The 72089-nt window shown below is 40.2% G+C and overlaps 2 protein-coding genes, 1 long non-coding RNA gene and 1 other non-coding gene across 4 annotated transcripts; all 4 read right to left on the bottom strand.

The window, feature by feature from the left end:
- Positions 1–12506: 12506 nt before the first annotated feature.
- On the bottom strand, positions 12507–12887 carry LOC130736062 (uncharacterized). Its single transcript, XM_057587916.1, has one exon. It carries the CDS (start codon positions 12885–12887, stop codon positions 12507–12509), a length of 381 nt encoding a protein of 126 aa, XP_057443899.1.
- A 23064-nt stretch (positions 12888–35951) lies between these two features.
- On the bottom strand, positions 35952–36058 carry LOC130741499 (small nucleolar RNA R71). The gene has a single exon (XR_009020395.1). It is a non-coding gene; the product is annotated as a small nucleolar RNA R71 (small nucleolar RNA).
- Positions 36059–56789: 20731 nt separating this feature from the next.
- LOC130737596 (glucan endo-1,3-beta-D-glucosidase ARB_01444-like) lies at positions 56790–59085 on the bottom strand. The gene has a single exon (XM_057589408.1). It carries the CDS (start codon positions 59000–59002, stop codon positions 56987–56989), a length of 2016 nt encoding a protein of 671 aa, XP_057445391.1. The 5' UTR covers positions 59003–59085; the 3' UTR covers positions 56790–56986.
- Positions 59086–60942: 1857 nt separating this feature from the next.
- Positions 60943–65038, bottom strand: LOC130737595 (uncharacterized). The gene is made up of 3 exons (XR_009018803.1): positions 64940–65038; positions 63363–63439; positions 60943–61775 (listed from the first exon to the last, which is right to left on the bottom strand). It is a non-coding gene; the product is annotated as an uncharacterized LOC130737595 (long non-coding RNA).
- Positions 65039–72089: the final 7051 nt, after the last annotated feature.

Raw genomic sequence — 72089 nt, 5'->3', positions numbered from 1 at the left:
CATGTTCTTGAGCTTGGTCTCGCTATGTTGTATCACTCACATGTCCCTACTAGCAATTGGGTTGATGCTTTCAGAACTGTGGTATATATTATTAACTAGGTCCAGTCTAAGGTGCTCTCTAATCCGATTCCATTTCAGCTCCTGTTTCATGTTGCGCCTACGTATGCAAATTTTCATCCTTTTTGATATCGGGTGTTCCCGTGCTTGCGTCCATACATGAAAAATAAATTTAGTCCTCGGAGTACTCATTGCATATTTTTGGGATACAACAGTCACCATAGGGGTTTAAATGCTTTGATCCGGCTATTTCTCGGACTTATGTGTCCCGTCATGCTCAATTTGATGAATTTTACTTCCCTTTTGTAGGTTCTCACTCTTCACCTAATGACTTGGTGGTCTCTACGTTTTGTGAACCGACTGCAGGTTCTCCTCCATCTCCGCAACCCGTTCTTCCTGTCGTTTCGGAGAGTTCACCGCCTACTGGTACTCTGTCTTGTCAATGTTGTGATGACTCAGATGCCCTACCTGCTCTGCCGGTTCTTCCTGACGATGCACCACTTTCGACGGCTCCTACTTCCCCAGCAGAGCCGGCCACCCCTCCTGTTGGGACTCAGGCTCTGCCTGCTTCACCAGGCTACTCCCCTGTTGTGGCTCAGGTTCCACTTGCTCCTGTTGTTGCTCGTCCGCGGACTCGCTCTCAGAATAGTATTTTTAGGCTGAATCCGCGTTATGCCTTGGTTCATGCTCAGCCTACTGGTCTTCTCACTGCTTTGCATACTGTTACTGAGCCTAAGGGATTCAAATCTGCTATGAAGCATCCTCAGTGGTTGACAGCCATGGAGGATGAACTTTCTGCCCTTCATAAGAATTGTACTTGGACTTTGGTTCCTCGCCCTTCCACTACCAATGTTGTTGGAAGTAAATGGTTTTTTCGCACTAAATTTCATAGTGACGGCACTGTCGAGGGTTCAATTGGTGGCTCAGGCTTTCACGCAATTTCCAGGGTTCGATTACTCTCTTACTTTCAGTCCTGTTGTCAAAGCTACTACTATACGCCTTATTTTATCTCTTGTCGTGCTTAATGATTGGCAGCTTCATCAGTTGGATGTAAATAATGCTTTCATTCATGATCATCTCACTAAAATTGTTTATATGGAGCAGCCTCCTGGATTTGTTCATCCTCGTTTCCTGACTCATTTGTGTCGGCTAAACAAGGCCCTTTACAGCCTCAAACAGGCGCCTCGTGCTTGGTTTCAACGCTTGAGCTCTTTTCTCCTGCGTTATGGTTTTTCGTGTAGTCGGGCTGATCCATCTTTGTTCTTTTTTCTACATAGGACATATTACTCTTTATCTTCTTGTGTATGTGGACGACATCATTCTTACTGGCAGTGATCTCTCTCTTCTGACTAAGTTTTTTGCTCGCCTTAATGCTGAGTTCGCCATTAAATATCTGGGTAAGCTTGGCTACTTCCTTGGTCATGAGATCACTTATACTGCTAATGGTTTGTTATTGGGACATGCCAAATATGCACATGATTTTCTTTCTCGTGCTATGATGCTTGAGGCCCTTGGCTGCTGGTCCTCATCTTGTCAGTTCCGGTGAGGCTTACTCAAATCCTATGCATTATCGCTCTTTAGTTGGGGCCTTGCAGTACTTGACTATTACTCGCCTGACCTGTCATATGCTGATAACACGGTTAGTCAGTTTCTTCAGGTTCTGACTGTGGATCATTTTCAGGCTGTCAAACGAATTTTTCGTTATGTCTGTGGCACGCAACACTTCGGCCTTACGTTTCGCCATACCTCTTCCCCCGCTGTCCTTGGATATAGTGATGCTGATTGGCTCGCTGCACGGACACTCGCCACTCAACTTATGGTTATGCTATTTTTCTTGGTGATAATCTCTTGTCTTGGAGTGCCAAGGAAAAACCTACTGTTGCTCGCTCTAGTTGTGTATCTGAGTATCGAGCTATGGCCAATACTGCTTCTGAGCTAGTGTTGTTGCATAATCTTCTTCATGAGCTTCATGACTTGGATTGTGACTTCATTCGTGAGTTGGTTTCCTCTGGTCGATTAGTTGTTCGCCATGTGCCCCCTTCTCTCCAGCTTGCTGATATTTTCACTAAGGCGTTGCCCCGTCCGTTGTTTGACCTTTTTAAATCCAAGCTTCGAGTTGGTCTCAATCCAACGCTAAGCTTGACAGGGGGTGTTAGAGATAAATAGGCGTAATATCCTACGAGATATTTCTTTATTTATTTATTAACTTATTTTGTAATATGTCTCAGAATATTCCTAGCATATTGTGTACTTTTATTATTATAAATAACATTGTCTACCTCACACACAATTTGTGGTGAGAGTATCCAATCTTACAGAGAGCCTCCTATATCTCACACTTGATTGAATATAAAGGCATTTTACTGATTTTGATAAAGACAATAAGACATGGAGAATGAACTTGTGCTTTCAAGATCTATAAGCAAAGGATACGTATGATGTATAAGCACTTTCAACAATACCAGGAATAGGAAGAAGAGTGATATGCAACCGCTTGAACTAGATGATTCATTTTTGAGAAGCCATCTCTCACAATAGCACAATCAAATGACGTGTTTGCCTGTTTGGATCAATTTTTCTTTTCTTATAATTAATTCAGACACTTAGAAGCTACTCACAGAAGCTTCTACCATGTAGCTTACAAATCAATTGTAAAGAATTTACAAACATGTACTAAGTACTAACTAAGATTTACCGTAATAAATATTGTTTTTTATTGTATTTATCTTTTTTGAAGAAACTATAATAGATGTAACATTAATAAAGTTCAAAGCATGAATGAGAATATGAGAATTAACTTCTGAACAAACTTCTCTATATATACACACGAGATATCTATTAAGTACAGTCAAAGGCATGAATCATAATAAAAAAGTAACGTGTCATCTTAATATGCTAATGCTGGTCAAAATGATAACCTGATAAAAACCACTATGTTAAGAGCTAAAATATAAAGCACAAATGGTAAGGAAACCTTTGGTGACCCTCATAATCTGACAAACCATATAGCTTTTACCAAAATGATTCCTAGCAGCATTCGCCTCCGAATTGCCGCTTTCCATTCGTCGCCATAGTCCATTCAATCTTTCCAGCTCCATCTCTTTCAGATGAATGTCACTAAATAGATCCTCAGCTTGAGCCTGAAATCATAAGAGGAAGACATTTTAGTAGAAAACCAGTGCAGAAGTTGTTAGAAATTGGAAGGCCTATACTCAACTACAAAAGCTAGCTCAAGAGTTGAGGTTTGCACTACCCTTATAAAGACAATCTATGCTCTATCTCTAGCCAATGTGAGACTTCTAACACACCCCCTCACGTTCAGGACTGAACAACCTGGAACGTGGGATCAACAACAACGGGTGCCCCAATTATGGGAGGTCTCCACAACAAACAACAAATGGATCTAGGATACACTCTAATATTATATTAGAAATTGGAAGACCTATACTCAACCACAAAAGCTAGCTCAAGAGTTGAGGTTTGCACTACCCTTATAAAGACAATCTATAATCTAGTTCTAGCCAATGTGAGACTTCTAACACACCCCCTCACGTCCAGGACTGAACAACCTGGAACGTGGGATCAACAACAACAGGTGCCCCAATTATGGGAGGTCTCCACAACAAACAACAAATGAATCTAGGATAGACTCTAATACCATATTAGAAATTGGAAGACCTATACTCAACCACAAAAGCTAGCTCAAGAGTTGAGGTTTGCATTACCCTTATAAAGACTATCTATGTTCTATCTCTAGTAAATGTTGGACTTCTAACAGAAGTCATATGCAAATAATCAATCATTTATCAACCGGCCATTGCCAACGCCAAAGATACTTTTTCCTCTTAGAAAAATGAAGAAATTAAAACAATATTTTTGACAGAATAGTATCCCTATTATGAAGTAAAGAAAGGACCTGTTTCACGGCTAGTTGCTCAATTAGACCATGGAGCTGTTTATCCAGTGTCTTCTCTCTTGGCACTGCAGAACAAGGATGTTTTATAGTCCAAAGAGTAAGTACAGGATGCTTTTTAAGTGTACAAGTTTATGGCAGAGTTAATACTACAAAAACAATTTGAAAAACAAACTACACTTAGGCCCTGCTAAGCTTCGCTGATTTCTAGGAGAAAAAAAATAGTATCCAATGCGTCTCAGACATATAGCAACAAGGTTCTTTATCTTTTAATTTTTTATTAAAAGATCAATATGAATGAAGATCCCGAAAAAGAGCATCAAGAATCGGCCTAAAAATACAATGAAATAAAATAAAGAAAAGAGAAAATGCATCAAATAAAATAGCAACCAAACCCTTTGAATGTTCAATCTAGAAAACAGCCTTGACAAGAGTCCAACTCGAATTTCTATCAGCATATTGAAAAACATTATTAATTGAAAATGCTGCCACAGGATATAATCATATGAGTAGAAGACTGGTAAGACAGTGCTTAAAGTTTCAGAAAATCATACACAAATGGACGAATATATGCTTGAAAATTATCCCACACACAAAAATAACGTAATACTGTCCTACCTACTTTGAAATTTCTATTCCCTCATCAAGATGGACCTAAGTTTAAGTACACCACGAAGTTTGGTAGGACCACAAGGCATTCTAATCCTTTAACATAATCAAGTTTGCAACGTTTCCTACTAGAAATGGGTTTATGATATATTTCTCAGTGTGATCAGTTCTAAGGCTTCAAAGGTAGCATATGTACACAAAAAGTAGAAAAATATTGGCTTAAATGATCAAATAGACCATGAGATTACAAAGGGAATCAGTTTCAGGACCTAAAATTTTTTTTCATCAAATTGGGTCCCTAATTTTTTTTTTAAATTCAATTAAGGCCAAATGTTGTCAGTCTTCAATTTTGTCCTAGTCAGCAATTCCACGTGGCTTTTTTTTTTATTTTTTTAATTAGAAAAATTATTAAAATTAATTTTTTAATTCCAACTCATTTATTAAAACAGAAAAAAAACCTTAATAAAATCTATAATCTAATTAATCCCTAACCTAAACAAAAACCTAATCTAATAATAACAAATCTCTAAATTGAACCCTATTGAATCACAATTCAGCCCCAAAAACCTAATTAACCTCACTAATTAATCTCTTTAATATTTAATACAAAATAATTAAAAACCTTATCATCATCATCATCTTCATCTTCTTCATCTGTATCATCATCATTTCTTCATGTCAATCTCATCCACTCCCTTCCCTGCTCTCCCTCATCCCTCATTCATTCTTCACCATTCAAATCGATCTTCTATTCTTCACCTCTGCTCATCATCTCTTCTTCCTCAAAATCCAACTTTCAGATCTACGAATTTCACCATCCAAATCTCTCAAATCTCCTTGGTTGTTGAGTAAAAATGGATCATTTGCCTCTCTTCTGTGTCGATTTGGTCTCTAGAGTGGCGATGGGTATGGTGGGTGGGGGTTGCGATTTATGGATTGCGGTGGGTAGGGGTGGGGGTTGCGGGTTGTGGCTTCTGGGTTGCGGTGGGTGGGGATTGCGATGGGCACGGTGGGGGTTGTCGGTTATGGGATGCGATGGGTATGGTGCGGTGGTCGTGGGTGTGGTGCGGTGGGTACCAGTTTTCTTCTTCTGCTCTTATGCTTAATATTGATCTTACGAGATTTTGAAGAGTGGATCTTGTTTGAAAAGTGGGTTTTGATTTTTGAAGGTGAATCATGAGCATTATATCATTAAGATAAGTGAAGAAGAGATCTCTTTTCTCACAAAGGGTGAAGACCTGTATGACGATGCGGTTATTCATAAATTATTTCATCCAAACCTCAAGCTACTCTTGGTGACTGAAGGTGCAGAAGGCTGCAGGTATCTGGGCAAAGCATCAGCCCAGGTGATAAACGCCCCACTTTCAATGAACGAAAGGGTTCCCTGATTTATATCTTTAATCAAGGCCGGCCCTGGGCCTCCAAAAAGAAGGGCCCCCCAAAAAAAAATTCACATTAAACTTTCTCAAATAAACAATTTAGTTATAATAATTAATGTTCACGATGTTATTGATGACTTTAGCTGGTCTAGTGGTTAGTAACTGTTTATGTTACTTTTATGTACCGGGTTCGAATCCCTTGCGTTGCTTGGATTTGAACACGCGACCCCTGGGTGGGTTGCAAGAGGCCAGTTGCCAAACGAACCAACATAATTGTTTTGATGAAATTTCGAACGTTAAATATTGTTTACGGTGGTTTTTGGTAAACAAATATCCTCTTAGTTCGACTAAAGGAAGTTTAGAATTAGGGTCCTTTTGGGAAAACGTCTTGCCAAAGTGTTGTGTGTGAGTTGATATTTTCGACAACAATGACCGATTCAAAAGAAATTGGATTTCATTAAACGCGGACCAATTACATGAAGATCAAAATGTAACAAAGTAAAAAGGAAACTGCAAGAAACGTAAATTTCGACACGAAATTGAACAACAGGACTAGCAAAGTTAACAAGTAACGCGACAAGCTTAAATGCAGGAAAGATAAACATTTGGTTCTGCAACGTACTCCTCCATCATCACGTCTTGCTCCTTGAATCTCATTGATGCAGACATTAGAGCTTTTTAGTGAATTTTTCAGAGTTGAGTTTGGAACCCCTTTTTTTACTTGAATTCTCCTATTTATAGAGCTCCATGTCCCGCATGTTCTTGGCGGTTTTTCTCCCTTACTGGATGGGTTAGTGGGTCTGATTCCCCACGATCTGATGCTTGCCCCGGAAGTTCCCTGCGTCGTGGTGGAGATCGTGTTCTTCAACCGTTTCAACCGCCTATTAGCCACGTATTCAGCCATCATGGTGAAAACCTGACTCAGTCAATGCTGCACGTGTTAAATATGCCCGTGTTTGTAGCAACAGTCACCACTGTCCCTTTGTCGAATTCGACCTCTTCTTTAACTTGGCGCATTTCACCTTTCTCTTTCAGTCCATTTTCGACTACCTTGTGTGCTTTGGGCCGAATGTTTTTGGGCCAAAATATTGGGCCAACAGATGCCCCCCAAAAATGTTGATTCTCGACTACCAGGTCTTGGAGGGATCAAGCATTTTTGTTTGTGAATGTCGAACGGAGCTTGACGGCTGTTCGCGACCTTTAACTTTCTGACTTCAAGTCCCATCAGAGATCTTATCGTTTGACTTTTGCCCTAATCAGAAGCTTTAGCGTCTGACTTCGTCTGTCATCTGCCGTCTCTAGTTTAGGGTAATCATGGCCCCTTTTTAGCCTTTATGTTAGGGTTTTGCGGTTATATAATAAAATAACCGTTGGATTTCAAAAAATTTTATGCACCATCCCGTAATGCAGCTTCACGTCCGCTTCTTCATTTGCCTATAAATACGCCATTGTTGATCCTTTGCAAGCTTTACAACTTTTCAAACATTCAAGCTTTGCCTGATTTTACTTGCGATCATCTTCAATCTACTGGTTTCTGCTTCTCTAGTGCATTTTCTGACTGTCTCCATGTCTTCTAGTTCTGACAACGTTATTCCCTTGGCCGCTGCTTGTGAGATGAACGAGGCCAAACGCGTTCCCATTCCAGACCCGCCGTATGAGGTGGAGAAAAGGGCTATCTGGAAATCTCAGGTATTCATCCCTATTTCTGTTAATGGCACTCTGCGTGCCATTTTAGGTCCTTTGAAGAAGGCGAAGAAGGGAAGGCCTAATAGTCTTCCTGAGGGTTATGAGCAGTTTCACCCCAGTGTTCGTGGGGATGGGCTTGTTCTTGCATTTCGACCCTCTTACCGCTTGCCCTTCCTGAAAGATCCCAAGAGGACTTTTAGGTCTGCACCGCCTAATCCAACTGCTAGTGATGGAGCCTATTTGAAATGGCTTGACAGGGTGGAGGCCAGTAAGTCTGGGCATTGGAAAGTCGCTGGGATTTTCGACCTCATTCAGTTGTCGAGGTCGCCGATCTCTTATAATCCTGCCATGCTTTTGAGTTCTCTTTTCTTTTGGGAGCGGTCTACCAATAGCTTCCATGTCCCCTTTGGTATGCTTTCTCCCACTCTCCTTGATGTTGCTGCCATTACTGGCCTTTGGGTGGTGGGTGATGATTACCATTCCTCTGCTGCCCCCACAAAACCCATTGCCATTCCGACGGACAACGTAGCTTTCAGTAAATTTATTAAGGATCACTATGTCGAGAATGGTGAAGTCTCCGACGCTGAGCACGTCGCGTTTCTTCTATATTGGCTTTCTGCCTATGTGTTCTGCACCAAATCCTTTAGGATTCCAGCTAAACTTCTTCCTTTGGCCAATTTGTTACATGAGGGTCGAACTATCGCTATGGCCAGGCTTGTGCTTGGCAATCTTTATCAAATGATCAATGAAGCGATAGCCGACATTCGAGATCCTAAGGTTGTGTCTTTGAATGCAGCCGGTCCTTTCTGGCTACTTCAGCTTTGGATGAATGCGGTCTTCGAATCATTTCTTCCGGCCAAGAACCCTCCCCCCGTGGTGTCTAACACAAGGGTTGATGCTTTCAGGCTTGAAGCCCTAACTCCCCCTTATGACGCTTCAATTGAAGCTGACTTTAAGAAGCATTTCACCATGTTTTTTGAGCTAAAACGTTTTCGCTCGGGCTTTGCGCCGTATCACAAACCTTCTTATGGCCCTCGGTGGCTGAGGAATTCTTATCCCAACCTTCCTGGCTCAGAGAACCTCTCTCAGCATCAAATCGAGCTTTGGCAAACTATATTATCCCCCAGGGTGTTGACTATCAACTTTGCCAGTAATGACTTCACTCTGTGTGGCTACAATCCCCAGCTTGTGTCTCGACAATTTGGGCTGAGCCAAGATTTGCCCAATACTTTGTTCGACCAATCCCTTGTCCTCTATCCCGGGACCATCACCAAACGTAGTACCTTCGACACTACTATTAGCTACTTCAACGAGGAGGAGCTGCTTGGCCTGAGCCCTTTCAATTTTGCTCCATCTTTTTACGTCACCCAGGCGTTTAAGGCTTTGTGGTCTGCTTATTGGCATGATATTTCGACACCGATTGAAGATTGCTTCCAGCGCATAACGAATATTTTTCTTTTGCAGAAGCAGGCTCCGAAGAAGACCAAAGGTATGCATACGTCTGAGATCAACGCTTTCCAACACTTATTTAGTGTAGTATACTTTCCGGGTCCTCGACTTCAGGAGACTATTGCCAAAGCAGCTCAAGTTCTAAGGCAAATGTGGGAAGCTAAAGCCAAGAAAACTCGATTGAGCATTCCCTCTGATGAGGATGGTCTTTCTTTCATTATTCGAAAAACGGGCTTTAGGTTCCCACCATTGCCTACTTGTAAGTATGCTTTGGTCTTTCCAGTGGTGCTTCCTAAATGGGTTGACCACGTAAGCATCAAAAACTTTTACCATAGCGCATTGCCCCCTCGGAAGCGGGTAACCTGGACCAAGCGTTACTTATGGAATTTTCCGCTCCATGTGCCGGTCGAAATCTTCAACCACATATCGATAAGAACGCTTATTGGTCAAGGTAATCATTTCGACCTGGCATCTTTGCGATACTTATGGCTTAATTTTTCTTTGTTTTTCTTTTGTAGCTGAGCCAATTCCTCGACCAACCCCTCAAGCTTCTCCCCGGGTGACTTCTGCTACTATCGAGGTTGAGGATGATGATGATGATGTTACTTTGGCGGATAAGCTCAAGATGCCTAAGGTAATACTGAAACTGTGAAGCTTTGATCATTATTCGATATATACCTTTGTGATCTTTTTCTTTTTGTTTCAGAGTCGAAAAAAAGGGGCCACACCTACCACCTCTGCAAGCCAGAAAAGGACTAAAGGTGCTGGTGAACTTGCTGTGGGAAATCCTTCTCCGGCCAAGTCAGCCAGCCAACATGAGGAAATGCAGCAAGGTGGTGATCGGGGTGTTGATCAGCAAGCTTCCAGCCCTCTTCTTCAAGGCACTACACCTATTCCTGTCGAGATGGCTTCGGCCAAGAAGACCTCCAGGAAGAAGTCTAGTCGTAAGTCTGGCAGCTCCTCTTCCCACACTCTAAGAGTTCAACCAGTTCCAGTCCTCTCAAAGAGTCTGGCCCTAAGGTAAATCATTATGATTCACATCTTGTCTTAATTTGCTTTCTTTTCTTTCCCTCTCAATCATTTCCACTTTTATTCTTCAGAGGGTTGGCATGTCTAAAATGGCTGTGCCTCGAGCCACATGGTTTTCTTCTAAACCCCCACCAGTTGTTCCGTCTAGCTCTTTGAGCAGTTTAGAATCCTCGAGCTCGAGTTTTGACTCTAATGAGTCGGACCCTGTGTGGGACAAGTTGACATTCTATTTTAACTCGAAACCAATCGCTTGGCAGCATCCTGGTTGTGAACCCTATTATACCAAAGAATGTCGAGATAACCTTTCTAATTTTCCTCCGCAGGATATTCAGAACGTGTCCTCCCTTGCTCGTGAAGAGAATGCGCCACATGTCGAGGTACAGAGTGGTGAAGGTCAAGTGCCCCCAATCATTCAGCCTGACCGGGTGATTGGTGTTATGCTCCCACCAAAGGCTGATGTTCCGGCCTCGACTCATTCTGAACCTTCTCCTCAACAGCTTCAACCTTCTCCCCAACAGCTTCAACAGGATGCCAGGGTCGCTTTGCTTTCTCCTCATGCTAAAGGAGGTTCAGCTTCTTCTAGGACGGCTGCTTCTTCCCACACTTCAGGTGAGAGGCTTAGTGCTCTTTTGGTTGAAGATCCTCTTTCCATCTTTCAGAGCTTCTTTGATGGCACTCTGGATCTCGATTCTCCGCCACGCCAAGCTGAAACTACTGAGACAGCTCAGTCTAGTGGGGTAGTTAATGATAGCCAGATTGAGGAAGCTTTTGGTAAGTTGAAAGGACTGATTTTCGATGAAGGCTTCATCGACGGGATCCGGGCTAACCCTCAACCAGGCCAGGAAGTTAAAGGGCTGCTTGCCTTCTTATTGGGCCAGCGACTTGACCAAACTCGGGCAGATGCTCTCGTCGAGCTTCAGACTCTCTTGGTCGATATCTTTGCCACACTTGACAAGGCCATTACGGTGGAACAACTCATCGAGACCAAAAAGGCACAAGTGGCTTCCAACACCAATGGACTCTTGCCTGCTAAAGATGAAATTCTCAAGCTGACTGCTAGGAAAACTCTTATAGCGGCTGAGTTGTCGAGTGTTGATGCTCGACTGGATGAGCTTCAAAGGGAGGTGGCAAGGCTCGAGAAGCAGAGAGCAACGTTGATTGATGAAGGCCCGGCTGTGACTTCCTGGCTAAACACTCTAGCTGCCGAATGCACAAATGTGATGTTATCGACATCTCAACTCTCTAAGGAGGTTGCAGCGGAACAGCGTGTGAAGCAAAGCTTGGATTCCAGGATTGCTGCTGCCAGGGTTCAGCTTGAAGCCTTCAAGTCGAGGGTTTAGATCTCGTGATTTTTACTTGTTGTAGTGGCCACGGGTTTATGTGGTCTTTGTTGCCAATATTGTAATGTCCATTCTTGTAACTCTGTTTGACATTTAACAATGAATGAATTTCGTATTGGTGATATTCGACATGCTTTACTTTTCGATTGCATTTTATTGTCGATATTTTATTCCCTTGTTAAAATGCTTTCTGCGTTGTATTGCTGAGTTTCATACCATTTAGCTTGGCATCTAATCTAACTTCTCATCTTCCAAACCTCCTTGGAAACCACGGTAATTTATGACACTTTTTATCACGTTCTTGTTCAACGACTTAAGAACTTCTTCCACTTACGGTAGTGGCTGACGTGGCTTGCCGTGTTTGGCTGACGCTTTGGCAACTGCATGCCCTGCATTAATGCGGCTGTTTGTTACATCCCTATTATAAATGAAGCCGTTTTTTACTCTTTTCTCATTAGTAACTTTTCTTTCTTCCATTCTCATTTTCTTCCTGCTACCGAGGACCTTCTATCTTTGACTATGGATAGCAGGCTCATTCTTCGTTGTATCAAAGACCTGGCTTTCCAGGATAACCTTTTCCAGAGCCTGTATGAATCTTCTTCTTGCCTTAATGAGCTTTTAGGACTCATTGATCAACTGCTTCACAGGCCCATCATTGCACGTGTTAGAATTCCTCTTCAGGAATTCCAGGGGCTACTCTTGGAAGCCAAGCCCCTGTTTGAAGAGTTCAGGGAGCTTTCGATCATGGTGTTCTTTCAGGAATACCAAATAGATGAATGGAAGGAGAAATTCGATTTTCTCCAGGACTCTTTGGACCAGCAAGACCCGGAAGGTCTCGTTCGACTACCCGTCGAGATGTCTGCGGTCTCCTTTGAAGACCTGGCTGCTCGCCAAAAGAAGGCTCGACTTGAGGGCCAGATGGCGGCGCTGGTGGATCGATTAGCACCCATGCAAGCTAGATATGACGGATACAAAGCCAGTCTTCCGTTCTAGGCTTCTAGTTTATTTGTATTTTTCCATACCTGTAATGCTCTTTTTGACTAATTAATTCGATTTGGCAATCTCGACATTTGTCTTTTGTTCAATTTTGATTTCATGCAACATTGGCTTGTTGTATGCTTTTAGATACTTGCCATTTATCGTAACACACTGACGCTGACTGCTCAATTCCTTAATCACGTAAGCATTATTAGGTAACGTTTTTTCGACTTTAAATGGCCCTTCCCAATTGGGGGTCCGTTTCCCGTAAGCCCTATCCTTCTTATCCATTGGGAGGATAACTTTCCACACGTAGTCTCCTGTGACAAAAGATCGATCTTTAACCTTTTTATTGTATGCTTTAGCTATGCGATCCTTTTGCCTTGTTAGAACGTCTAGTGCCGAGATTCTTTCTTCGTCGAGGTTAACCAATTCATCTAGCATCATATTCCAGTAAACTTCACTTGGGATTTCCTCTTGTCTTTGAATTCTACACGATTGCAAATATACTTCTGCGGGCAGCACGACTTCTTGGCCATAGGCCAGTCGAAAAGGCGTTGTTCCTGTCGCTTCCCTTGGTGAATTCTTGTAAGCCCACAGGACTTGGCTCAAAGAGTCATGCCAGCTTTTTGGTTTTCGACCCACATGCTTTTTGATTAAGCTTATTAGAATTTTATTGGCCGCCTCTACTTGGCCATTAGCCTGAGCGTAGTAAGGGGCCGAGGTTAAAAGCTTGATGCCCCAGGATTCTGCAAAGGCCGCCACTTTGCGTCCCACGAACACTGTGCCTTGGTCCGTCGTGATTGACTTTGGTAATCCAAATCAACACACAATGTGGTTCTGTATAAATTCGATCACCGTTTCTTGTGTCACGTTCTGTAGTGGAATGGCTTCGACCCATTTAGTGAAGTAGTCGACTGCCACAATGATATATTTGTGCTGCCTTGATGAGGCTGGGTGAATCTCGCCAATTAAGTCTATTGCCCATCCCCTAAAAGGCCATGGCTTGATAACAGAATGTAATTCGCTAGCTGGCACGTGTTGGATTCCTGAATGTTTCTGACAATCTTGACAGCCTTTTGCATATTCGATGCAATCTTTCATGATAGTTGTAACACCCCGATTTCGGTGGCGTCACTTTAGTAACCAAAGAGAAATTAGTGCGGAAAAACGTGAATATTTTTTTTTCGATAAAAAAATTAGAAACTGAAAGAAATGAAACTCAACAACAAAAGATAACAGAACTAATATACAATAATAATTACAGCCCCCCGCTGTAAGTAGCAAACCACGTCACGAGTAAACCTCCAGTGACGGGAAGTAAGGAAAAGTAACGCCCGTAGGCAATATGTACAAACCAACAGGAAAGGTTAAGTGTCCGCAACACAAACCTTCAAAAATGAGAATAAGTTAGCCCAATCGGCCTAAAACAAGACCTCCTAGCCCAACAAACTCTCTGTGATCCCCGTAGAGGAACCACACAAAAAGCTATAGGCGGGAAACTACCCTGTCCCCAAAGAAAACACTGACGGTCAGAGCTAAGACTCTACTCCTACACTAATCCTATCTCGAGCAGCTCACACCAACACTCAAAACTATGTGCTAGCATGATCGTCGTCCGAATCTGAATCCAGAACGACCAAGTCTATAAACACTATCTGTCCCCCCTAGCTACCGCAATGTGCTCCGGTGCTGACCTCACGGGCTTAGGGCCCGAACCATGATCATCAATGATAGCAACGGTGGGTGTGCTGGACTCTGAAGAAGTCACTCCCACAGGCTCCTCCTCTGAGAGGTCCTCATCATCAGGAGATGACGGTGGTGGCGGTGCTCCTACTCCGGGTCCGCAATGCACGCCGGGTGGCAAGTTGAAACTGACAATGCACCTCCTCAGCACTCCTTCCATCAAGTGTCCTACTCTGTCTACACGATCCTCCATGATCCTCCCCGAGTACGTCGCGCGATGGCTAGCGGGGTCGACCACCCACGCGCCGGGGTCATCCTGATCTATCATCTTATATCTAGTCCCCCCCCGAAGGGTGGACCATCGTGAACCAGTCCGCTAAAGACATCTGACAATGGGCATAGTCCGCCAAAACTCACAGAAGACGCGAGGGTCAACTCCAAAGAATTATGTAGATAATAATTCCAATAGATACAGATAAGAGATAGCCACTTAGGCTTATAAGTTAAAGATAGCATCCTAGGGTTGTATATTCCACAATGAATATAAAAAGCGATAATAACAACTAGCATGCATAAAAAAGGATTAACAATTATCAACCACACTCGGCAACTAAGTCAGTATGCATGTTGCATGAAATGCAGATGCCGGTTAACCCAGTTAACCAATATGCATTCCGAAAGGGATGGACATCAACGGATCAGCCCTAGCACCAGCCACGGTGGGACCATATCGGCCCGCGTGCCTCTTACTCCAACAACAACGGTAGTCAGATCAGCATAAAACCCGAAGGCCTGCCATTTCGGTATGCTACTAAGAGTCGCCTAATAGCGCTATTACGCGGAAATCCGGGTCTTATGACCATTTTGGAATCCACCGAGGTCCGAAGTCTGTCTCGTGTTAATACCTCATTAATGGTGCATGAATGCAAAATTATTAGCCAAACGACGTCTCCGACCTCACTCGACACGTCGCCACGTGTTCTAGCTAAATTAATGTCTCTAAAAGCTTACCCTAAGGTAAAGTCGATTCTGCGACAAAAGACAATTCTTTACAAGAACACAATAACTCATGATGATCTCCAAATCATCCGACTCATCTCCATCCGATGGTCAAAACTGCTCAACGAGCAAAGAGTATCAACATACTCGGAAACTACCCGTTTCCCGGGCTTATCTCTCAGATAGCCCAACAACACAACTGCTTCTCGAGCACAAGAGTATCAACATACTCAGAACTTATTAATTTTCTCAACACTTGGATCCGACGACACTTCTCATTTTCCAAAACTAAGATTTGAATCCTAAGCTTCCTTTCGAGTTTGTTATCATTATTTGAAGATTTAGAGGTTGTCTAATGTCTTATGAATTTTCCTTATAAAATAATTTCCATTTAGTCTTATCGCAAATCTTATGAGTTTTCAACATCCCATAATCCCAATTAACTCCCCGAGAATGTCTCGATCGACTATAACCAAAACAAGGTCCGAATCTTCGTTCGTCCTATCAAACTTTCCCCAAAATCTCAAAATAAAATCGGCATGACCTGCCCGTTATTCTCACTCCTCAGTACCACAGATATAAGTGAAAAGGCATAGTTAAATCAGCACAGTCAACAAACATGTCATATATCAACACAGCCTAGAATAACCACGTAGCACTTAGCATATAAAGCATACATCACACATCCTAGATTAACCACTTAGCACGTACCATGTACTTCAATCTCAAAAACAGTCAGTAGATGAATCATCTACATTGTCAGCCGAAGCCTCAGAAAACTTTTCCCAATCAGACACAAACAAGTGCATAAACAGTAAATCAAGTCGAATGCGTCGACCCTAAGCATTAACTAGTAGTTCAGTGGGAAGCCCTCACCTGTAGATTCTCCAGGGTTCTCTTCAAACGTTCCTACACAATCAACTCCTTGCTCTTCAGGAAATTCCTCAAAAGCACCTTTAGAGCAAAACCACAGAAATCAATCACAATGAGTCAGAAACTCAGCAAACAATAGATACAAGGGTTACTCGAAGTAGCATATACTCCGAAGTACGATAATCTAGCGCGAAAGGACAAGTTTTCGAAAAAAGAATTTTCCCCCACCCCTAGGGTAGCTCACGGCCACTATGCACAATTAGGTGGGTCGATTTTTCTTCGATCAAACTTGGTTCCTAGGTTATCATTAGCCATAACTAAGACGAATCTAAGCTCAGAAAAATTATCGGATCGAAAACTGTCGCAGGGGTATTTTGGTCAATATTTTTAGCTCAGAATTTCAAAATTGGAATTTCGAAAAGCAAATTGGATGGGGACGTCACCAACGACGTTTATGATAACTAATCCTACTAGCACTAAGCTAAGGCGATAGTTTTCAGCCCAAAAGACGAAACTTTGTCCCAAAATGGGTATTTGAAGCAGAATTGAAACTCGACGGTAGTTTTTCGAGAATCGGCGCAATATTATTCGCTAAACATTGTAACACCCCGATTTCGGTGGCGTCACTTTAGTAACCAAAAGTAAACTTAATGCGGAAAAACGTGAAATATTTTTTTTTGATAATAACTAAGACAAGACTGAATTAAATAAAACCCAAAAGCGAAAAGCAATAGAGCTAATATACAATATATAAACAGCCTCCGCTGTAAGTAACCTCGTCACGAGTAAACCTCCAGTGACGGAAAGAAAAGTGTAACACCCGAAGGCAAAATGTACAAACCAAATCTAAAGGTAAGTGTCCGCAACACTATCCCTCAAAACTGAGAATAAGCTGGCCCATCGGCCTGAAGCAAGACCTCCTAAGTCCAACCAACTCTCTGTGATTCTCGTAAAGAACCACACAAAAAGCTATAGGTGTGAAACTACCCTGTCCCCAAAGAAAACAAATGATGTTCAGAGCTAAGACTCTACTCCTACACTAATCCCATCTCGAGGAGCTCACACCAGCACTAAAACCTACATGCTAGCATGATCGTCGCCCGAATCTGAATCCAGAACGACCTAGTCTATGTACACCATCCGTCCTCCTCTCGCTACCGCGATACGCTCCAGTTCCCGCATCTCATCCCTAGTTCCTCCCGAAGGATGAACCATCATGAATCAGCCCGCCAAAGACATCTGACAAAGGGCGTTTGTTCGCCAAAGCACACACAGAAGACGCGAGGGTCAACTCCAAAGAATTATGTAAATAATAGCACCAATAAATATAAATAAGATAATAGCCACTTAGGCTTATAACTAGGGATAACATCCTAGGGTTGCATATTTCCATAAAGAATATAACGACTGTAAATCACAGTTAACATGCATCAAGTAGAACTAACAAGTATCAAACACACTCATCAACTATGTCAGTATGCATGTTGCATGAAATGATATGCAGGTTAACCCAGTCAACCAATATGCAATCCGGAACGGATGGACATCATCGGATCAGCCCTTCACCAGCCACGGTGGTGCCATTTCGGCCCGTGATGCCTCTTACTCCAACAACAACGGTAGCCAGATCTGCTACTAAGAGTCGCCTAATAGCGCTCTTACGCGGAAATCCGGGTCTTATGACCATTTTGGAATCCACCGAGGTCCGGTATCACGCCGTGTATTAACCTCCAATTTCCCGAGGTCCGGTATCACGCCGTGTATTAACCTCCTATGTATGCATGAGTGCAATGTGATTTGCCAAACAACGTCTCCGACCTCACTCGACACGTCGCCACGTGTTCTAGGTAAATTAAAGTTTCTAAAAGCTTACCCTAAGGTAAAAGTCGATTCTGCGACAAAGTACATTAATCATAAAATGAGTGCAACCACTCACGATAACTCTTCGAGTCATCAATGCTCACACGAAGTCTCACGCTTCAGTGGAGTCTCACACATTCACAAAGTCTCACGCTTCAGTGAAGTTTTATGCTTTCACAAGGTCTCACGCCTCAGTGAATTTACACACTTGCACGAAGTCTCACGCTTCAGTGAAGTTTCATGCTCTCACAAGGTCTCACGCCTCAGTGGAGTTCCATGCTTTCCACAAGGTCTCACACCTCAGTGGAGTATCCCGCATTCACAAGGTCTCACGCCTCAGTGAAGCTTCTCGGCTCATCCCTTGGATGGCTAACAAACTGCTCAACGAGCGAAGGAGTACCAACATACTCAGAACTTACCAAACTCCTCAACACTTGGATCCGACGACGCTCCTCGTTTTTCCAAAACTATGACTTGACTTCCAATGCCTTCCTTCGAGGTTGTTATCATTACTTAAAGATTTTGAGGTTATTTAAGGTCTTATGAATTTTCTTTATAAAATAGATTCCCTTTTGTCTTATCGCAAGTCTTATACATTTGCAGGATCTCCCAATCCCAAGTCGCTTCCAGAGGATGTCTCGATCCACTAAACAGAATTAAGGCCCGAACCTCGTTCGTCCTATCAAACTTTCTCAAAACTCTCAAAATAAAATCGGCATGACCTGCCCGCTATTTCTCACCATTCAGAATCTCAGATTTCCAGTGTAAAGCATATTTAAATCATCACAATCAACAACATGTCATATATCAAGAAATCTCAACATAAACACTTAGCACTTAGCATATAAAGCATGCACCACACATCCTAGATTACCCACATAGCACATAGCATGTAAGTCAATCTTCAAAAACATTCAGTAGATGAATCATCTACATTGTCAGCCGAAGCCTCAGAAAACATTTTCAATCACACACAATCTCATTGCATAAACAGTAAACAATGTCGAAACATCGACCCTAAGCATTAACTAGAGATTCAGTGAGAAGCCCTCACCTGCAGATTCTCCAGGATTATCTTTTAACTCTTCCTCACAAGCAAAGCGTTGCTCCTCAGGAAATTCCTCAAAAGTTCCTTTAAAGCAAAGTCACAGAAATACTATCAGAATCTATCGAAAACTAAGCTATTGATACTTACTAAGGTTACACGAAGTAATCTATACTCTAAGGTACGATAATCTAGCGCGAAAGACAAGTTTTCGGAAAAGGAAATTTTCCTCCTCCCCCTCTAATAGGCTCGGCCACTTTACACAATTATGGGGCTCGATTTTTCTTCGATCAAACTTGGTTCCTATGCTTTCATTAGCCGTAACTAAGGGTATTCTGAACTCGGAAAAATTATCGGATCAAAAACTGTCGCAGGGGTATTTTGGTCATGATTTTTAACTTAGGATTTTCAAAACTGAAATCCCAAAAACCAAATTTTGCAGGGACGTTACTAACGACGTTTATGACAACTAACCCTACTAACACTAAGCTAAGGCGATAGTTTTTAGCCTAAAGGTTGAAGCTTTACCTCAAAAACTCCAAAAATGGGTATTTTAGGTTCAAATTGATTCCGGCGGAATTCCGGCGACATAACGGAAAATCTAATCCGGCAGAAGTGATCTTGGGCACATATAGAAGAGGTTTAGAATCAGAAATGAAAGATTCAGGATAGTTTTGCAAAAACCCATAAACTATCCGCTCAGAAAACTCTACAGAAAAGCTATGGAAAAAGCGATCAGAGGTAAGGATTAGCGACTATACCTCGAAGCCTTGAAGTAGCAACTGATTGATCGACGATCAAGCAAGAAATGAAGAAAATCTCTCCTCCTCCTCTCCTATGCAAACTCGCGGCCTCCTTGGGAAGAAAATGGTGGAGTTTTGTGATTTCTTCTCACTTGCTTGCTATATATAGAAAATGGTAATTCGCGGGAAAATGAAAGTTTCGCGAATCTGATTTTTCCGGCATCATTCTCCATGAATTCTAAGATAGGTTTTGGCAAAGGAATTCCTAAGCTAAGAAGATGTCTCCTTGTATTTTTGGCAACTAATGCAAAGTCGGTGTAAAACTATTTTACCCGATAAGTTGCTTTTTGCATCGAATGTCGGAATGGAAACTTCCTTCTGAAGAAAGATTGAAATCATCAAGAGAAATGGGTGTACGCGTGTAGAATATCCATTTGAAGCTCTGAATAGATAAAGTCTTCATTGTCGAGAAATTCTAGGGTTTTGAAATACCAGGGATTCGGTTTCGGCAAACTTCCGATGATTGGAATCGGACGTTCGTAGATCCTAGAGTTTCGCCTCGAAACGATTGTGATATATGGAAAAAGAGAAGTTCTAACATTTCTCTGAAGATTTTTGGAATTAACTTCCGTCGTGCCTAAAAGTGAAAATCAGCTATATACTAGGGTTTCTGACCTAGGTTTAAGCGTATAACGATCGTGCTATAACTTTTATCGATCATAATGCAATCCTTGAACTTTTCCTGAACTTTCTCCTTCATAAATATATTTCATTTAATAAACTTTCGTTCAGGTTTCCCTTCACATTACATCAACCCTAATCGTAAATGGAAATCTCTTCCACTTATTCTAAGCTTAAAATCTTGGGTCTTACATTACTACCCTCCAAAAAGAAAGTTTCGTCCTCGAAACTTAAGGGTCAGTAATAGTTCTGGATATTATTCCTTGATCTTTTCCTCTAACTCTCACATAACACCGTCCGTGTCTTTATTCCAAATAATTTTCACTAAAACACTCTGCTTTCTCTTCGATTGTTTCACTCTTCTAGTCCCAATGTTGACCAACGGCGTCTCAACAGACATATCATCTTTCAACTTGCCGAGGTTTAACTACAATCCTCAATGATACCACCACTAAAACTCTTACTCGAATATGATCTCCAGCTTCTGAAGTCAATCTTTACCCTAAGATTCTCATTCCACATAACAAAATTCACTCGCTAATCTCTAGCTCGCATCACCAAAATCCATAACAAGTTTCATTCACTCTTAGACTTTAAGCAACTGGTCCTGATATGACCACCTCAAATGTTCATCTTAATACTAACACTCTCCTTCTTGTAACTTGATTACCATCTTGTCGATAAACTTCTTAATCTCCCAATCAAATTATGACAAACTTCAAGTCCTATACACTTATGACAAGAATTAATAGACTTAAAACCTAAACCTTTTCCAAGTTTGGATCTCTGATGCTCTGTAGCTCTCCAACATTTCCTAAGAGAACATTCACCTCTTACAACGACAACTCCTTCCCAAAGAAAATCAATTACTTAACACGAACTTTCCTCCCAAATCCGACTAATCCTCGATCAATTCAAATTCATCTTACACATCCTTCTATCAAAGTCCCTATCCAGCTGTGATTCCGAATATCACCCCCTCAATATTAAGTTGATCAAGCCTAATACATCGAAGGTGAAATTTAGAAAGAGCCCACTGGAACAGTCAATGAGTTCCTATCATCCAATAGTCACAAATATCCTGACATCACATCCTCAACGATTCCGCTACGGAACTACACGCCCTCGACATCATACGTATACTATCCATAAGAAATCTCTATGAGATTCATTCTTCAGCTTCTAGCTTCCTTCTAAACGCATCGGTAGAAGACTACTTTCTAAGCTTAGCGGGTCATTCTAAACCTCGTATAACTTCTATAGCTAAAATACTAGCTACGGTCAAATAAGGTATTAATAGGCGTAATAACTATAAGGTCGAAGCTTAGACAGTATAAATAAGTTAGGTGTGTTTGCACACGCTACGAGAGTGATGGAATATATTATACTGAAATGAGAAAGAATGGTTAGAAAGTTACCATCGTTCTTGCGCTCTCCTCTGGCAAACCCCTCAGCTCTCTCACCGTCCATGGTGTGAACTCTTGCTTTAGCAGCAGGACGCTTTCCACGAGCAGTGTTCATGGTTGACTCCGTCTTGGGTGCTCTGCACTGACCAGCATTATGCCCCATTTTGTTACAGTTAAAGCACTTGGGCCTCTTGTCGGGACAAGCATTAGCATAATGCCCCGGCTCCCCACATCTGAAACAAGTCATCTCCTTCGTCAAAGTCTGATCTCCGGAACCTCCAGCAGTACCCGTCATGGGTCTGTAAGATCCTGAAGTAAATCCTTTTCCAGCAGGACGCTGATATGGCCCCCTGCTCTGAAATTTCTCTCTGCTCTGAAAATTTTGAGAGCCCGACCTCATCGGCCCTCCAGTTCCAGCCCGGTTCAACCTCCGGTTCTTCATCAGCTCCACTTCCGTGGCTTTCTCCACCAATGATTGGAATCGCATGATTCCCAGCGGCCTCACTGAGTCCTCAATATCTGGTCTCAGTCCATTCACGAAGCGCTTGCACATGTAGCGCTCGTCAACATGATCATTAAAGAATTGGAAATGCTTTGCCAAAGACTCCAGCTTCGAAGCAAATTCCGGTACAGACATACCTCCCTGACGGAGTGTCAAAAACTGCGCCTCCCTCTCATCCCGGGCACTTGTCGGAAAATACTTCTCCAAGAACGCGGTCCGGAACGAGTTCCAGTTGATCTCTTCATGGTTGGCTTCCATGATTCCCCTGGTGCCCTTCCACCAGTATTCAGCATCTCCTAGCAGAAGATAAGTCGCCATGCCCACCTTGGCACCCTCCACAGTTTGCAGAACACCGAAAATCTTCTCGATTTCCTGGATCCAGAGATCCGCTGCGTCTGGATCAGTACCACCAGAGAACTTTGGTGGGTTTTGCCTCCTGAAGTCATTGAGGCCTTTGTTCTGGTCCAGAGTTATCTCTCTCTGACGTTGATGTTGTTCACGTGCTTCTTCAGTAGCACGCCTCATGGCATTATCATTTGCCTGTGCTGTTACCGCTTGGGCCTGCGCTGTTACCGCTTGGGCCATAGTGGCCATCATCTCGGCTAGCTGATTAGTATTCACCATGTTCTGTTAAGTTAAACAAACAGTTAGTACTCATCATAAGATAGCATCTAGTATAACTATACAATATGATTAAGCAATAACTTCAATCAATTTTTAAGCGAAAAATCGCTTGCAGACAATCAATTTTCACTCTTTGTAGAGTCACACAACCTAGCACAGAAAACCTATTCCCCAAAGACTCCCGAAAGACTCGACAAGCTCTGATACCACAATGTAACACCCCGATTTCGGTGGCGTCACTTTAGTAACCAAAAGTAAACTTAATGCGGAAAAACGTGAAATATTTTTTTTTGATAATAACTAAGACAAGACTGAATTAAATAAAACCCAAAAGCGAAAAGCAATAGAGCTAATATACAATATATAAACAGCCTCCGCTGTAAGTAACCTCGTCACGAGTAAACCTCCAGTGACGGAAAGAAAAGTGTAACGCCCGAAGGAAAAATGTACAAACCAAATCTAAAGGTAAGTGTCCGCAACACTATCCCTCAAAACTGAGAATAAGCTGGCCCATCGGCCTGAAGCAAGACCTCCTAAGTCCAACCAACTCTCTGTGATTCTCGTAAAGAACCACACAAAAAGCTATAGGTGGGAAACTACCCTGTCCCCAAAGAAAACAAATGATGTTCAGAGCTAAGACTCTACTCCTACACTAATCCCATCTCGAGGAGCTCACACCAGCACTAAAACCTACATGCTAGCATGATCGTCGCCCGAATCTGAATCCAGAACGACCTAGTCTATGTACACCATCCGTCCTCCTCTCGCTACCGCGATACGCTCCAGTTCCCGCATCTCAACCCTAGTTCCTCCCGAAGGATGAACCATCATGAATCAGCCCGCCAAAGACATCTGACAAAGGGCGTTTGTTTGCCAAAGCACACACAGAAGACGCGAGGGTCAACTCCAAAGAATTATGTAAATAATAGCACCAATAAATATAAATAAGATAATAGCCACTTAGGCTTATAACTAGGGATAACATCCTAGGGTTGCATATTTCCATAAAGAATATAACGACTGTAAATCACAGTTAACATGCATCAAGTAGAACTAACAAGTATCAAACACACTCATCAACTATGTCAGTATGCATGTTGCATGAAATGATATGCAGGTTAACCCAGTCAACCAATATGCAATCCGGAACGGATGGAAATCATCGGATCAGCCCTTCACCAGCCACGGTGGTGCCATTTCGGCCCGTGATGCCTCTTACTCCAACAACAACGGTAGCCAGATCTGCTACTAAGAGTCGCCTAATAGCGCTCTTACGCGGAAATACGGGTCTTATGACCATTTTGGAATCCACCGAGGTCCGGTATCACGCCGTGTATTAACCTCCAATCCACCGAGGTCCGGTATCACGCCGTGTATTAACCTCCAATTTCCCGAGGTCCGGTATCACGCCGTGTATTAACCTCCTATGTATGCATGAGTGCAATGTGATTTGCCAAACAACGTCTCCGACCTCACTCGACACGTCGCCACGTGTTCTAGGTAAATTAAAGTTTCTAAAAGCTTACCCTAAGGTAAAAGTCGATTCTGCGACAAAGTACATTAATCATAAAATGAGTGCAACCACTCACGATAACTCTTCGAGTCATCAATGCTCACACGAAGTCTCACGCTTCAGTGGAGTCTCACACATTCACAAAGTCTCACGCTTCAGTGAAGTTTTATGCTTTCACAAGGTCTCACGCCTCAGTGAATTTACACACTTGCACGAAGTCTCACGCTTCAGTGAAGTTTCATGCTCTCACAAGGTCTCACGCCTCAGTGGAGTTCCATGCTTTCCACAAGGTCTCACGCCTCAGTGGAGTATCCCGCATTCACAAGGTCTCACGCCTCAGTGAAGCTTCTCGGCTCATCCCTTGGATGGCTAACAAACTGCTCAACGAGCGAAGGAGTACCAACATACTCAGAACTTACCAAACTCCTCAACACTTGGATCCGACGACGCTCCTCGTTTTTCCAAAACTATGACTTGACTTCCAATGCCTTCCTTCGAGGTTGTTATCATTACTTAAAGATTTTGAGGTTATTTAAGGTCTTATGAATTTTCTTTATAAAATAGATTCCCTTTTGTCTTATCGCAAGTCTTATACATTTGCAGGATCTCCCAATCCCAAGTCGCTTCCAGAGGATGTCTCGATCCACTAAACAGAATTAAGGCCCGAACCTCGTTCGTCCTATCAAACTTTCTCAAAACTCTCAAAATAAAATCGGCATGACCTGCCCGCTATTTCTCACCATTCAGAATCTCAGATTTCCAGTGTAAAGCATATTTAAATCATCACAATCAACAACATGTCATATATCAAGAAATCTCAACATAAACACTTAGCACTTAGCATATAAAGCATGCACCACACATCCTAGATTACCCACATAGCACATAGCATGTAAGTCAATCTTCAAAAACATTCAGTAGATGAATCATCTACATTGTCAGCCGAAGCCTCAGAAAACATTTTCAATCACACACAATCTCATTGCATAAACAGTAAACAATGTCGAAACATCGACCCTAAGCATTAACTAGAGATTCAGTGAGAAGCCCTCACCTGCAGATTCTCCAGGATTATCTTTTAACTCTTCCTCACAAGCAAAGCGTTGCTCCTCAGGAAATTCCTCGAAAGTTCCTTTAAAGCAAAGTCACAGAAATACTATCAGAATCTATCGAAAACTAAGCTATCGATACTTACTAAGGTTACACGAAGTAATCTATACTCTAAGGTACGATAATCTAGCGCGAAAGACAAGTTTTCGGAAAAGGAAATTTTCCTCCTCCCCCTCTAATAGGCTCGGCCACTTTACACAATTATGGGGCTCGATTTTTCTTCGATCAAACTTGGTTCCTATGCTTTCATTAGCCGTAACTAAGGGTATTCTGAACTCGGAAAAATTATCGGATCAAAAACTGTCGCAGGGGTATTTTGGTCATGATTTTTAACTTAGGATTTTCAAAACTGAAATCCCAAAAACCAAATTTTGCAGGGACGTTACTAACGACGTTTATGACAACTAACCCTACTAACACTAAGCTAAGGCGATAGTTTTTAGCCTAAAGGTTGAAGCTTTACCTCAAAAACTCCAAAAATGGGTATTTTAGGTTCAAATTGATTCCGACGGAATTCCGGCGACATAACGGAAAATCTAATCCGGCAGAAGTGATCTTGGGCACATATAGAAGAGGTTTAGAATCAGAAATGAAAGATTCAGGATAGTTTTGCAAAAACCCATAAACTATCCGCTCAGAAAACTCTACAGAAAAGCTATGGAAAAAGCGATCAGAGGTAAGGATTAGCGACTATACCTCGAAGCCTTGAAGTAGCAACTGATTGATCGACGATCAAGCAAGAAATGAATAAAATCTCTCCTCCTCCTCTCCTATGCAAACTCGCGGCCTCCTTGGGAAGAAAATGGTGGAGTTTTGTGATTTCTTCTCACTTGCTTGCTATATATAGAAAATGGTAATTCGAGGGAAAATGAAAGTTTCGCGAATCTGATTTTTCCGGCATCATTCTCCATGAATTCTAAGATAGGTTTTGGCAAAGGAATTCCTAAGCTAAGAAGATGTCTCCTTGTATTTTTGGCAACTAATGCAAAGTCGGTGTAAAACTATTTTACCCGATAAGTTGCTTTTTGCATCGAATGTCGGAATGGAAAACTTCCTTCTGAAGAAAGATTGAAATCATCAAGAGAAATGGGTGTACGCGTGTAGAATATCCATTTGAAGCTCTGAATAGATAAAGTCTTCATTGTCGAGAAATTCTAGGGTTTTGAAATACCAGGGATTCGGTTTCGGCAAACTTCCGATGATTGGAATCGGACGTTCGTAGATCCTAGAGTTTCGCCTCGAAACGATTGTGATATATGGAAAAAGAGAAGTTCTAACATTTCTCTGAAGATTTTTGGAATTAACTTCCGTCGTGCCTAAAAGTGAAAATCAGCTATATACTAGGGTTTCTGACCTAGGTTTAAGCGTATAACGATCGTGCTATAACTTTTATCGATCATAGTGAAATCCTTGAACTTTTCCTGAACTTTCTCCTTCATAAATATATTTCATTTAATAAACTTTCGTTCAGGTTTCCCTTCACATTACATCAACCCTAATCGTAAATGGAAATCTCTTCCACTTATTCTAAGCTTAAAATCTTGGGTCTTACAAACATGCTCTTGGGCACGTAGGGAAGATGTTTAGATAGAAAAATGAAGTTATCTGGATAGTTTTGCGAAAACCTCAAAACTAAGAGCACCGAAAGACATAGTGAAAAACTACGGAAACGACGATCAGAGGTAAGGATTAGCGACTATACCTCGATACCTTCAAGTAGCAACTGTTGAATCAACGATCAAGCAAGAAATGGCGAAAATCTCTTCTCCTCCTCTTGTGAAGCTCGCGGGTTTTGGGAGAGAAAATGGTGAAGTTTTGCCATTTTTTCTCATTTTCTTGCTATATATAGAGGTTGGAAAAACGCGGGAAAATGAAAGTTTCGCGATTCCGATTTTTCCGGCTTCATTCTCCGTGAATTCTAAGATAGGTTTTGGCGACAGAATTCCAAAACTCAAAAGAGGTTTTCTTGGAATTGAAGTAAATAATGCAAAGTCGGTGTAAATCTATTTTACCCGATAAGTTACTTTTTGCAGTGGATGTCGGAAGAGAAAACTTCATTCTGAAGAAAGATTGAAAACATCAAGAGAAATGGGTGTACGCGTGTGGAATCTTCATTTGAAGCTCCGAATAGTAAAATTCTTCATCGTCGGTTGATTTTAGGTTTCTTGAACTATCAGGGTTTCAGTTTCGGCAAACTTCCGAGGATTGGAATCGGACGTTCGTACATTCTAGGGTTTCGCCTTGAAACGATTGTCATATAAGGATTAAGAGAAGTTCTAACATTTCTCTGAAGATTTTTGGAATTAGTTTCCATCGTGCCCTTAAGTGTAAACTAGCTATTTACTAGTGATCTTGACGTAGGTTTAGGCGCATCTCGAACGTGTTATAACTTTTATCGATTTTGATACAATCCTAAGACTTTTCCTGAACTTTCTCCTTCATAAATTTATTCCATTCGATAAACTCTTGTTCAGGTTTCCCTTCACGATACATCAACCTAATCGCGAATAAGAATTTTATTCACTTGGTATAAACTTAAAAACTTGGGTCTTACAATAGTTGGCCAATACAAACCTTGCCTAAACAGGATCCATTTCATTTTTGCCCCTGCTTGGTGAGCGCCACACAGGCCATCGTGAGCAGCTGATACGGCTATGAATGCGTCGCCCTCGCTTAAACATTTCAACAATGTGCCGTCGACGTTCTTTTTGAACAACTCGTTGCCTAGGATGGCGTAACTTAGAGCCCTGTACTTGACTTTTCTATCAGTCGACCCTACTGGGTTCTGCAAGTACTCGACAATTGGCTTTCTCCAATCATTGGGGGTTAGGTTATCAATAACCATAATGTCGAGATCCAAAGGGCTCAGCTTTTCTTTGATCTTAATTAATTCTTTCAATTTTAGTTTATCTATCATGTACCCGGAAGCAATCTGCGCCAATTGATTGGCTTCTTGGTTATCTATTCTAGGAACGTGACCTATTCCAACCTCGTTGAATTTAGCCAACAGATTATTTGCTTTTACATAATATCTGGCTAAATTCTCGCTAACACACTTGTATTCTTTGGTGAGCTGCTTTACTACCAACTCAGAATCTCCTTTTACGACAACGTTCTTTGCCCCAAGAGCTAGCAAGATCTCGAGGCCTGATATTAACGCCTCATACTCAACCTCATTATTTGAGCAATTATCCTTGATTCTAAATTTGAATTTAGTGGGGATGCCCTGCGGGGACATTATGAACATTCCAATTCCGGTTCCATCTTTATGGCTAGAACCGTCGAAAAATAACTTCCAAGGCTGGATGCCTACGCAAGTTATGATTTCTTTAGGCAGAGTATGATCCGCCAAGAAATCAGCCACTGCTTGCCCCTTAATTGCTTTTAATGGGGCATAAGTTAGTGAATATTCGGTTAGGGCTAAAGCCCATTTACCAATTCGACTGTGCAAGATAGGTTTGGATAACATGTGCTTTATTATATCATAATGAGAAAAAACCATTACATCGATTGGTTTTATATAATATTTCAGCTTTACACAAGAGAAGTACAAGCATAAGCACAATTTCTCGATCATGGTGTATCGAGTTTCTGCGCCATTCAACACCCTACTTAAGTAAAATATGGCCCTTTCGTTGCCATCTTCATCTTCTTGAGCCAGCATGCTTCCAATGGTTTCATCTGTGGCGGAGATATACAGCTTCATTGGCCTCCCTCTTACGGGCGGTACCATCACAGGTGGGTTGGACAGGTACTCTTTGAGTTCATCAAATGCCTTTTGGTGCTCTGCTTCCCTGCGGAACACATCTTCCTTCTTTAGTCGAAGAAGCGAGGAAAATGACTTGGTCTTCTCGCTGAGGTTGGTAATAAATCTCCTCAGGAAGTTAATCTTCCCCAGTAACGATTGCAGTTGCTTTTTGCTGGTTGGTGGACTCGTATCGAGAATGACTTTAGCTTTATTTTTGTTGATCTCAATGCCCTTTTTATGCACCACAAAACCCAAAAAATCACCTGCAATAACACCAAAGGCACATTTAAGGGGGTTCATTTTCAAGCCATATTTTCTCATCCTCTCAAAGGATTTCCTCAGATGCAATAAATGGTCATCCCTTGATGGGGATTTCGCCACAATATCATCGATGTAAACCTGCATAAAAGTTTTAATAAAATCATGAAAAATGGTATTCATTACCCTTTGGTAGGTCACGCCAGCGTTTTTCAACCCAAATGGCATGACCACCCACTCATATGTCCCCAAGGCACCATGACATCGAAAAGCTGTCTTTGACACGTCCTCTTCCGCTATGAAGATTTGGTTGTAGCCTGAATAACCATCCAACAAGCTTAAGTATTCGTGACCAGCAGCTGAATCCACCATCATCTCGGCAATGGGCATGTGATACTCATCCTTTGGAGTGGCAGCGTTAAGATCTCGAAAGTCAATGCAAACTCTCATCTTTCCATTCTTCTTGATCACCGGGACCACGTTGGCTAACCAATCTACATATCGAGTTGTTCTGATAAATTTACACTTAAGGAGCCTTTTTATTTCTTCCTTGATTTTTACTAACACATCTGGATGGAACCTCTTGGGTGATTGCTTGACTGGTTTCTTATCTTCCTTGATGGGTAACTGCAATTCCACCAGTTCTCGACTAAGTCCTGGCATTTCATCGTAATCACAAGCGAAACAGTCTTTGAATTCTTTGAGTAGTTTCACCATCCTATCCTTTAACTCCGGGTCAATGAGAGCGCTGATGTATGTTGGTTTCTTCTCTGAGCCATCACCCAAGTCCACTTCTTCCAAAGGATCATGTGCTTCCATTTTCTTAGAAACGTCGATCACTGGTTTCTCGAAACCCAATGGACTATCATCATAGATGCAATCTAGCCTCAAATTGCGGAGATCTTCGAATTCTTCGACGCCCTGCTCGTCTTCTTCCAAGCGCGTGTTATCCTTATTTGTTGTTGCCTCCTCCTGAAGTATCATCTCGACAGGCAGAATTGAGACATCAGCTTCATCAATAGCCATTTCTTTGGGCATTCTCGCGGCCTCTAAAGCTGTTCTTACTCTATTTTTGACTGCGTAAGCCGAAATTCGAGCTATGCTCGAATTAATCATTTTTACCATTGTTTTGCCACTCAGTAGTGGCATCTTTTTCTTCATCACTGTGCCATCCACTCATGGCATCAGGTTTGCAAGCTTCATTGAGGTTTAGCCCCCGGATGGGATCCAATGTCACTGAGTACTCTGAGTATGGATTGAAATATTGATTGGCCACTGTGTCCAAAGGAGCAATTGTGGCTAAGCTCTTCTCGAAATTCTTTTTGCCAACGTAGCCTGTCTCCGCTAAATAGTAGCTTTGATCTGCTTGTACATTTTCGACGACCCCATCTGATTTCCAAATGGATATACGTTGGTGCAAAGTTGAGGGCACTGCCCCCACGCCATGAATCCATTCTCTCCCCAGCAGCAAATTGTAATTGGCCTTTGAAGGGACCACAATGAACAATGTGGAGCGGGCCACCGTTCCTACGGTTATATTCAGCATAATTGCCCCCAGGGAAGAACTCGTCTTTCCTTCGTAATCAGAAAGTACCATATCATGTGGGATTAGGTCTGCTTCAGTTTTTCCCAACTTCTTGAGCATAAACCTAGGCATCAGATTGATCGCAGCCCCTCCGTCGACAAGGACTTTGTTAACCCCTTTCTCCTCGACTTTAGCCCAAACAAATAGTGGCTTCAAATGGCTCTTCATCTGTTCGGTTGGCCTCTGGAAAATAGCTCTCTCATCCTCGACAGACCCTTTTTGCATCACATAATAACACAAAGGGTTATCATCTGGCTCTTCCTCGACATAGTAGTCTTCCTCGCTTTCAGTAACCTCTGAGATTCTATCGAATTCTGCAGGTAAGATAGACACTATGCAAATGATGTTGAGGTCTTCTCCATCATTGTCATCGAAATCTTCGAGCATGTCTTCATCCTCATCTTCAGCAGCATCTTTCCCCTTTTCCTTGGCTGGGTTTGGTGGCACGGTTGTTCCCTGTTTGATGGCGTGGCCAAGCTGATTGATAATTGACGCCACGCTAGGTTCATTGCTAGGATTGTTTTCTGGCTTTTTGTCCCATAGTGAACGAAACTTGCCACCTCTTTCCCTCTCAGCTTTCCTTTTCCTCAGGAAACGTCTAAACTGAGTTCTGGTCATTTGCTCAGGAGCATAGTAGTTCCCGGAGCCATAGAAGTAGCTTCGCGACACGCGAGAATTGTTGATGTAAGAAGATCCCTGGCCTAAGTCGATTTTCTGCCACTTTTGGTGTTGTTTTGGCTTTGGAGGTGCTGGCCTGAACCATTGATTTTTTGGTAAGCCGGCATCAGGGACGTAAGTCTTGTCCTTGCCTCTTAACTTCTGGCCCTTATGGCCATCGAGTTCCTGGTCTCTCTCAACCCACTCCTCGTGGGGATACTTCAGCCTTCTAGACACAGGCGCTTTCTTTTGATAGTGTTTTTTCATTTCAGAATCTTGGTAGGCTTTGGCTGCAGACTTGTCGAAGACTGCGCTGCATCGAGGGCACAGCATGACTTCTTTCTCACCATCTTTGCTGCGGGATAGAAATTCGACAAGAGTTTCTCCAGCCTTGGGGTAAACTTCATCCAAGCTCATCTCTTTCTCGATCTCTGGTTCCTCGACTGCAGTGTTTTTCTCCTTTGCCTCCCCGAGTGTCAGACCCAGATCTAGCTTTTCAGAAATATCGACCATGCAAATATGGAAAGGTTCCACATAGTTGGTCTCAGCCACCTGCAATGGATCGGAATCAATCTTCATTTGGCCTTTAGCTTTCTCATCATACTTGAGTCTCCCTGAATCCAATGCCCCCTGCACAAGATCCTTGAAACGAACACACTGTGAGGTCCAATGACCAAAAAAGTTGTGATACTTACAATATTTCTTCCCTTTCCTTTGTTCAGGAGAAGGAAGCTTTTGGTCTTTAGGGACCACAAGCAAACCATCAGACACAAGTATATCATAAATTGCATCACATTTGGTCACATCAAAAGTATAAGTTTTCACAGCAGGAGTGGTATCCTTGGGGATTTCTTCCCTAAGTTTGTTTTCATATGGTTTCAGTGCTTTACAAACGTAAGGATCACCTGGCTGGAGCTCAGCCAGATTGACATCATTTATGTCAACGTTTGCAGGGACTTCTCGATAAACACACGGATTTTGACACATTGGATCAGCGTCTATGTACGCTACTTTTTCCTTCTTTGGCCACTTAGTGGTCTTGGCCTTTTCTTCATACTTTTCAGCCTTTAATAATTCGATGTGCCTCACTCTGTCTGCGAGTAGGGACATATCTCGAATATACTGAGTATCAATTTTCTTTCTAATAGAATACTCTAGACCCCCAGCGGCTAAGACAACTAGCTCATGTTCGGGGACATGAGTGAAACATCGAGATTTAAGCATCCTAAACCTGTTTAGATAATCAACAATGGACTCTGCTGTCTTCCTTTTGACACTAGCCAAATCCTTCAAACTCACCTTGCACTCTCCCCTAAAGAATTGTTCATGGAAAATTCTTTCCAATTGGGCCCATGTATGGACTGACCTTGGGGCGAGGGTGGTGAACCAGGTAAACGCATTCTTAGTTAAGGAACTTGGGAAGTACTTCATTTTCAAATTTTCATTGATGGCTAAGTCCCCTGCTTCGATCTGGTACCTGGCTATGTGCTCTACAGTAGACTCTCCTGAGTCCCCAGAGAACTTGGTGAACTTGGGGACCTTCCAGCCTCGAGGAAGTTCAGATTCGAGAACTTCTTCTGTAAAGGCCGATACAAAATGGGGTCTATTTGCGAAACCTACGTTGAAGCCATGTTGGTTCAACAATTGTTCCACTACCGCAGCAACATTTTGTTGCCCCCCAGCGTTCTGTTGTCGCATTCTTTCTAGCACACCATCAGCGTGCTCATCCCTGTTCACCATATACACATTTTGCAATGGTGGTTGCACTCCCTCATTTCCCCCAAACAAAGGGTTTGCCCCCAAATCTTGGTGTTGTGGCGCTTGATAGCGCACAGGAGCTGGGACATGATTAGGCAATGGGATTTGATTAATCCCTGGTGTCGGTTGGATTTCGACTGGTGCCCCCAGGGCTGTAGCCAAACGATCCATCTGATGTGCTAAATGCTGATTATTGGCATTATTATTTTGGAGCACGGGGTTAATTATTTCACCTATCTGTCGAGATAGCATGTTAACCATCTCATGGTTGCTATCATCCACTTGCTGCCTAATGGCTTGAAGTGAACCAGAGTTCATACCTGTGGACAAATAAATTTGTGAAATGGGCCCAGGGGTAGGGCCAGGAGGACTAACTCGACTTCCTAAGTTCAGCATTGTCCCATTTGCCCCAAAGGGGGGTATGCTAAATGGGGAAACATTCTCGGAGAATGTCGAATAGGTACCTGATGAAACTAGTTTAGTAGTGTTTTTAGGGTCATTTCTTAGTTTGTTTTGAGTCTTTTTGTTGAGTCTCATGTAGTGTTTCATGCATTCTCATGCATTTTTATCTTTATTTGTGTTTTTACTTTGTTTTGGTAGTTTCATAGTTTTATAGGGACCTTTCATGCATTTTAAGTAAGTTTAGGACATGCATATCTTTTCTACTTGAATTGAGGGTCTTTTGTGCTAATAAACTCTTGGAAATCCTAGATATTTTCCTTGCTTTGTTCCCAAGCAGCTAGGTCTGAAAACTGATGAAGAAAGAAGGTCAAAAGGCTTGGAAAATTGAAGGGAGGCTTAAAGGGGAGTTAAGAAGAAGGTCAAGAGGCTTTCTAGCATGTAGAGAGCGCTCAGACGCTCGTGTTGAGCGCTTGAGCGCCAATTGATTCGCTGTTTACATGATGCTAGAAAGGAATTGGCGCCTGAGCGCTCCCGGTTGAGCGCCTGAGCGCCAATTACCTCCAGAAGCTGCTTTTTCCACTTGGAATTGGCGCTCAGGCGCTCTGAATTGGCGCCTGAGCGCCCAGACTCGACCTGTTTGCCCATAAATAGGCTTTTTGTCATTTCTTTTGTAACTTTGGTCATTTCTATACATTCCTAAATAAGTTAGAAGTAGGGTTAGGCTCTGGAGCTTGAGGAGAAGCATTCTCCAAGTCCATGTTCCAGGTTTTATCCTTCTTTTCTTGTATGGATTCTATAGCCATGCTTGGCTAAAACCCCTTTTGCTTTGGGTTCTTTGTAAGACTTTGAATATTTTAGCTATCAATCCTTTTCTATTCATGATGTTCTGAGTAAACCCTTGAATCTCACTTCTATGCTTTATCTTTCAAGCTTGAATGCATGCTAGCTTCTTACTTTTCTATAATCATAACGATAGTTTGTTATAGAATTGGGACTTGTTGTGAGATTACTCCTTCTATACTTGCTACTAGGAATAGAGGAAGGGTTGGGGTTTGTTGGCCTGATTTGTATGCTTAGTGCTTCTAGCAAATGTTTAGGTTATCAAGGAATTGAACCTATCTTTTGATTAGGAAGGGTTTTCTTTGCGAGGCATCGAAAGATAACTAACTAGGCTAGAACATCAAGGAGAGACTCGGGATTAATTGAATAGGAAGGTTTGCTAAAACTGAAATAGTTGAACAAGAACCCAAGGCAATCTCATATCTGTTTTCAATCGCTTTATTACTTGATTACTTGTCTTTTTACAAACTCAAGAAACAACCAATTATTAAAACTGAATTTTACTTGCTTTTCAACCTTAAACTTGAATCTTAAACTGAATTTGCAATCTAATTCCCTATGGTTCGATAATTTAAAACCCGGAGGTATTCGTACACTTGCGAATTGACCAACAAGTTTTTGGCGCCGTTGCCGGGGAATTGTTTGTGGTTTTTGGTTTAAGTTTTTGGTTTGTGGTTTTATTTTCTGTTTTGAACTTTGCCTAGAATCGGTGCTACTAACCTTTCTCTGTTTGAGTGCCACAAATTTCAGGTCATGGGTGGCTTTATGACAGAGGAGGAGATGCAAGCCCACATAGAGGCACGAATCCAAGAGGGGATCACCCTCCGATTACGTGCACAAGGAGTTATGAATGCCAACCGGTCTCTTCGGGAACTCACTTCGGCTCCTATGAGTTATGACTATCCCGGGAGCATTGTCTTTCCCAAAGGAGTGGGAAACTTTGAGTTGAGACCGACATTCATCAACTTGGTGAGCCAAAACCAATATGGTGGAGGTGCTATGGAAGATCCTCATTCTCACATGGAGAGGTTCATCCGGAATTGCAACACTTACCGGGTGAACAATGTTCCATCCGATGCAATCCGGTTGAGCTTGTTTCCATTCTCTTTGAAGGATGTAGCTGAGGAATGGCTGAATTCACAACCTCAAGGGAGTATCACTACTTGGGAGGACTTGGCAGAAAAGTTCACAACAAGGTTCTTCCCAAGAGCCCTTTTGAGGAAATTGAAAAAGGACATCATGAATTTTGTGCAATCCGCTGAAGAAAATCTCTATGAAGCTTGGGAGCGCTTCAAGAAGCTCTTGAGGAAATGCCCTCAACATAATCTCACCCAAGCTGAATTGGTTGCAACATTCTATGATGGTCTAGAATACTCTTGGAGGTTTGGCCTAGACACAGCTTCAAGTGGAGAGTTCGATGCTCTTCCCCCACAAGCGGGGTATGACTTAATAGAAAAGATGGCAGCGAGAGCCATGAACTCTGAAAATGATCGCCAAACCCGAAGGAGAATGTTTGAATTTGAAGCTTATGACAAGCTCTTGGCCTCCAACAAGCAAATCTCTGAAAAAGTGGCGGAGATTCAAAATCACATAAAAGTGACCAAGCTGGTCGGTGCTAGTGTAGCCAAAGTGGAGTGTGTGACTCGTGGAGGGCCTAATGTTAGTAATTCTTGTACCATGACTAATCAAGGTTTCCAAGGTCAAAGCTCTGGACTATTTCAACAAGTCCAAGAGCAAGTTGATGTAAAGGATGGTGGCAAGAAGAGCTTAGAGGAGCTATTGGAGAGCTTCATCAACCGCATGGAGAGCAACTATAAAATCCAAGATGCGGCTATCAAGAACTTGGAAAGTCAATTTGGCCAGCTAGCCAAGCAAATAGCCAAGATACCTCAAGGTAAGTTTTCTCCTAATGCTTTAATTTTGTCTAAACATGAAAATGCTGATGTTGTTACCACTAGGAGTGGGAGAGTGTTACATGAGTCTAAAAAACAAGTTGAGGGAGAGAAAAATGACAAAGTGGAGGAAAAAGATGAAGGTGTTATAAAGAAGAGGGTGAGTGAACCTGTGAAAGCTAGAGTTTTGAGCACTCCTTCTCCTGAACTTAGCAAGATTCCATTCCCCAAGGCTTTGGCTAATAAAAATCTGGATAAACAGTTTTCTAAGTTTTTGGAGGTTTTTAAGAAACTCCACATCAATATACCTTTTTCTGAAGCCTTGGAGCAAATGTCAATCTATGCTAAGTTCATGAGGGATATCCTAAGTAAAAAGAGGAAGTTGAGTGAGGTTGATGAGACGGTCATGTTGATTGAGGAGTGTAGTGCAATCTTGCAAAGGAAGATACCTAGGAAGAGGAGAGATCCCGGAAGCTTTACTATTCCGGTGGAGATTGAGGGGTTGTCGAAAGTGGATGCATTGTGTGACTTAGGAGCGAGCATCAACTTGGTGCCGCTTAGCATGTTTAGGAGGTTGAACTTAGGTGAGGTTACCCCAACTATGCTCTCCTTACAAATGGCGGACCGATCCCTAAAGACACCTTATGGGATCATTGAGGATGTTATGGTGAAGGTGGATAAGTATGTGTTCCCCGTTGATTTTGTGGTGCTGGACATGGAGGGAGATGCAAAGATTCCTCTTATTCTAGGCCGACCCTTTTTAGCCACTGCTAGGGCTAAGATTGATGTTGATAAGGGTCAGCTCATTCTCCGAGTTGGTAAGGACAAGGTAAGATTTTCAGTTTTCAATCCTAATTTGCAAGCTAACCTTAATGATGGTTTTGTTTGTGATATGATTCAAAGCTTGTCCAGGTCTTCAAAGGAGACCCCCAAGGTAAGTGAAAAAGATGTTGAGCTTAGCCAAGCTCTCATCAAGCTTGTTAGTAAAAACAAGTATGGGGGGTCTAAAGATGAGAGTTTCAAAGACCACATGGCCTGATTCATTGAAGCTAGTCACCTTGGAAAGATGGAAGGTGTGACTAGTGATGAGCTCAAGGTTAAGCTCTTCCCTCACTCCTTGAAGGGGGGAGCAAGGATTTGGTACGATGGTTTACATGATACCCTCTCTTGGGAGGAATTGTTCCAAAGTTTTTGTGCGAGGTTTCTACCTTGCACATGTGGAAGGAAGCTTGATGGTAAGGAATTTCCTTCCTAACCCCAAAGGAAGGAGAGTCCACCTAGGACTATAACTTAGGGCTTCTTGGGAGACAACCCAAGTCTTGTTTTATTTCGCTTGTTTGTTTGTTGCATTTTGCAGGGAATGAGAGCCTGAATTTTGGAAAAGGAGCTATGCTTGAGCCTCCGTGGTAATTGGTAAATGAGGTCAACTCTTTCCCGTAGTGTAGTTCATGCATGTTTAGCATATTTTTCCTTTGTAGTTTTTTATCTTCTTTTTGGCATGCATTGTTTTGTTAGAGTCATTTTGGGTCTTTACTTCCCTATACTCACATGTTTTTGCCCGTAGTTATGCTCTCGTACTTGTGCTGGTTTTGAAAATGTTTTTGTGAATACTTGTGTTTTCTTTTGGGGATGAGTGATTGCATGCTTTGGGGAAGAGAGGAGGAGACTTTGGTCTTCCGAGTGTTTCTTAAGGATAGAGTTGGTGTGAGTCCATAAGGGTCCATCTTTGACCCTTCACTATAAAATTTCCCTGGAGGATCCTGACTCACTCGTACTTCTTGGTTCTGTATTGATTTCACTCTTTGCATGCTTTGTGATACTTGCACAATTCTTGAGACTTGTATGTTTTTGAGCTTCAGAGTTTGTTGGCTTGAACATTGTCCTTAGTTGTCCCATTTGAGCCTTATTGAAGAATTTGTTGTAGCCAAGTGATTGGGACGGATGTTTGGTTGGATTTTGGGGAGTGTTGGTCCTTGCATTGTGTTGGAGCTAGTAATTAAAGTTGGAAATGTCTCTTGCCCCAAGTGTAAAAAAAAGGATGAAGAAGAAAAAGAAAAAAGAAAAAAAGACTCCTAATCAAGTTGGAGTTGCAAAAAGGAAAAAATAGAATAAAAGAAAGTTGAAAAAGGGGTCAAGAGACTTGTGCTAAAAAAGGTTTGTTTTTGAAAGCTCCGGGGGTTACTAATTGGACCACACTCAATATGTTTTGAAGCCTAGCCTTCCTTAGGGATCAACCACCTTGTACTTCACCAAGCCAACATTTCAACCCTTTGAAGTCTCTTTGAATTTTTGCATGTTTGATCTTTGTTGCTATTGAGTGAATGACATTCAGGACCTGTGAACTTGCTTGTGTGCTCAGTGCACTTAATATATATCTCATCCTAGGAATTTTAGATCTATATGCTTCTCATGATGGACTCTACACTCTTCTTTGTTTGAAAGTTGCATGAAGTGGATTGTTGTGTCTTTCTTTTGGAACCAGCTGTGGTTGCGAAATTCCCCGGTTTTCTTTAAAGTATTCCTTGTGGAGAGCACTTGTTTAGGAGCATTTCTTGCACTTGAGGGCAAGCGAGTGTTTTTTACGCTCGAGGGCGAGCTGTCGTTGAGTATAGTGGTGTGATGAAACTAGTTTAGTAGTTTTTTAGGGTCATTTCTTAGTTTGTTTTGAGTCTTTTTGTTGAGTCTCATGTAGTGTTTCATGCATTCTCATGCATTTTTATCTTTATTTGTGTTTTTACTTTGTTTTGGTAGTTTCATAGTTTTATAGGGACCTTTCATGCATTTTAAGTAAGTTTAGGACTTGCATATCTTTTCTACTTGAATTGAGGGTCTTTTGTGCTAATAAACTCTTGGAAATCCTAGATATTTTCCTTGCTTTGTTCCCAAGCAGCTAGGTCTGAAAACTGATGAAGAAAGAAGGTCAAAAGGCTTGGAAAATTGAAGGGAGGCTTAAAGGGGAGTTAAGAAGAAGGTCAAGAGGCTTTCTAGCATGTAGAGAGCGCTCAGGCGCTCGTGTTGAGCGCTTGAGCGCCAATTGATTCGCTGTTTACATGATGCTAGAAAGGAATTGGCGCCTGAGCGCTCCCGGTTGAGCGCCTGAGTGCCAATTACCTCCAGAAGCTGCTTTTTCCACTTGGAATTGGCACTCAGGCGCTCTGAATTGGCGCCTGAGCGCCCAGACTCGACCTGATTGCCTATAAATAGGCTTTTTGTCATTTCTTTTGTAACTTTGGTCATTTCTATACATTCCTAAATAAGTTAGAAGTAGGGTTAGGCTCTGGAGCTTGAGGAGAAGCATTCTCCAAGTCCATGTTCCAGGTTTTATCCTTCTTTTCTTGTATGGATTCTATAGCCATGCTTGGCTAAAACCCCTTTTGCTTTGGGTTCTTTGTAAGACTTTGAATATTTTAGCTATCAATCCTTTTCTATTCATGATGTTCTGAGTAAACCCTTGAATCTCACTTCTATGCTTTATCTTTCAAGCTTGAATGCATGCTAGCTTCTTACTTTTCTATAATCATAACGATAGTTTGTTATAGAATTGGGACTTGTTGTGAGATTACTCCTTCTATACTTGCTACTAGGAATAGAGGAAGGGTTGGGGTTTGTTGGCCTGATTTGTATGCTTAGTGCTTCTAGCAAATGTTTAGGTTATCAAGGAATTGAACCTATCTTTTGATTAGGAAGGGTTTTCTTTGCGAGGCATCGAAAGATAACTAACTAGGCTAGAACATCAAGGAGAGACTCGGGATTAATTGAATAGGAAGGTTTGCTAAAACTGAAATAGTTGAACAAGAACCCAAGGCAATCTCATATCTGTTTTCAATCGCTTTATTACTTGATTACTTGTCTTTTTACAAACTCAAGAAACAACCAATTATTAAAACTGAATTTTACTTGCTTTTCAACCTTAAACTTGAATCTTAAACTGAATTTGCAATCTAATTTCCTGTGGTTCGATAATTTAAAACCCGGAGGTATTCGTACACTTGCGAATTGACCAACAGTACCTTGTACGCCTTGCATCATAGATGCAGGCATACCAAAAGGCATGTCTCTCACGGGCAAAGAGACATTCTGCATAAATGAGGTTGGTGGCACGTTTACCACTCCCCTTGTCACCGTTGGGACAATTTGTGCCTGCACTGATCTAGACACAGGCATTTCTGCAACTGCAGAAATCACCACATTCTGGGTTGGCATAGTGGTGTCAGGCCCCATCCCAGTAGATATTTCTTCATTATTGTTACCACTACTTCCCCCGGGACTGCTCTGATTGCCCACGTTAGACCCTTGGGGGGAGGTTCTTCCTCGATTGCTTGCCATACTTACAGTTTTACCACTTCTCAGGTGCATATAAAACGTAAATCACAAGCAAGGCAAGTAACAAATACCAGATAGCATGCAATAAACCAAACACACAAAACGCTTCTGTAAAACTTAGTTTTCACAAAAACGGTCCCACTGGGCGTGCCAATTTGTTTACGGTGGTTTTTGGTAAACAAATATCCTCTTAGTTCGACTAAAGGAAGTTTAGAATTAGGGTCATTTTGGGAAAACGTCTTGCCAAAGTGTTGTGTGAGTTGATATTTTCGACAACAATGACCGATTCAAAAGAAATTGGATTTCATTAAACGCGGACCAATTACATGAAGATCAAAATGTAACAAAGTAAAAAGGAAACTGCAAGAAACGTAAATTTCGACACGAAATTGAACAACAGGACTAGCAAAGTTAACAAGTAACGCGACAAGCTTAAATGCAGGAAAGATAAACATTTGGTTCTGCAACGTACTCCTCCATCATCACGTCTTGCTCCTTGAGTCTCATTGATGCGGACATTAGAGCTTTTTAGTGAATTTTTCAGAGTTGAGTTTGGAACCCCTTTTTTGACTTGAATTCTCCTATTTATAGAGCTCCATATCCTGCGTGTTCTTGGCGGTTTTTCTCCCTTACTGGATGGGTTAGTGGGTCTGATTCCCCACGATCTGATGCTTGCCCCGGAAGTTCCCTGCGTCGTGGTGGAGATCGTGTTCTTCAACCATTTCAACCGCCTATTAGCCACGTATTCAGCCATCGTGGTGAAAACCTGACTCAGTCAATGCTGCACGTGTTAAATATGCCCGTGTTTGTAGTAACAGTCACCACCGTCCCTTTGTCGAGGTCGACCTCTTCTTTAACTTGGCGCATTTCACCTTTCTCTTTCAGTCCATTTTCGACTACCTTGTGTGCTTTGGGCCGAATGTTTTTGGGCCAACAAATATATAACGGTATCTGGTCTCCAAGAGATATTTATCTTTATTAAGGGTCCATTTTTATTATTTGCCCGGGGACCGGCCTTGTCTTTAATCTCTCCTTCCAATTAGTTTATTTACTTTTTCTCTTGGCACTCTTCCAACAAAAAAAAATTATAAATAAAAGCCAGATATAATACTTGGTGATGGCTGTTTATGTGCATTTCCATGCAGTACTGCCCATTTCTTCTCCAAATCTCTCACAGTACGTATCCTCCATTGAATTCTGGAAGGAAAAAGAGTTATCGATTTTATCACAAGCAATAATTTCAGTACAAGTGTCATATTCGTTCCAAGAGATACACATTGATCATATTAATCACTACATGATGAAATTTACATCTAAGATCCCTTAATATGTTTAGTCGACCAATTTAGTCTGTGAATGTTCATTTCAAAACAGTCTCAATATCTCCTTATTTGGGATTTAATTTGACCAATGAAATGTGTATTCACAGGCAACAACAGTAATTTCCATCGATCATGTATTGATATGACCGACATTGTTAGACGATTACTCATTGTATATTGAACAATAATATATATGCTTTGGCTTCGAATACAAAAGACAGTTGCATGATTAAAGATGCAACGAACCAGATCTCTTTTCCTCTGTTCCAATTCTTCTAGCATAGCCGATTTTGACGCTTCCACATCTGCATCTGATCCATCTTTCGCATTTGTCTTGGTCTCTTCCTCCCAAGAACCAGATTTCCAAGATTTGCCAGCATCTTCCGAAGCTTGGAGCTGCACACTGTCCTGATCAGCTCTCAGTTTCTTCAGTGTCATCCATCTCCTGATACAGAAAGCACAAGAATAAAAAAAGAAAGAGATCAAGTACTACAAAAAAGAACCTCACTTGATAGCATACACAAACAGCATATAATATAGCTCCTTTAAATTGAGCTTGTCTCTAAAGTGTGTGAGCAAAAGTGTTTCCTTATTTAGATCTTTGTAATCATGATTTCAAAGCATATTAAATTGAAATGGCAAACGTTATAGAAAAGCTTATTTTTAGAGGAACCTTATCCAATACCAACAATAAAGTGAATCAAAATGCTCACCTCTAACCTCTGCAGCAAATCCTTCTCTTGCAATTTCTCCTTTATTTTGTTCACGCAATTTGATATTGCATTCTCAAAAGCAGCATTTTCTTCCTTCAGTGTCACCTCTCTAAGCTGGGCCTCCCCATAGCAACAAAAAAGAAAAAGTCTCAGACAGTTGATCACATAGTTTTTGAATAATTGAAATTTGGAGTAAAAGCAAAACCCTGAACTATCTATCCCAACTTTCACAAAAAGTTCATATTAAATTTTGCACAACCTAGTTTCTTCGAATTTAATTTGTATCCAGTCATATTTTGAAATTTTACGACGTCAAGTTACATCTCTCCAATATATTTTCATCTTTAATTTACTCCCCACAAGACGCAATTCCATTCGAGCCGAGAATATCCAAATCATGGTAGAGCTAGCTCTTCCAGTGGAAATTCAACTCGAACCAACCACCGACTTGTAATCACACCTTGCACTAATGAAATGAAAATGAAAATGAAATTGTTGTGTGGAAGAGTGACCAGTTGGCGGGTGGCGGAGTGGGAGTTGAGTTGAAGGGTGAGGGCATTGTTGGAGGCGAGGGATTGGGCGTTGAGATGAGGGAGGCTCGCGAGATATCAGAGGGAGGCACTCTGAGCCGTAGATCATCGATCGAACGGCGAAGAGATGACCGCCTTCTGGTCAAGTTCCCAAACGTACTTCCTCTGATCTTCCGACCATATGATCGGGATCGATCCCTCCTTTTTTCCGCCTTCGCCACCCACAACGTCCGCTGCCCATGCCAGTAACTCTGCCATATCTCACTTCTCTCAAATTCGTGTCCAATTGGTGGGATGAGATTATTTAATTTTGAGCAAGCTTCCTCATTAACGATTTCTCAATTTCGATCCACATTTCATTTCAGTGATGAATTTATATTTCTTCTTTTTTCTTTGTCATATCTTATGCTTGGAACCGGTGTTATTAAACTCGGCCCATTGATCGACTCGGTCAGGGCACTGGGTCAATGGGTCACTAGTCTGACCACTAGGTCACTGGTTGAACCGCTTGACTTGGTTTACATTAAAAAATTCATAGTACTAAGTATAATTAATATCAATCAATATATATTATAAAAGAAGAACTTTCATGAGGCCAACTTGATGAGGGGTCACTCCCAGATTAATTCTCAGGCCAATTTGATGAGGTGTCAGACTATTAGATGTCTTCTATTCTCTTGACACGTGTGCACCTCACCCTTCGCTTCTCCCCTGCTTTCTTTCTGCTAAACCTAAAACCCGCGTGCGTTTCCTTCAGCTCCCAAAACACGAGTCTGGTAGGGTTCCGGTGCCTTTCTCCTAGCGCCGCCCCTCCTTGCCGTTGTCGGTGCCTCCCTCTTCCTACAGTGTTGGTTCTTCTTCCTCTGTTTGATTTTGCTAGATTGGGAACCCTAATCTCCTCCCTCACCGCCATTGAGGAAACAAATCCCTCCCAAAACATCACCATCCATGATTCTTCATCACGATGGGTCGCATCACCTGGGATTTCCGCCGCTCCAAAGACGAAGCCAATAGCTCACTACTCATCCCACTGCGTCTCCATGTTGGTAATCCATGTGGGTCTTGACATCGGGTGGCTCTAGACGGATCCATTCATTCCCGGCGCTATTTGTAAGACCCTAACCTTGCTTATGTATTGCTTTAAGTGATTTATTGAATAAAAGTAAAGTTTGATTTGTTTGCAAAACTGTCTGTGACCTTGTGTGAATTGTTTAGAGGTCTTAACGACCTTATCTGGAGAAGCTTCCTTCATGAGAGTTGTAGCTCTCTGAGTTAGCTAAATTCTCTCGTTGGTTTCAGGTCATTCCGACCTCTTTAGCCCGAGATATTCATGTTTTAGTGACGGAAGGTCAGGTTGTACTGTACTAGCGATTTTGCTAGAAGAATTTTTCTTAATTCCGAATTTATTTTTTAAATTCAGGGGAAGGGGTTTTTGCCTTGATTTATTTTATTCTCTTAATCAGTAATTAGGAGGGTAGGGCTTGGGTCATTAAAGAGAAAAAACAAAAAACAAAACCCTAGTCTCAGAAGCCTCTCAAGAGACCATCAAGTGCCTGAAACAAACCAAAATTTTCTGTCAAGTAATTTCATAGTTGGTTTCATATTTCAGCAAGAATGGGAATAAGAAAAAGCAAAGAACAAGAACCATATAACAGAAAGCTAGATATATAATAAAACACTTGGAAAGGTTGGCAGAATTGAAAGTCACTACAGGGTTCTTTATTTGGTCTAAATTGCTCTCATTTGACCCCACAAGCTAGCCGCAATCTTCTTATCCAATTCTTCCCAATTCTAGGACCGAAATCCACCTACAAACAGAACACATAACAAAAACAAATCATTTGAACTAAAACAAGTAAAATGCATACTAAATTTAACACGAATGCATGAAAACACTCAAGAAAATATGCAAAACACTATGGAAATAGTATGCAAGATGCACACACATCAATTCTTCCCATGGTTAAACATTTGCTTGTCCTCAAGCAAGTATCTTAGCCCAAGAAGGAAAATAGAGAAAATAAAAATCAGAGATGATCAAAAGGTTACCCAATTAGAGTCTTAAGCGTCCTGAAATCAAACTCTATCAAACAGAGGTACACTTCTCCCAATCTGTCAGTGTTTACAGGTTAAGACAATTCACTCAGCCACTCCACATAGAAAATACATCGCCATAGGCTTGGCCCTAAACCAAATCTCCACAACTAAACTTTTTTTGAATGCATGCTAAAGTCAAAAGGTCTTTTCAAGGGTTGTAATGTGGCCAAGGAAAATCAAATCAACAGGTAAGATAGAGAAAGAAGAAGATATCAAGGGGCTAAACAAAACTAAATAACAATAAGCATCCCTTAGAACATATAAAGAGCAACTTAAGTGTAGAGAATCACAATAAATACAACAATGACTATTAGAGTTAGAGATAAAACTAACTAGAACAGAAAGTGAATCTTTTGTACATTCACTAACTGAATGACTGTATATAGAATGGTCCATATATAGACCAACAGAATCAGTAACAAGAAGTGGCTTAGAGAAGACTCAGGCTGTGAACTAACGAACACATCATTCTACTCGCTGCTTTCCAAAATGTAGTCCTAATATCACAATAGAGGGGGGGTTAAAGGGAAATAAGTAAAGTTAAATATGAATACGTTAATCATGAATAGTTAAAAACAAATACATGTTTTGTACATGGAACCATCATACTTTCTCACCTCAGAAAAAAGCATAAATGCTTACAACAAGCTTGAAACACTTTCACTGCTGAATAGCAAGTTGGAAGCATACTAATTGGAGCTCAATGGCTACAACAAATTTCTCAAGGTCACAGTGATTTCCTCCTTTAATCCATAATGGGTCATACTCTTGTTTACAATGTTCCCGAAGTTGCTTCCCATGGGAGCAATCCACTACACCATCAGAAGTTCCCTATAGGAGAAATGCCAACACAAAGAACTATCTCACAAATAAATATGGTTGAAGACTTGAAGGTTGAAACTCAATTTTCATTAAAGAAACAAGAAAAGGAGAAAAAATGGTAGCCAAGAATGCAAGTTCTTTCCTTTCATCTGTTTGGGTTTGAAAACAGAAAAGAAGAAACATATTAGAAAACCCAACACGGTTTCTTGTCAAATCTGGTTGTTGCGATGATGATCGATCTTCAGTCACTCGAAATTGAGAATGGCGGCGATGATCGATCTTCAGTTCACTCTTCACACACTTTCTTCACGCTTCACTCTTCACTCTTGACACGAGTACTCACTCTTGCCAAACCCTCTTCCCTTCTGCTTCACTCTTCACTGTGTATCTGTATCTGTAGAAGAAGAATCACAGAGAGACAGACACAGAGAAGAACAAATGTTACCGTTTTATTTTTAGGATACAAAATTCATATCTTTTTAGGTTACAAACAATATCTTTAAAGATATTTACTTATTTTATATTACTAAATGATATTAAAAAACTTTTCAACTTTTATTTACTTTGTTTATTAAAGGCTTAAATATATTTTTGCCAAGGACATTAATATAAAAGGTTAATATACAAGGTTAATATTTATTTTGGTACATCGGAAAATTAAAAAAGCGAGAAGAAGAACTACAAGGCTAACAAGTCCCTAGCCAAGGGGACAAAGCTCTGGAGGAGGAACCTCAAGATAGGTATAAGCGCATTGGAGACGACTACCCAACCCAGCAAGACAATCCGCAACGGCATTAGCATCCCGAGAAACATGTCTGAGCTCCACATCTCAATCACGATCCAACAACAACTTAAGCTCAAGCAAGCTGGTGGCTTGAGCATGGAATTGATAAGTACTGTCTACTAGGGCCTGGACAATATCAAGGCAGTCCACTTCACAATCAACACATCTCATATTAGCATCCCAAAGCATATTCAGACCCATCATGAGAGCCTCAACTTCTGCCAGAAGCGGGTTAGCACTAGAAGCACCTGCATAGAAACCGCACACCCAAGAACCAGAAGCATCCCTTACGAGACCCCCCATTCCCGCACGCATGCCAGCTTGATCAAAAGCTCCATCCGTATTTAGCTTGAGCCTTCCAGTAGGGGGAACACTCCACCGCGCACCGCCCCACTCCCTGACAAACTCGACAGGTCTGAAGACAGAAAGGTAATGTGCTCATGGTGATCATGGAGAATCTGTTGGACTGCACTCATCACACTCTAGCTATTATCACCCAAGAGGGCATTGTTCTGCCATCTCCAAATTCCCCGAAAAGGGACGCATTCCCCATATACAAGGTTAATATGAACATTAATAACCATGCTTACATTTAGTGTGCTTTAATATTTAACCAAGTTAATATGGACATTAATATAATCGAGAAAGAAAAGTAAATAAAAGTTGTATAATCTTTCCCTAATTTCCTACTCGCTCCTTCGTCGAACTATTTTCTATTTGGTTCCATGAAGCACGATTTAAAGATATCATCCCACCAAATTGATGCATTTGCGGGTTAACCAAGCTTCCTACAGTATTTAGCTTTGACAACTCTGCTTTAAAGACTCTCTTTTTCAGGCAATAACCACTATTTTATTTGCCCATAAAAATCTTATTGGACAAGTCTCAATCCTTTATTCCAAGCTCACAATATTCCTTTGGATAACATAACTTCTCTCATTTCACCTAAAGCCATTTTACTATTCCCATTTGTCGACCCCGGGATATAAAGGTATTTTTGTGGGTAATTTATTTGATTATTAGTTTATTTTTTGAGTTTAAAGTACTTTTTAGGGTATTTTTATTTAATGATTTTAGTAGTTTTTCTCTATTTTTCAATACTAAATTTAGTTAGGATTTTAGTTCGTTTATTTATGAGTTTTTATTTATTTTAATTTTATTTCAAGAAAATCAGGTAAAAAAAATTAAAAAGAAAAATAAAAGTTATTGGCTATGGAAACGACGCGATCGTGCCAGATTTGCATTGGAGATTCGCGCCATTCTCATAGTTAAAGAGGACAGCGTTCGATTTTTGATCGTTTTGAAACGTTTGGAGAAGTTTCTAAGGTATTTTTCTTTGGAGATTGAAGAGGAGAGAGCCCTAGCATCATTTGGGACTAGGAGAACTATTTAATTTCGAATTGATTGTTGGGCCATGCTTGGCTAACCTTCTTAGGTGCTTTGGGTTTTGGTTTGACTCTCTCAACCTTGTGTCTTGAATTACTTTTGAACTCACTATTCTTAGTTTTATTTATGAATTCCTCGTCTTTTATCATTGAATCCTAGCGCGAAATGTTTAATCTTGCTATTTTTTATGCGATTGAGAGATCGATAGGAAATAAGGATCCGGTGAGCAATTGATTAAGAACGTCTGTCTAAGAGACAAGGGTAACTCTTAATTGTGATGACTAGTAACCAAGAATATTAATTCTCTAATTAAACTCGTTTAGGAACTGTAACGCCCCGATTTCTCGAGTGTCACACAATAACCAAAACGTCATAAATTTCGTAAAGAATTTTCGTCGGTTAATTAATTAATCTTGAATTAATGTTGAAAGTCCAATTTTACGAAATTCTCAAAACTTAACCATTTAAAACTCGCGGAACCAATTAATAACGCAAAACTTCTAAATTAAATAATCATCTGAAAGAGTTGAAACATGTGTCTGAAAGACCAAGGTAAAATTACATCAAAAATAAATATCTGAAACGAAAAGCAAAGGAAAATAGTTCAATGCCCAACTCGATGCTCTCAACGCCAAAAGAAAGTGAATGTCACTCAACCCAACCCTATTCCTTAGCCTTCTCTTCTTCCTCTTCTTCGTCCGAAGTGTAGTCGTCATCTGGCAGTGGCTCGTTGGTGAACTCCCTCAACAGATGATTCCTCAGACCTCGATAGATTTTGCCCTTCTCCGAGTAGTACTGATCAAGTGTCAGCCTAAAGAAGCTTTGGGCCTTCACTCGTCTTCATCTGGGTCCTTCATGTTCCAAGGCTCTCCTTGTAGTGGTGGAAGTTCATCCTCCTTCACCTCAGCCTTCAGTAAGTCCTCGGATTCCACTAGAGGTTCACTCGTTTCTGCCGATGTCTCTTCAAATGGATCTGACTCCAACTCCGACTCCTGGTTAGAGGATTGCTCTGACTCCACAGTAGGTGTCTGGAAACGAAAGGGCACGAATGGTAGCTTCGCCCTCTCGTTATGTTGTTGAACCTCAACACACTCTCCTTTCTCATTGGTTCCCCGAAGTGTGGAATTGCCGACGTAAATGCGACGAACTTGGTGTGCGTCGGACACCCATGCCTCGTCCTTATCCTCGTCATGGAGAATTTAGCTTCCAGGAATGCACCGTGCTCGTGGTCCGAACCATCTGCCCCCCCCCCCAGAACAAACAAGTAAACACATAATAGATGGTTAGTTCTCATGCAAGACTCACAAATAATCACAAATCAAATATAAGCAATACGACTAACAAGAGTATCATCATCCCATAGTTCTAGTTAGCAAACATAAGGTTCAGTTAGACTAACGTCCTCACCATTCACACAACCACCTCAACACCTTGGCCAATCTCGATCATCCGCAGATGAACACACAAGGGGACCACACAGTCAACCCAAGTCACGTGGAGACCACACAGTCAATCCACAAATCTCAAGGAGGCCACACAGTCAATCCTTATCCCATGACTAAATCATGGTTATCACGTGAAGACCACACAGTCGATCCACAAATCTCCCTCGCGTGCAAGTCACCGTTTGTCTCTAACGGCACCATCGTTCTCATGGTCTATAGCCTATAACTAGCACTATAACCACATAATCACTACTTGCAAGCGAATTCACATCTCAAGGTTCAATACTTCATATCATAATTTAGGGTACAATAATCAGTCTTCATGCATAGTATAGTTCTCAAGAGGTTTAGGGTTTTGCCCCGTTCCCCACAAAGATAGTAATTATTCAAACAACTCTCACATGCATCCAAATCAATGCCCAAACCCTAGAGAGTATTAGGGTTTCGGCCAACCTTCATAGCACATCAAATAGTCATGCTTTTCATGTACTAAGTCGTAAAATATCAGCAACATACATCAACTCAAACAAATAAATCAAAGGATAAGAAAAATAGCCTAAACCCTCACAAATTAGGGTTCGGCCGTGGCATGCTTTAGATCTAGGGTTTTCAAAACTTTTAAACATGCTTGATCATGCTTCACATATCAATTTCCAGCAAGCTTTCCAATCATAACCATCAACATATAACTCAATCCAATACATGTTATTACTCATCAATTTAGATTTAGGCATATATGACAAAATTAGCAAGGTTTTGAATGAAATCATCATGGATCATGGCATCACGTGATTTGGCATAGCAAAACAGAAACCTTTTTCACTCTAAACATGCAAGGAAGGATCCCTAATCATACATACAAGTCCCCCGTGTTAAAGATCACCCAAAGCCACAAACTTTCACATAAAATCATGAGATTTCAAGCATGCATTTTCCTATACTTTACCCAAACTAGAATAGCCCTCACCTTGGCCTAAGATTTGAGAAAGAGAAGATGAAGAATGAAGAGATTGGTACTTTTTCCTTGCTCCTTGCTTGAGTGCCTTCTTCTCCCTTGATCTCCTTCTCAAACTTCCTCTTCTTCCCCTTCCTCTCTTTCTCTTTCACAATCTCTCTCTCTCTCTTTCACGATCCCTCTTTCTCTCTTTTCTCTCAAAAGCTCTCTCTTTTCTTGCTGGAATCTCACGTGAAACCCAAGAGTGTGTTTGCCCTTCTGATTCAGTTGTGACAAAGGAAAAAGAAAAGAAAATCCTCCCTCTCTCCCTCACAAAACCGGCAGCTATACTATGGGTTAGGGTTTTCCACCAAATTTTACCCAAGCCCAACTTAATCCAATTAATACCTCTTAATTAAAAAAAATTAAAATAAAAGAAAACCCCCATTTTAATTATAAAAACAAACCCAAACCTTTAGAATTTAAAGGTAAAATTCGGGATAAGCAAACCCTTGCATCAAATCGTGGAAAAACAAGACAGCTTGACCTCTGCTCACTAAAACATGAATAACTCGAGCTACAAAGGTCGGAATGTAATGAAGTAAAAAGGAGAATTTAGATAACAGAGAGCGCTACAATTCTTATGAAGGAAGTTTCTTCATATTAGGTCGTTAAGACCAGTCTAAAAATCATTCAAAATTACGTAATATTCTCAAAACAACTCAATCTTTTTTTTTTGAAAACCAAATCTTATCATATCTCTTAGGTTTTTTTTTAAAAAAAAAGAGATAAAATCCTTATCTTTTAAAAAAAAACTGAAATCAATCAATTAAATCTCTTTCTTTTTTATAAAAAGAAACTCAATCTTTTATTAAAACATACTTATCTTCTCTCAGTTTGTTGCAACTAACTCACAACAAATCAAAATCATACCTCTACATCATAAATCCGGCCTCTAACCCTAATTTCTCATCAACATTCGCCCAACACCCCATCTTGGGGTCAAAACCTCACAAAATTAAACTATTCTCACACACAAATATTATTATTTCATAAAAACAATAATATTTTCACACATTTCATGAAAATTTCACACACATCAATCAAGAAAATCATCAATCATTGAAAATCCATACTAAAATAAATAATAGTAATCATAAAATTAGGGTCTTACAGGAACTAAGAGATTAGTGTTAGTGGTTTAATTAGAAGTTCTACGTAGTTAAGAGATTATCACCTAGAAATCTATGCAAGCACCATCGACAGGTTAGGTATTCATGAGTTAATTAGTCTTTTATAAGAACATTAATGAGGTTGATGAAATCCTACCTCACATTCTGCCTTTTTAACTGCTTTCAATACTTCACAATAAATTTTCTTGAAATTTTGCAATTCTAGAACTTTGTCCGTTTTTAACATCACTTTTTTCACCTCAAACCTTTGTTAATTAGTTTTTTTTAGTAATTTAATAAGTGAAATTAATTTAGAAAACCACAGTTCTTGAGTTTGATATCTTTCATTACTGCATAACGATTATGTACACTTGCCTAAGAATTATCCCATCAAATGACTTATTATGGTCTAACATTTTTACCCAACATTACCTAAAATTTTAGTTAGAAAATTAAAATTTGGGTCAGAGCGTAATTCTTGATCCAATGGGCTTCTAGAAGGGTAAGGAGTCGATCTGGGTCAGTTTGGTGAAGCTTTGGGCAAGGAAATCTCGAAAACGACGAGGCTCTACTTCTCCGGCGAGTTTTTGAACTTGTAACTCGTCGTTTCGACCAATCCATTCAGTTTTAGAGCTACCCATCACCACCATTCTCTTGCTCATAACTTGTAGAGCAAGGCCCTGTGCTCATAACTGCTCTGACGACCCAACCACCGTCCTCATGTAAGAAATTAATGAGTTAGATAAGAACTTGTGTGATGGAATCAAGAATAGAATGGTTCATATGTGTTGAATTAAAGGATTCATAGTTGTTAAGGTGCGAAACCCAATCTCAACAGTTTCGCAATCTGTTTTAACCCATTTTTATTACCGCTTTCTTTTATGTTTACAACGTATATAAAAACAATCAACCGAAACCTTTATTGAATTTAGCTAGAGAACGACATTGTATTTCCAATTCCCCGAGGACGATAAAAACCCTTTGCTATACTATGATTGAATCTTGGAGGATTCGAGAGTGGTTTGGTAAAAATCTTTCAACAAGACCCTCCCAAATGATGCTTTGCTCGCCTTTCAGCGCCATGTTGTTTATAGAACAATGTTTCCTTAGCTTCTTTGGGTTCGCAATGCCCCCAAGTTGGTTCTCAGTACCCAGCCTCTCTAAAAATGCAATTTTTCACTTTAAACTTTGTTTCTTCATGAATTTCATCCCTGCATCAATATTTCAAGTTAAATACATGAAATAGATATTATTCACACTATTTAAGACTAAGATTAAGGATTTACTAAATTAATTATTTTGGGGATAAAATAAGATTAAAGCAAGCATATAGGTCATATTAGTGGCTACAAAGATATCAAAATATACATAAAAATGCAATCATCAAACCGTAAGAGAAGTAGAAGAAATGCATGCCCACATCCAGTTTAGCCATTTCTTTCAAAGTTCATTTATGTTATTAGATCAATAACGAACCTCAATTCCACGTTGTCATATGCCTGACAAAATCCACCTTGAGAAGAAATCCACCACACACATTTTCCTTCAAGAGGTCTACCATTTCATTGGCAGTAAAAATGGAGTTCGCAATTTGTCTTCATTTTGTGAAGGAAAGTTGGTTTTCTGTTGTCAACCTTGACATGACCTACTATAACCTTGCAGCAAACACCTTTGCTATCAATAACGTGCCCAATCAAATGGATTGGACTAGGGAAGGCAATGGGTAGGATCTGGGTAGGGTACTATAGTACCCATTCCCGTATCAAAAGATACTCGTACCCGTTCCCATACCCGCGTGGGTAGCAATTTGAATACTCATCCCCGTACCCTCTGGATACCTATATGCCCGTACCCGTGCCCATTACCCACAATTTAGTTAACAAATATTTAATTTTCATTCTCCAAAAGAAAATAATATATAACTACTATTATAAAATAAAGAGCATGAATTAAAAATACAAAAGACTATCCAAATATTTAATAAGTAAAACCATTCATTCTTAAAAGAGTAACTTAGAAACTTATAACTTTAATTTAGTTTGTTGATATATATATATATATTTCAAAGTGTGTATATATAATAAAAATAATTAATAAAGTGTGCGGGTATGGGGCGGGTTGGGTACTATACTACCCATACCGCACCCGTATCCACTAATTTTTACGGGTAATTACCCATACCCAACCTCATACCCATCTAACGGGTTTTTACCCTACTCATTATGGGTATTTTAAGCGGGTACTCAATGGGTCCGAGACCCATTGCCATCCCTAGATTGGACTGACATCCGCCCCTGACTCGGGGCACCAACCTTTGGAAATAGAGATATGACTATTGCATTTAGTTTCTTAACTAGTTTTCCAGAAGCTTGAAATTTTGCGAACAGTTTAGTTATGTCTTCGCATATCGATTACCATAAATGCTTGAAGAAATTCCTATTGCACACAATAGGTCTAGGGGCTTTGTTAGTCCAACCTTCAACCTTAAAGTTATCCCATAAGCCCCCAAAATTTGTATTCACTTTTGTCTCAATTCTGGAATTGATCCTTCATCCACCAACCTTTGCCATTATCACTTTCAATTTTTCTTGAAGCACCTTAATTTTTACCCTTGTGTTCGAACTTGAGTATCTTTTCCATTCTCTTATCTGGCATTTTCACCCCTTCAATTTCCATTGCAGAGTTCCACCATAATTTTACCAGCTGTTCAAAATCTTTATCTAACAACCAATTATTCTAGAAGAGAAATTGTTTGGGACCAAAATTTTCAGTCGTCATGCATATGATATTGCCCTATGGTAAGAAAGCACCCAAATTTTAGCCCTTTGATTAATCCTTTCAAAGTTGTTTAATGTTTCTTCATTAATAAGCCAGCTATCAATATGTGTATTAGACATGTATACTTGAGTGTCCGACTAGCCGAGCTCAATCCCTGACATTTTTCGTGAACAATGATAAATAGCCATCCCTCTTAACTTGATTTGCATTTTACTTCATTTTTTTAATCTTAAAAATAATAATTAAGATTATCATCATTGTAATTTTTTTGGTTGACTAAATAGCGTTTTTAAATTGATAAAATTTATAGCAGCCGGCGGCTTTCTTTTAAAAATGAAAAATCGCAATAAAGACACTAAAAAAGTGAAGGTTTGCTGCTACTTGATAGGCTTTCACGTTACTTACCCGCATGCCAAAGAACTGGCAATGTATTGAATTAAAAATGAAAATGAGTGCTTGATCCTTAATTAATATTGAATTAAGTTTTGTTCTAGGAAGTAAAGAGATAGGATGAGCGGTATGATTAAAAGATGAGATAGATAAAAAATGAAAGTGAAAATGAAATGAGAATGTGAATGAATTATAATTAATTACTATTCATGCGACGGATTGAAAGAACCGAACATGAGTTGAATAACTGATGATACAATGCATGAAAATTTGTAATCATATTCTCATTTCTTTTCAAAAATAGAAATACATTACTTATTATAAGTAAACTCTAAATTTTTAAAAAGGTACCAGTTTTGTTTCTTGCATATGGAAATACTCCGCTTGAAGAACTAGCCTAATCCGGACGTCAATGTTCCCAATCGTGAATGGATACATGGGTTTCGTCTATCGTGTGTCAGTTTGAAACTGACACACGGTGCTTCAGTTTTATATCATCCATAGGATATATTACTAAATAAATCAAGGGCTCAGATTTACTCATATTTAATTTCAAAAATTAAAGATTTACTCAAATTAAAATATGCATTTACGATAATGCCCATTTCACTATCTTCTTCCCCTTCCCTGGTGTTTGAACCGGACAACTCTCTTTCCTCCGGCGAACCACCACTGGATTTTATCCTAACAGAAGAAGAATCTAACCCATGACTACAAAATAGAAGAAACAAGCCCAAATGCTCTGTTTTTTATCCTAACAGAAGAAGAATCAAGAAGTAACATCAAGACTTGAGCTGCTAAGTCCCGGCCTGTAGCATATGTTGAATGTGAATCAAATCGGAGGGATTCCTACCATAGAACAAAGGGAGTTGCTAGATCCACTCCATATTTTGCTAGAGAATCAGAAAGAATGATTTTTTATGGAGTGAATCTTTGTGTGTAGATGGAAAAATTGGATCTTGATGGTTCTCCAACACCACTGCATCTCTCTCTTCCTTTCTATCATGGTTGCGCTCCGGCGATCTTCCACCGCTCATCTCCATTGCAGCGTTCTTCCTAGCAGAGGTCAGGCTTCAAATCGAATCTGTGAAAGATCTCCATGCCACAAAGGGTAAAATGGCTAGGTTGGAGTGCAAAAGAGAAGGAGAAGGTGAGAGGATCATGGAAGGAGGAAAGGTCGGAGGAGGTTGTGGAGGGGCGGAGTTCGTTGTAGCGGCGGTTAACCACCAAGGCTAAATCTCATATCTGGAAAGGATCAACCTTTTGAAGCTTGTTTGAGTTTGTGAATCTCAGAAAGGCTCAACCATAAGAGATATTGCGAGGGACAGAGCCTAATTTGGTGGTGCCGGTGAGGAATACGGCGGCGCCGGCGAGAATGACGGCGGCGCGGTGAGGAGTCTGGGTGAAAACTAGGGTTTGGGAGTTTGGTTAAGTAATCAGAAGGTGGAAGATGGAAGAGATTAAAGAAGGGTTATTTCTGGAAAATCAGTATTATTAAGAGGTTATTTTAGTACTTTCACGTTTTTTTTTTTTGTGAAGTATGGTGCTTCACTTACAAACAGACTCACGGTAGACGCAGCCGGATACATGTCTTGGAAGAACGAAAAAGAAAAAAAGAGAAAAAACCAAACCAGCATTGTCTTCATGGTCAATGACCAAATTAATCTCTTACTCATCACCTCCACCTCTGGTGTGAATCCACCACAAAAGATTAGTCAAAGAGTTTCCATCATCAAAACCATTCAACCTTCTTATCTTCTCCAATGCACCTTCATTATCATAAACTCCTTGCAATGCATACAAAAACCCTTTCCATCCTTCTCCAGTACCATCACTTATTGCAGGCAATGTCCACTCTACAAGATCCTTCACATACTCAACATCTGAAAACAGAATTTCAGAAATAGGAAGCACAGGCAACAGCTGAATCCCAAGCCTACACTCTCTCCTCTCAGCAGAAGCAAACCACAGTCCACTATCTCTCTTATTAGACCACAAAACACCCACCACCCTATTCTCTCTTGTAAACTCCTCTTCATACAAATTCCCTCCCTCTTTCACATGCCACCACATTTGAGTTGCAAGAATCTCAAATGCTGTGAGTGTTGATCCAATTGCAACTAGGTTAGCATCACCATAAGCCATTCCCATCAATGCTGCAGAGTAATATGCACCTACAGCTTCACTTGTACTCTCTTGATTTCTTCCATCGTTGAACTCGGTCAAACCAGCAGCCCAAGAGTGAAGTTTGTAAAAATCAAAACACCTTAAACGCGTGTAATTTGAGTTTGATCTTGTGCTTAAGTTCATGAAATCTTCCATTATTGAATAGGCTTGTGCTTTATATTTCCGACCCCAAGCTGGATCTATTTTGGCAAGCACTGCAATTGCATAGAGGAAGTACCCTAAATGAAAATGGTGATCATTGTAAATTCCAAATCCAAAATCACCACCTGTATCAGTAGAACCTAGTTTGGTTATAATTCCACCCCATTTCCCATCATATAGAAATCCATTCCCATTGTAAGTTCCCTCCAACCAAGGCTCAATGGTTTCCTTCAAAAATTTCACAACCTTTGGAATCACTTCATAGAAGAAAACCTCTTCAGCTATCAATGCAAGCCTTGCTGCCCTTGCAATCAATTTCCCATAAAAGTAAGAATTTGTTTGTGTTATTCCTGATGAATTAAGACCATCAACATCTTTCAAAAGTGCTGAAACAATTTCGTCACGCGATTCTTCTTTCACGCCCTTTGTAGAATGCCATGTTACAGAAACAGGATCTGCTTCCAAAAGCCATGAATCACCAACAACACCAACTAGCTCCCCATCAATGCTATTATACTTGAAATCATCAAGAACAGTGACACCATGTTTTGATAAAAGATTAACATGAAGAGGGTGTGCTAATAGCAGCAAATCCCCCCCTGAACCTTCCTTCTCCCACTTATACTCCATAAAGAAGGGTTCTCTGAGCACAGCATCACCTGAAACAGGGTAACAAGAACTGTACTTGTCAAGAATAGCTTCGTATTTCGTATCAGAGTCCGGCCATAGAGCTAATCGGATTATGCCAGAAAAACTCCTCTCAGAAGTGATTTCAGAGGTGTCTCTGCCTCTGGTTAAAAAGATCGGGGAAGAAGCATATATGATCCATGTTTGGCTATTGTTAAGGGTAAAACTATACTTGGTGAGCGATGGATCCAATGGAGTCACAAAGAGAATGGCATGGATTGTTGAGATGGATATATGGGTTGGTTCAGTCACACGAACAGTCACATAGGGGCTTCCCCTGACAAGGGGAAAGCTCATATTTGAAGAAGGCATATCCACTGTGACACTGAGATCAGTATAGGATGAGATTGTGTGTTTTTTATTGGAGCTTTGTTTGATTTTGTTGTCAGCGGAAGTGATGGTGAGATCAGGGTTGAAGGCTTGGTATATGACAGCAGAGTTTGCAGAGCGTGAAGGGTATGAGATGGAAAGAGAACTGTTTGAGGGTTTGATGAGATAAGGGTGAATATACTCTTGGTTGTCACCATTGTTGAGGACCCAGTTTTGGAAGAAAGAGTTTGTGGGGAGTGGTGAGACAAGGTTTTGGGAGAAGAAGGTTGAGGGGTCAGGGAGAACTGTGGAGTGGGCTTGAGGGAATGTGAAAGGTGTGTCCTTTTTGTTGTTAGGCATTGTTGCAGACTTGCAGCTAAGGAAAGTTGCAATGGCCTGTGATTATGGTTGTGAATGCTTGAATGGTGATTGTGATGGTGATGAATTGTGAGTTTTATAGAGTTTGATGGTGTGTCGTGAGTACAATGATCACCAATATTGTGAGTTGTGTTTTCAATATTGGCAACTACTGTACAACTTGGTTAAATTATCAATTTGTCTAGAGTACGATAGTGGGCAAAGGTTTTGTATTTTTGGTATATTTATGATATTTCTCTTTTAATTTCTTCATTATCTTAGTAGATGTAATTGTATGTAGAGTGTCAATCAAACATAATTCTTATCTCACTAATAAAATTAATATTACAAAAAAATAAATTTAAAATAACCATATAGGTATGTAACTACTTTTTTTTGAAAGAAGGTATGTAACTACTAACTACCACGTGAAATGTGTAAATTAGGTGACATTAGGTTGTTCTAAGGTAACCATAAATCTTGAGTTTAAGTCTACGGTAATGCATAGCTGAGTTAAATATTTGATATTGAGATATTTGTTGTTTATAGTAGTCTTACCTAACTCAAACAATATTGTCGCAGTGAAAAATAAATGCGGTAAAAAACTAACTGCATCCTAGTTCCCTAATAGTGTCATGTTATGTTCTATTAATGAAGTTGTATCATATCAATTAAAAACTCCAACATAAGGTTATAAATGTCCCAACAATTGATTTTTTTACTTACGTGACATTATTTTCATTAATTGGAATCTCAATGAGACACCATCCAGGGGAAAGAGGATCTAGATTATTTCTACCCCTCTCTTGTTTTATTTAATTCTCATAATAAGATTTTATTGTAGAAATAAAAAAATTGAAATTAGATCCTGATAAATTGTTGGATGGTTGACTACTTGGCTTTAAATTATTGGGATTGCCAACTAGATTTTAGCACAAGTTGAGGAGAAGCACTGTTTTTTAGTGGATAACGAATTTAATTAATTGAATAACTTTAGGGGGATGCACTCAGACAGAAGGATGAGTGGGAGTAAAGACTAAAGGGGACTGAAATATTTATTGAAGTTTAAGGATAATGATCTAGAATTTTTTTTTTTGAAAGTTATCTAGAAATTAAAATTACGCGAATGTGACCACGTTAAGAAATAAAACCAAGGTTTCTCAATGAGAACACATATACATAGGTTTCCAACATCTAACAATGTCATATATGCAGTGAAGTGGAAAGATGGATCATGATAAACACAAGTATAAGTGACATAAATACGAAACGGTGTCGGTAATTGAATTAAGACAAAAAGAAAATAATTACAATCTATAAAATTAGAGGTGACGCACTGTACTATATATTAAAAGTTTAGCATAATGTAATTCTGCACCGTTTGATTATGTTAAGTTTTTTTTTTTTTAATTGATGGGTAATCTGCATGTGTACATATTTCGCCCAATTTTAATTTATCGAACCATAGGGATTGTGAGTGAAAATTCTAGTTTAAGTTTTGAATTTGAAGTTTTGTTTTATTGTGACAAACTTTTTTCGAAGTAGTACTGATAAAATATAAGAAAACAGATATTGAAAATGCTTTAGGTTCTTCCTCAACTAAGTCAGTTTAAGAAAACCAAACCAAAACCTATGAAGTCTAAATATCTTCTTGATACTCTAATCTAATAAACTACCTATCGAGGCCACACATAGGTAATACTCTCAAATCAAAGGATAAGACCAATTTCTTACGTACTTAAACAATTGTTTGTGGCTTTAAGTTTTCAATATTCAGATCAACAAACCTCAACCCCTTCATTATTTCTAGAAGAAAGCATAGAAGGGGTCCCAAATCAGTTCCCTAATCCACAACTTAACTTCTGTCCTCATTGTAGAAAAACATAAAGCAAGCATGCATTCAAGCTTAGATTGAAATTTAGAAAATGGGATTCAAGAATAGATTCATAAACATATGCAATAGAAACTGGAATTATAACTTAAACATAAGAAGTCTTACAAAAAAATCAAAGCATAAGAGAGATTTAGCCAAGCATGACTATAACCTTGTCATGCTTGGCTAAGAACCTTGATTACAAGCCTAGAAACCCTCTCACAATCACCAAGAAGCACTTATCCTTCTGAGTTTTACAAAGTACAAAGGATAAAAACTAAAACAACTCAATCTAGTATTTATAACAGCTTTCAGACACACCACTTGGCGCTCGAGCGCCAATTACATGAGCTACTGGACCTGTAACACCCCAACTTTTGGCGGTCATAATTAGTAACCTATTAAATAAAATGAAATGATTTTACAAAAGAATTTACAAATAAGGGTATATTTTTTTTATTTGTTTTCTAAAACATTTTCAAAACCTGATATGCATATACTTGCCCAAACCCATACATCCGGCCTTAACAAGGCAAGCACTCGTGAGTGACGACGGATGTTCTATACATGTAATATACAATAACGTAATGCATTAACAGACAACAAGGTTCAGAATGCGATAACACCCTAAGTCCAATATACTTCCTACAATCCCCGCACTGGAGAGTTGTAGAAGAGCAATGTATCGGAACCTACCCAAAACCAAAGTAAGTTATACAACCATCCCTATAAGCTTTAACCAATAACATTAAGCTTCTCTACCCAAGGCTCTAGCCTTACATCTAACTATTACTTCTACCAGTCTTCGGTTTGTTCACTCACTCCAAGGAAGTCTCATCGTCAATCAGTCCAATCACCTTCTTGCAGCAATCAACAGCTCCTCGGAGACACACCTGTTAGGGCCTGGCAGTTTGCCGACCGCCCAAACACAAACAAAGCAAACAAGGCAGAAAGGGTCAACTTCCTAGAGTAATGTAATATAAGTCCTAGCTTGATTTAGCATAGTTAAGTAGCGTGTGAATAATAATTAGACACAACATAAGTCAATCTCTATCCTTTGAACGTCAAGTCATCAATCCATCACTCGCCGTCTAAGCATAGATGTATCTTCATTTCCTTGCCAGGGCAGCATCACGTCTCACTAATGGAAACGCACGACTCAGCGGTCAATCATCTAGCACGATGAACTCTATACTCTCTAATCAACAAGCAGATAACAGGATCAAGGACTAGCCCCTTAATCGATCCAAGTAATATGAGTTAAGGTCTAACCTCTTAAGCAAATAACAATTAGTATGACTAAGGTCAATCCTCTAAATCAACTAACACATAATAGAATTAAGGTCCAACCACTTTAATCCAAGGACAAATAATATGATTAAGGTCCAACCACTTTAATCAAATAGCAAAAATAGGATTAAGGTCCAACCACTTTAATCCACAAGCAAATAATAGGATTAAGGTCCATCCTCTTTAATCCATAAGCAAATAATAGGATTAAGGTCCATCCTCTTTAATCCAATAACGAATAATATGATTAAGGTCATACCCCTTAATCAAGAGTAATTAATAGGATTAAGGTCCAGCCACTTTAATCCAGGGGTAAACAATACGATTAAGGTCCATCCTCTCTAATCGATGGATAAATAATATGATTAAAGACAAACCTCTTAATCAAAGAATAATTAATAGGATTAAGGACAAGCCTCTTAATCAAGTCATGCAGGTATGCAAGAGCTAGCAAATCACGATTCGTCCTCACCCGGATACGTGTCTAGCTATGATTCATGTCTCTATCATTTTTCCCTAAGGTAAACGTCGGTCCTTTGACCAATCACTTCACAACAAGGAGTAGCACCTGCACTGAATGGCGGTTCTACTCATAACGGCTCCTCTTCATGATGTTCACAACTCAAATCATTATCTTTCCTTGAACCTCGAATCTTCGACCCTTCCCATTTTCGAGCTCATTTCATATCCTAAATTTTCCTCAAAATGGGTTATCTTCATTATTCAAAGTGTTCTATTTTGAGTTAATTCATTATGGAATTTATTCTCAAATCAAGTCTTATGCATTCATTTATTTCAAAGTCTAACAGATTAAAGATCCCCATGTCCTTGTTTAGGCGAAAGCCTCGATCCTTCATGTCAACAGTAGCACAGTCCTTCCGACAGATTCTACTTGCTAACTCTCATAACACTCCGCATTCAAAGTCGATATACCCATAAGGTTTGGGCATAAAACAGATTCATGCACTTTGCCAATTTAGAGCAATAGAACATGTCTATCCACTATAAAACAATAAGACGGAAACCAGTAAACGGCCGAAGCCTCCAGAAAACGGAGACGCACGCCTCCAGAAAACGGAGACGCACGCCTCATAAATCATTTTCCCAGTCCAGTACAACAGTCATAATCAAAAGCAATAAACAGGTTGAAGTTAGCGATGCCTAAATCATATAGCTAATAACTATGAGAGTTGCCTTTACCTTGGGTTATTCTTCTCTATCCTGAAACTTCACAGCTTGTTCTGAATCTTCCTTCCTTAGCTCAACTCGATCCAAACCTTAAGCAAAATATTCATGCTTAGTCGCTAAGAAACAATTCGATCTAAAAATGCTCACTAACGTCGGAAAAAGCTTCCTAAACTTCAGAGTTAGACACGTAGGCAAGAATGGAAGAGTTACCCCAAATGGGTGAGTTTGACTCTACTCAAGTTTTACACATAAGCACTTAGCACATAATAAAGTAAGGTTCTGACTCCATCTTAAAACACAAATCATATCATCATATTCATGGAATAAACCTAGTCATGTTCCTAGTACATGCTTAACCATTTAGCTTGCCTAGAACATAAGAAAACACTTGGACACATTTCACATATTCAAGTTTAGACTCAACCCAACAAATAACCAAATACTAGCAACTCATTTTAGCATATAATTTCATCTTCATTTTTACGCATGTCATCACCGAAACATGGTAAACAACAACAATAAATAGCAACAGTAAAACAACAACAACAGTTACAACAAAACAACAACAAAAACAACAATTACAGCAGATCAGCAATAGGAATTACAGCAAAAACAGAAACAGTGACATCAACAATAAAAACTGAACCGCAACAGCAATTACAGCAAAAACAGAAACAGTACAGCAATATTAAAAACAGAACAGCAACAGCAGCACTTAAAACAGAACAGAAACAACAAAAATTAAACAGTAAAGTGCCATTTACTTTCTCATTAATGTACAATTCATGCAACTTGATTATGCTTCAAACCTGGACAGGTCTCTATAATTTTTCCCAAAGCTTCACCTCATTTTTAAATCACCATGCTTATAATTGAATCTAAATTTCTCATCATGGATTCCATTATGCCCTAAAATGCACTTACTTAAGAAACAAGTAGCACTTAGCATACCCAATCATTTAAACACAAAATCAACCTCAAGCTTACTCCAAAACATATCCTAAAAACATGCATCAATTGATTCAATTCTAATCTTCAAAGGAGGAATTTTCCTCCCCTCAACACACAAACAAGCTCACGGCCCCCCTCCAAAAATAGGGTAATCCAACTTCTCTTTTGAATCTAATTAATTCTTAGGCATATTTATACACTAACTAGGATAGGAAAACCATTCAAACACTCATACAACTTCATTTGTGAATTAACATTTTACCATGCCCAATTGAAACCTAAAAATCCAAAGTTGATGTTTTCTCAAAATTGATTGTACATAGCTCATTCTCACACATATACTAACGAGTAATGTGAATACATTTAGCATGGGTATGACTCTAACCCAATTCAAGTTAACATTGGAGCCAAAAATGGGTTTTTAGAGCAAATTCATCACAATCATCAACAACTTCAATCACATATGAAAATAAGCTACCAATATGATCATTAGAGCGTGCATAGAAGCTAAATGAAACAAGAATTTAAGCTAAACATGCCTCAAACTCAAAACCACGAAAATAGGGTTCAAAAGCTTGACGAAAAATAGACTCCAATAGATGAAATGGAAGCTAAGAGAGTGAAGAGGAGGTTGTTACCTTTCAAAGCCCTCAAGAACCACAAGATTTGAGCAAGAAATGAGCAAGTTGTGAGCGAATTCTTCTCCCTTTCTTTCTCTCGAGGAACCCACGGCCAAGAGGAGAAAATGAGAAAGAAAATTTGATTTTCTCCTTTTATAGGAGAGAGGAAATGAGAAAAAGAAAGATTTATCGGGTTCGGCCGTCTTAGTAATTTCATCTTATGATATTAAGTAAGTATTTGGCGACAGAATTCCAGAACTTATTTCGAGCCTCTTTTAATTTGAGAAAACTATTCAAACGTAGTGTGGGTCAAGATACGCCGCAAAACTACTTTTTGCAATTGACGTCGGATAAAGAAACTTCATTCTAGAAAAAGATCACAAACGTTGAGAGAAATAAGGTTACGCGGATGGAAACTTCGTTAGAAGCTCCGAATAGAAAAACTCTTCATTCAGGGTCTAAATTAAAGTCCCCGGGAAGATAAAGTCTAGTTTCGACGGACTTCCGGAAAGCAAAACCTATCGTGTGTACAGCCTATAGTTTCACATCGGAACACTGGTCATGGGAAAAATACTAAGAGAGTCTTATTTTTCCTTCAACTCTAAAATTCTCTTAAATAGTGCTCTAGGAGCGGAAATAGCATATTTCGGACACTCTCGACCTCAGTCGGGTATGAAAATTACTCGTGCTATCACTTAGACTGACTACAGTACTATCCTTAGTCATTTTATGAACTTTCTTCTTCATTAAGTTATCCAATTTGTCAAACACTTGTTCAAGTTCCTCTCACGCTTACACGGTAACCTAGGCGTGAGTCGGAAATTAACTAATTATTATAATTCAAAAAAATGTGGGTCTTACAGGACCAATTGGCGCTCGAGCATCAATTAATTGGCGCTCGAGCGCCAATTGTCATAGACAGCCACTCTTAAGCTTCCTTTAGTTACAACTTCAAACAACCTTCATTACTCCCTGCATCTTCAGTTTTGCACTTAATACCTTATTGAAAACACACTTGAAAAATATCTTAAGTTCACCCACAATATTAACAAATGGACCCAAAACTAATGACAATTAACAAAAGACCCAAAACTCTACTAAAATTGGAAAAAGGTCCTTGAAGAACCACTAAATTACCTAACAAATGCAAATGCACAAATAAAATGAAATATGCATGAAAAAACATGAAACACGACATGAGATAAAGAAAAATGCTAAAAAGAAGCAGAGAAAATACCCTAAAAACTAAGACAAAACCCGGGTCATCAGCAATGGACAAAGTCTTACTAAAAACAAATTCCAAATGGGTAGGGCAGTGTAGTACAAGGAAAGTGGATCTTAAACCACTGAAGAAACAACATATTACGGGTTGAAATGAACTTAACTAAATAGAGAGCCCACATTCCTAGTTCTACCGCATCTGCCCAACTAGCAACCCGAAGGCGGAAAGACCAAGGAGGTGTTGAAAGGTGCCTCATACACCTTGTAAGACCCTAGTTTTTAGTTACAGATTAAATAATTAGTTTCCTATTCACGCTTAGGTTTCGATGTATCGTGAAAGGAACCTGAACAAGTGTTTGCAGAACTGTAAGACTTAATGAAGGAGAAAATTCAGAAAATTACTAAGGATCGTACTATAGTCAATCCAAGTTATACCACGAGCCTTTTCCAATTTCGCCTTAAGGCTAATTTCCGCTCTTAAAGCACTGTTTAAGCGAAATTCAAAATCTTTAGAAAAATAAGAATCTCTCTTCCCATGACCAGTGTTTCGATATGGAACCCTGGACTGTACGCACGATGGGTTTCACTTCTCGGATGTCCGATGAAGCTAAACTCTATCTTAGAGACAATAAGCCCTGAATGAAGACTTTTTCTATTCGGAGCTTCTAACGAAGTTTCTATCCGCGTGGATCTTATTTCCTTCGACGATTGCAACCTTTCTTTAGAAGGAATTTTCTTCATCCGACGTCAGCTGCAAAAAGTATTTTTTCGGGTTAAATTGATTCATACCGCTTTTGGATCGTTTACTTCAAATCCAAGGAACCTGTTTTGAGTTCTGGATTTATGTCGTCATAAACTCACTTAGAATCCATAGAGGAATGTACAGGAAAAATCAGAATCGTGAAATATTCATTTTACCACGTTTTCTCTCTCCTATAATTAGAAAAAAATCAAAATATCTTCACCATTTCCATCACCCAACCCGCGAGCTTGAGAGGATAAGAGGGAGAGGAAGATTTTCGCTGTTTCTTGACCGATCGTCGTGCTGTCAGTTGCTACGGATCGACATCGAGGTATTCATCCTACTTCTTACCTTTGATCGTCTTTTCTATCGCTTTTCTCAATCTCTTTATGTGCTCAAATTTTTGAGCTTTTTGTAAAATTTTCCAAATAACTCGATTTCTTTTTCAAAACTTCATCCCTACCATTTATACGTCTTAACTACTCCGCCGATGTCCGCCGATTCTCGCCGGATCGTCGCACATATGGAAAATAGACCAAAAACCAAGGTTATTAAAACCGAACCGATGATCAAACCGGTGAGGGCACCAGTTCACGGTTCATTGGTTCAACCGGTTTTACCGCTATCAATTAATTAATATTATTTTGAAATAAATATATAAATAAAAGGTAATAATATTGAATAAAAATGAAAAATATCAAACTAAAAATGAAAATGAAAATCACACAACATATTCAGAATTACATTAGTATTCTATTACACCATTTTATATCCAAGGCAGCAGTAGGTAACTGCAAAATACCAAAAGTTGGAAATGAGAATACGCAAGATAGAGAAAATGGTGGAAAGTTTAAAAGACTAAAAGGAAAAGGTTCAAAAAAAAGGTGAAGCATAGTTTTAAAACTCGGACTGGACCTGGACCGGCCGGTCCGACCGGAACTCGGTCCTAAGGCCGGTCCGGTCGCAGGTTCAGATCGGTTGTGTCATCAAACCGGTCAAACACGGAATAAACCAATCAAACTCAGGCGGTTGAACCGGCTGGGTCAACTACTGCAGCACACAAGGGAAAAAAAATTTGAAAATGCTAACAGGTGGAATCGAACACAGGACATGGAGGATATAAAAATATTACCTTCCCACTATGCCACATGCTGTTAATTGACAATAAATGCACATTATTAATTATAAATATAATTACATCCCTGAAAAATATGAAAAATGTGAAGTTGTATGAGCTGTATTATTAATATTTAAATTTTTAAATATACACCGAGTTAAGCAGTCCGCCCATTGACTCACTGGTCCGACCAGTGACTCATTGATTGAGTACCTCGACCGAGTCGATGACCGAGCCGAGTTTTAAAACACTAGAGGGAAGTGGTGAGATGATACGTTCAGTTACAGTAGGTTCCATAGGGAATATGAATATTTATGGAAAGAGTCAAAAAGTTAATGTTGGGGACTTGGGGTGCATGTGAGACAGTGAAACATAAAACTGGAATATCAATTTTTTTTCTTTCCCAAGCACGTAAGACTCTCCTTCTCAATGTGTCCAATAGTTAAATTTCGTATGTCTCAAACTCCATCATGTGCGTGGTACATGTTTTTATATTTAGTAAAAAATATTAAACCGTTTAAAACCGCTGAACCATCGGTTTTGACCGGTTTTAACTACCTCCGGTTATGAGAGAGGACCAAACCGGTTGAAGCACTGGTTCCCGGTCAGAACGGTCAGACCGGCCGGTCCGTTCTTGTTCTGACAACCATGCCAAAAACCCATTTTTCCACTGAGGGTTTGCTTTTTGAATAAGAAATCCACGACTTAGCTTAGCGTCAGTAGGATTAGTTCCTATAAACGACGTTGTCAATAACCTCATCAATTTTATTTTTCAAAATTTCAACTTTGAATTTTTGAGCTTAAAACCTTGACCAAATTATCCTTATTTCAGTTTTTGACCCGATAATATTTCCGAGCTTTAATTCACCCTAGATATTGTAAGGCCCAAGTTTTTAAACTTATGCTAAGTGAATAAACTTCTTATTCATGATTAGGGTTGATGTAATGCGAAGGGAAACCTGAACAAAAGTTTATTAAATGAAATAAATTTATGAAGGAGAAAGTTCAGGAAAAGTTTAAGGATTGTATCGAAGTCGATAAAAGTTATAGCACGATCGTTATACGCTTAAACCTAGGTCAGAAACCCTAGTATATAGCTAGTTTTCACTTTTAGGCACGATGGAAGTTAATTCCAAAAATCTTCAGAGAAATGTTAGAACTTCTCTTTTTCCATATATCAAAATCGTTTCGAGGCGAAACTCTAGAATCTACGAACGTCCGATTCCAATCATCGGAAGTTTGCCGAAACCGAAACCCTGGTATTTCAAAACCCTAGAATCACCCGACAATGAAGACTTTTTCTATTCAGAGCTTCAAATGAATATTCCACACGCGTACACCCATTTATCTTGATGTTTTCAATCTTTCTTCAGAAGGAAGTTTTCCATTCCGACATCCGATGCAAAAAGCAACTTATCGGGTAAAATAGTTTTACACCGACTATGCATTAGTTGCCAAAAATACAAGGAGACATCTTTTTAGTTTTGGAATTCTTTCGCCAAAACATATCTTAGAATTCACGGAGAATGACGCCGGAAAAATCAGATTCGCGAAACTTTCATTTTCCCGCGTTTCGCCAACCTCTATATATAGCAAAGAAAGGAAGAAAAATCACAAAAAACTACCCATTTTCCCCACCCAAACCCGCGACCAAGAGAAGAAGAAGGAGGAAGAGATTTTGTTCAATCCTTGCTTGATCGTCGATCAATCAGTTGCTGCTTCAAGGCTTCGAGGTATAGTCGCTAATCCTTACCTCTGATCGCTTTTTCCATAGCTTTTCTGTAGACTTTTCTGAGCTGATAGTTTTGAGGTTTTTGCAAAACTATCCTGAATATTTCATTTCTGATTCTAAACCCCTTCCTTATGTGCCCAAGATCACTTCTGCCGGGTTAGATTTTCCGTTATGTCGCCGGAATTCCGCCGGAATCAATTTTAGCCTTAAATACCCATTTTTGGAGTTTTTTGAGTAAAGCTTCAACCTTTAGGCTGAAAACTATCGCCTTAGCTTAGTGCTAGTAGGATTAGTTGTCATAAACGTCGTTGGTGACGTCCCTGTCAAATTTGATTTTTGGGATTTCAGTTTTGAAAATCCTAAGTTAAAAATCATGACCAAAATACCCCTGCGACAGTTTTTGATCCGATAATTTTTCCGAGTTCAGAATACCCTTAGTTACGGCTAATGAAAGCATAGGAACCAAGTTTGATCGAAGAAAAATCGAGTCCCCTAATTACCTAAAGTGGCCGAACCTATTAAGGGGGGAGGAGGAAATTTCCTTTTCCGAAAACTTGTCCTTTCGCGCTAGTTTATCATACCTCGGAGTATGTACTACTTCGGGTAACCTTAGTAAGCATTGAAAGCTTAGTTTCCGATAGATTCTGATAGTATTCTGTGGTTTTACTTTAAAGGTGCTTTTGAGGATTTCCCTGAGGAACAACACTTTGAGTGTGAGGAAGCGCTAGACGATCACTCTGGAGAACCTACAGGTGAGGGCATCTCACTGAATCTCTAGTTAATACTTAGGGTCGATGCTTTCGACATTGTTTACTGTTTATGCACTGGTTTGTGTGTGATTGGAAAATGTTTTCTGAGGCTTCGGCTGACAATGTAGATGATGCATCTATTGAATGTTTTTGAGATTGACTTACATGCTATGTGCTATGTGGGTAATCTAGGATGTGTGGTGCATGCTTTATATGCTAAGTGCTATGTGTTTATTCTGAGATGTATTGATATATGACATGTTGTTGACTGTGATGAGTTAATTATGCTTCTGTAATGAAATCTGAGATTCTGAGTAGTGAGAATAGCGGGCAGGTCATGCCGATTTTATTTTGAGAGTTTTGAGAAAGTGTGATAGGACGAATGAGATTCGGACCTTGTCGTGGTGTTGTATGGATCGAGACATTCTCTGGTGTCATTTGGGGATTAGGAGATCCCGAGAATTTATAAGATTTTGCGATAAGACTAAAAGGATATTATTTTGAAAAGAAAACTCATAAGACATTAAACAACCTTTAAATCTTCATTCAATGATAATAAACTCGAAAGGAAGCGTTGGATGCAAATCTTAGTTTCGGAAAACGAGAAGTGTCGTCGGATCCAAGTGTTGAGTATGTTGATGTTCTTGTGCTGTTGGGGCAGCTGTTGTTATTGTGCTGTTGGAGCAGCGTTTGTTGTTGTGCTGTTGGACCAGCTATGTTGTTGGGCTATCCTGAGGATAAGTCCGGGAAACCGTTAGTTTCCGAGAGTGTGATACTCTGTGCTCGTTGAGTAGTTATGACCATCGGTTTGAGATGAGTCGGATGATTTGTAGATCATCATGAATTAAGTGTGGTTGTGAAGTGTTGTCTTTTGTCGCAGAATCGACTTTTACCTTAGGGTAAGCTTTTAGAGACATTAATTTACCTAGAACACGTGGCGACGTGTCGAGTGAGGTCGGAGACGTTGTTTGGTTAATCACATCGCATTCATGCATACATAGGAGGATAATACACGGCGTGATACCGGACCTCGGAGAATTCCAAATGTCGTCGGTTTCCAAAATGGTCATAAGACCCGGAATGCCGTGTAAGAGCGTTTGTAGACGTCTCTTGTAGCAGACCGAAATGACAGACCTACGGGTTACGGCTGATCTGACTACCGTTGTTGTTGGAGTAAGAGGCACGCGGGCCGAAATAGTCCCACCGTGGCTGGTGCTAGGGCTGATCCGTTGATGTCCATCCGTTCCGGATTGCATGTTGGTTGACTGGGTTAACCTGCATATCATTTCATGCAACATGCATACTGACTTAGTTGATGAGTGTGATTGCTATTTGATAATCTTACTTGGAACATGTTAAGTGTTATTATTGTTGTTATGTTTTGTGGAATATGCAACCCTAGGATGTTATCCCTAGCTATAAGCCTAAGCGGCTATTTATTATCTGTACCTATTGGGTTTATTATCTACTTAGTTCTTTGGAGTTGACCCTCGCGTCTTCTGTGTGTGTTTTGGCGGACAACGCCTTTTGTCAGATGTCCATTGCGGATTGGTTCACAATGGTCCACCCTTCGGGGGGGATCCGATATGAGATGATCGATCAGGACG

The sequence above is a fragment of the Lotus japonicus genome, chromosome 2, assembly GCF_012489685.1.
Source record: "Lotus japonicus ecotype B-129 chromosome 2, LjGifu_v1.2".
Lineage (NCBI taxonomy): Eukaryota > Viridiplantae > Streptophyta > Magnoliopsida > Fabales > Fabaceae > Lotus > Lotus japonicus.
The sequence above is the reverse complement of the archived record's forward strand: the minus strand, read 5'-3'. Positions and strand labels throughout refer to the sequence as shown.

Bases quoted from the DNA above. Each gene is read 5' to 3' on its own strand.
- LOC130736062 (XM_057587916.1), bottom strand. From the start codon at position 12,887: ATGATGCTAGATGAATTGGTTAACCTCGACGAAGAAAGAATCTCGGCA.
- LOC130737596 (XM_057589408.1), bottom strand. From the start codon at position 59,002: ATGCCTAACAACAAAAAGGACACACCTTTCACATTCCCTCAAGCCCAC.